General features: G+C 35.5%; 3 protein-coding genes and 1 long non-coding RNA gene across 6 annotated transcripts; 1 reads left to right on the top strand and 3 right to left on the bottom strand.

Annotated features, from left to right (window-relative positions):
* Positions 1-516: 516 nt before the first annotated feature.
* Positions 517-3,877, bottom strand: LOC109789887 (ubiquitin-conjugating enzyme E2 variant 1D). Its single transcript, XM_020348934.3, has 4 exons — positions 3,699-3,877; positions 2,170-2,309; positions 1,249-1,374; positions 517-1,015 (listed from the first exon to the last, which is right to left on the bottom strand). Exons 1-4 carry the CDS (start codon positions 3,730-3,732, stop codon positions 875-877), a joined length of 441 nt encoding a protein of 146 aa, XP_020204523.1. The 5' UTR covers positions 3,733-3,877; the 3' UTR covers positions 517-874.
* An 8,679-nt stretch (positions 3,878-12,556) lies between these two features.
* LOC114916424 (uncharacterized) lies at positions 12,557-13,752 on the bottom strand. The gene is made up of 2 exons (XR_003804876.2): positions 13,200-13,752; positions 12,557-13,112 (listed from the first exon to the last, which is right to left on the bottom strand). It is a non-coding gene; the product is annotated as an uncharacterized LOC114916424 (long non-coding RNA).
* A 16,947-nt stretch (positions 13,753-30,699) lies between these two features.
* On the top strand, positions 30,700-48,751 carry LOC109814105 (uncharacterized). Of its 3 annotated transcripts, XM_083061168.1 has the most exons (11): positions 30,700-31,025; positions 37,854-38,063; positions 38,928-39,309; positions 39,393-39,637; positions 40,634-40,718; positions 40,819-41,004; positions 41,084-41,251; positions 41,350-41,568; positions 47,541-47,712; positions 47,805-47,976; positions 48,081-48,751. In XM_083061168.1, the coding sequence occupies exons 3-11, from the start codon at positions 38,944-38,946 to the stop codon at positions 48,172-48,174; spliced, it is 1,707 nt and encodes a 568-aa protein (XP_082917294.1). In that variant the 5' UTR covers positions 30,700-31,025; positions 37,854-38,063; positions 38,928-38,943; the 3' UTR covers positions 48,175-48,751. The 3 variants fall into 3 exon arrangements, with proteins under 3 accessions (XP_082917294.1, XP_082917293.1, XP_082917295.1); XM_083061167.1 differs by lacking the exon at positions 37,854-38,063; XM_083061169.1 differs by lacking the exons at positions 30,700-31,025; positions 37,854-38,063 and adding an exon at positions 38,563-38,801.
* Positions 31,331-32,189, bottom strand: LOC145949847 (uncharacterized). Its single transcript, XM_083060743.1, has 2 exons — positions 31,540-32,189; positions 31,331-31,448 (listed from the first exon to the last, which is right to left on the bottom strand). Exons 1-2 carry the CDS (start codon positions 32,187-32,189, stop codon positions 31,331-31,333), a joined length of 768 nt encoding a protein of 255 aa, XP_082916869.1.
* Positions 48,752-72,089: the final 23,338 nt, after the last annotated feature.

Genomic DNA, 72,089 nt, shown 5'->3' with positions numbered 1-72,089 from the left:
AATAATAAATTTTAATGTTTTGGGAAGGAATAAAATAATAAGCTTTAATATTTTGAAGACTGCAAACAAATTTTAAATGAGGGACCAACACAGTATTATTTGAAATTATAGAAACTAAACACAAAACTTACATTTTTCAAAATTTCAAAACTTAAAAACATATTTAAGTCTGGTTTTATTTACAGCAGGCGATTAAATTGTATTTATCAGCAGCAGACAAAATCGTGCAGATTATTTTTAAGAACTAATCTCGACATTTTATGATTCAAAAAACTTCATATTATTTAAAAGACTAAAGTTTACATATTTTCAAAAACAAAATACGGGTTTTACAACAATATCAGTATAAATCCTCAGAAAAGAATCCAAAAGATTGGATGCAGGGAAAAATGCACAATTATCAACAACAAAAATTGAGGCGAGAACCCAAAATAAATACTAGAGAACAAATTATATTTGGCTCGGGAAGATTTCCATATTTTAGATACTATCGAACTAAACAAGCACCAAACCAAAGACACATCCACATGGCCATTGCCAATTTTCCATTTGGCTGAAGCTTACTTACAAGGGAGAAAGAAAGTGAAGTCATAAGAAGAAAGACTAAAATTGAAAGCGCCTTTAAATTTGAAGGGAAAATACTACTTAAGGAGTTGCTTTCGAAATATTTGACACACAATATTTTAATCAAACAGTCCCCTTCAGCACAGTTGACAAAGACCATAAAACAACTATGAAGTCATGGAGATGGAAATATGAAGCTTTTTGGGGCATTCCCCAATATGTTCTTGAATTCAGAAGGAAGGATCCACAAAGCATTACACACTATATATTGCATACAGCATATGCAATACCATCTATACCATCTTGGATGCTAAAAGTAGGTTCCTTCAGGAGGCTGCACAAGCTTTCGGTTATGAGGAGCTGCCATTTCTTTCTTCAGCTGAGTCAGTATATCCTCCATGGTGTACTCTCTTTGCCAATTTGCAAGAAGACCAAATTTCTTTGGTTCAACCTGTTTCATTTACAAGTCCATAAATCTTGCCACACAGATAATCAATCAGTTATTAAGTTTCCAAAATCCCACATCAAACTTGATTACATCTCTAATAACAAACATCTCAAGTTATCACCGATTGTAAAATAAAAGTTGAAAACACTGCTATTAGCACAGTTTATATATCCCAGCATGCACTGCACAAAAATACTTGTAAAATGAAAGCATGTGAAAAATTATATAAATGATACCACTCCAGTTTCATGATTAACACAAGTCATGTTGATCCGTGAATGAAATCGAACACTTGGGGGCTTTTCTGGGTAGTCTTTATCACAAAATAGCTTCAATTGATAAATTCTTCCTTCGTGTACAGTCTGACACACAAGACAAATGAGGAGAACATCTAATCAAATTCTTAAATTTGGACATAAAACATGCTGTCATATACAAGAGTATGTTTCAAGAAATGCTATAACATATGCTACATTGCTGAGTTGAGAGTGAGGAGATCAATTTTAGACCGTCTAACTTCCATGCATGGACGGTTCTGTTTCGGATAAACTAAGTCAACCTTTGCCTGTGAATTTAAATTTTTCAACCGCAAAAATGAGTTGAAGTTTTTTCTTTGACTAGATTCAAACTGCAAAAATGACCACTTTTTATGTGGGAGCTATTTGATAGGTCTTAGAGCAAGTCAAACGCATATATACATTGGTTTAAATTGCATATATGATCTTTTTTAAATAGAAAAATCATTACTACTCAAAAATTATTGTTTATTATAAGATTATTAATATTGTTTAATGTGTTTGATAGAAATATCTTATATTGATACAATTATAGTTTTTATATACCAAACTTAGTTAACTTTTAAAAAGAAAAATTAAAATAATTTTAAATGATTGGGGACCAATTGACCCAACTCAATCCCATTTATGACTGGGTCAGTTCAATTTGAGTTTGACAAAAATTACACAAATATGACCCGACCCAACCAGTAAACATTCGATCGGGTTGGGTAAATTTGGCTAAACCCAACCCATGAACACTCCTAAGTTCCCGTGTAAAATTTCTGTGGCCGGCCTTTGATCTGCCACAGGTGATTGATAAATATAATTGGACGCACATGCATAAAGATGAATCCACAATGCTGGGGGAGAAATATTTACATTATGGGGGCCTATAATGGTGCCAGTCCAAGAGCGCATGTAAATGTCATCACCATCATCCATTCCATAGCTAACCGTGCCGTCTCCAATTCCTTTTTCTCCACGTTCAAGTTCCTCCAGCAATCTGAAGTTCCTTGGAACTGCATTTAAGCGTACAAATATTTAACAAAACACACTCACAATTTTCCAACATGTTAGAAATAAGCTTTATTACAATAAAACAATATATCTACCCATTGTATGATTCATGCATGACAACAATATCATATATCGTATGATCCATTCTCAATTCAAGGTCCAAATCTCAAGGTCTAGGACAATTGTACCACAAAGATTTAACTAATACACTATAGCGAACCCTCTACATTCACAACAAATTTAGAATAAAGCTTAGATTTGCGGTGTTTTATAGCATAAACATGAGCCGTAGGCAAAACATTAGCCGACAACAAGAACAATTGCAGCAACATTAACCAACAACAAGAACAATTACATCAACATTGGCTGACAAAAGGAACAATTACAGAAACATTAACAGACAAAAACAAAAACTACAGCAATGACAAAAATTGTTGCCCCACTATGCGACAATGGTTTTATTTCCTTCCATTTTACAGAGACACATCCTCATTTTGAATGTGTTTAGCCTCTTCCCTATCCATGCATTTTCCAATAGGAGAAATCAGTTAATGCTCTGTGTAAGAATGCTTTAGGCATAAATAAGTATTTAGTTTACAAGAGTGTGCATGTTATTGACAGAAAAAGTACCCAAAAGATTGACTATCGATTTAAGGCATCACTATCAATCCCACTACTTGAAATCCAAAAACATGCACCACTTCAAAGCAAGGTTTAAAATAAAATGTGGTCGCAGTGACACTCGTCATAACTTAAGGAAATTACGGAAACAATAAAAAAAAAGACGTTGACATTGGAGCTGAAATCACCGTCCTACACCTTTTTATAAAAGTTCAAAACACACTTATCCTCGTAAAGGCTCACTTCACTTCAATGCATGAAGCTCATAACATATGATCAGAACCAAAAAGTTACAACTCACAACCTCCAACAAACAATTGAAGCATCAAAACACACATTTCAGAAAAACATACAAATCCGCAAAAACTGCAACAAAGGGTTATGCCCATGATCACAAGACAACAAACAAAAGAAAATTGAACAACATCTCAGTTAAGTAATTACTAAAGTTTAAAAATTGTGAATGTCAATTTAAAAAAAAAAAAAAAAAAAAACAAATCCCAGTTAGGAAACCCCAGTCAACGATCCAGAAGTCCTCCGACGTTACGAACAGAGAAACCCCCAAAAGGGAAATAAATAATAATAATCATTAAGTAAAAAAAAAAAAAAAAAAAAAAAAAAAAAAAAAAAAGCAAACGGCGAGTGTGTTAGGTCAACGGCGACAAGGAAGGAACAAAATCGACGGAGGCAGAAGGGAAAATCAGCGAAAGCTAAAAAAGGGAAAAGCAAAACGGCGTCGTTTATAAGCGTAGAGAAGTGGAGGGACTGACCCACGACACTGGATCCTCCTGAGCCAAGCGTCATGGATGGGTGGAGTTGCGGATCTGATGGAAAGAATGGAAATTTGGCGAGCGAAGAGGGAAGCGTGGTGAGAGGAGAATCTGGGTGGTGGCCAAAGGCGATGAATGATGAAAGGGTGGGAAATGGGAATAAAGAAGGAAACGAGGGATTTTGTAGAATGATAGAAAACCGAAAAGGGTGAACAAGATTTTTGATTTTCGTAAACACTAAACACCACCATTGGTTCCCCTTTCGTTTTACGTATGGACCTACGGGCCCGTTCTGCTTCGGCCCACTCCTGTCTAAAATGTTTCTATTAGAGGCTTCCATACATACAATTCTATACTTAGTAATGTAATATTTTTGCTTTTAAATTCTTACAAATATCCTTCAAAACAAAATATTCCTTACAAATACTGCTCTGTCTTATTTTAGTTTTCCTACAAAATTTTGTCATTTTTAAAATTTCAACAATTTTTTTTCTTCTGTTTTAATCCTTATTATAAATATACGAGGGATTAAGGTGTTTCGTATTTTCAATAATTATATACAAATAAATATTAAAAAATTGTAAATAGTTATTAAGAGAAAATATAAGAAGATTTTTTTACATCTTAAAAGTACAATGGTTCACTAAAAAGTGGAGATTAAAAGTAATTATATATTTCAATATTTCCTTTATAATATGTATAGATTAGTAAAATCGAGACATTTCACGTCTTTATATCTATTTTATCTTAACATGAAAAATAATTCATTTATTAAACTAATTCATCCATTGGTAAAAATAATTTTATATTATTTATATAATTGTTTTTCTTATTATTCATTGATGAAGTATATATTAATTGTGTTGTAATATTGTTAAACTATAAATATTTATCATTTTTTTCACTTATATCTCTATTTTTTTCTTAAAATCTAGTTTTTCTTTATATTTATAATAATAATGGTTAAAATATATTAAAATTTTCATGCTCCTCATGATTATAACTATAATCATATATTAAAGTTTAAAAAAAAGTATATATGTTTTATCTTCAATATAATGCTTTGTAATCATAAAATTTAAAATCAAATAATTATTTCACTTCAGGATGATTTTTAGCTTCCTTGCAATTTATGAAATAAAATAAATGTCATTTTATTATTATTTTTAGTTAACATTAACATGAAAGAAAATATATAACAAAAATAATAAATAATTAAACTGAAAAGTTGCATACTTTTTCAAAATAATTCTCAATTCTTTATGAAATACATCATTTATAATTTTTTTAACTTTAAAAACTACAAAAGTAAATCACACAATGTCATGTATCAATATGAGATATTTAAAATTTCATGTAATTTTATTTTATTTTTTGTATATACATATATATATATATATATATATATATCTGTCTCTGTGTGTGTGTGTGATATATACATATATATATATATATATATATATATGTGTGTGTGTGTGTCTCTGTGTCTGTGTCTGTGTGTGTCTGTGTGTGTGTGTGTGTGTGTCTGTGTCTGTGTGTGTGTGTGTCTCTGTGTCTGTGTGTGTGTGTCTGTGTGTGTGTCTGTGTGTCAGTGTCTGTATGTGTGTGTGTCTTTGTGTGTGTGTGTGTGTGTCTGTGTGTGTGTGTGTCTGTGTGTCTGTGTGTGTGTGTGTGAAGGCCATTTTGGTCATTTTTTATAAAAAAAAAAATTCTTTTTCCGATGTTTTGAGTAAAACATTGGCGGCGACTTCTTTGAACATTTTTCAAAATCATTGATTAAAGATTAGTCTGATTTTCGGGCATTATTTAACCGATGAGATTTTCAAAATGGAAGTCCAAGTCATCTGTAGGCTAGATAGGAATTTTTTGGGTTCTAACAAATGGCGACTCCACTAGGGAAGCTTAAAGAGGGTCAGGCCCAAATAAATGATGAAATTAGCAAAATAAAAAAATAGTTCAAATATTTGTTCCTTTTACTTTGTTTGTTTTGTATGTATTTATTTTATTTGGCTTTGATATCTTTATGTTTGTTTAAATTCTACAACTGTTTTAAATAAATAATTGTACATAAACCTTTGCACAGAACAGTTCCCTCTATACCTAGGGCATGAATGTGTAAACATAGGGAGTGGTTGACGTACGACTGGCCCAAGAATGGCCTTGGAGCCTGCGAACCTTGTCGAAAATCATACTCAAGGTGATAATCGGTTACTCTAGCCTAAAATACTGCGTCAAACCTTAGAGTTTGTCAGGTGACGATAATAGAGGTATCGGGACCCTATAATGGGGGCACCTTAGGAGCCTTTAAAGACTAGTGAGGATAATTAGTGTGGAAGAAAATATGCACAAAAGTTTTGATGATGCCAAAGCATTGAAAGAAATTCAAGGTCAAGTTAAAGCAAGCTGATCAAGGAACAAGATCTCAAGAATTAAATAGATAAATCGTGTCAACTTAGCTAAACATGTAAAAGAAACTTTATGAAATTGCAACTATGCTTGGCCATTAAAATTAAGATTTCAAAAACCTCAATTAATCTTTTTGGATTTAAAAGCAAGTTTTAAATCTTCTGAAAAGAAAGTAAAAGAGTGATTCAAAAAGAATTAACGAAAATATTTTCTAAGGAATAGTTCTTAAAACTAAATCTTTAATCATTGAAATGAAGTTTTCTATATCAAAAGTTTTTGAAGCAAAAGTAATAATATTGGTTTGGTAATCGATTACTAGTTACAGTAATCGATTACCAAAAGAGGGAAGCTTCAAAATTCAAATTCCAAGATACAATGTTTAAGTTATTTCAAAATTATAACTGTTGTAATCGATTACGATGTGTTGTAATCGATTACTAGAAGAGGAAACTTCAAAGTTCAAATTGAAAGATACAACGTTTAAATTATTTTGAAATTATAACTATTGTAATCGATTACCAAACCCTTGTAATCAATTACCAGTGTGTCTTTTCTGAAAAACTCAAAGTTAAAACTTTTCATCAGAAGATACAACCAGAAGATATTTGACTATAAATATGTATAATTTTTCAAGAAAGGGTGACGAACTGAAGTGTGAAAAACCATTACAAAAACTTCTTGGCCAAAATTATTTGCAAATTCTCTAAGAGTTCCTTAAGATCATCATATTGTAATATCTACTTTTCAAAAGAGTAATTCTGTAATACCCATTCCATCATTCAATCTGTAAAAGGAAAAAGTGTTATTCTCCTTGGTGGTTTTGAATCTCAACACAAGGAAAGGAAATTCCAAGGTGTTGGAGGATTCAAGTCTTGTAAGAATTACAAGAATAGTGAAAACTTAAGTTGGAGACTTGAGGACTGGACGTAGACAGGATTGGCCGAACTAGTATAAAACGAGTTTGCAATTCTTCTCTCTACACTTTTAATTATTTGTTTTTAATTGTGTTTAAAGTAGTGTGCATCTTTGTTCTTTACATATAAATTTATCTAAGAAATTGAACTTATAAGAAAGTAATTCGAAAAACTTGTAAAAAGAGGTAAATTTGGATAACTTAATTCACCCCCCTTCTTAAGTTATATGAGGCTACTTGTCTAACAAATAGAACCTTCCTATACAAAGCACTTTTTTTGATAGGGACCATAGACCATGGATTTGAACATGACTATTTACGGGTGCATGTTGTTTGAGCATATGTATGTTGCATTTGTTGTGTTTTCTGTTATTCAAATGGATAAGGATTATAGACAAACAAACGAATACTAACAAAAAACTAACACCCTTCTATATACCCTAACATTATAAAAAAAAACATCATATAGGTTCGTTTATTTAAAAAAAAATTAGCAAAAAAAATCATGTATCATAACCCCTAGCTAACACATGATAATGCTTAGGCGGAAAATCACATGTTATGCATTTCTCCTAGGTTAGTAACTAATCGAGCATTCATTTTCTTTAGATATGGAATGCATAGATAGTAGCATGCATGGACCGTTGAGGAAAGTGAATATTCTAAATTATGCAATGCCAAGAGTCAACAGATTGTGCGTCCTAATGCTAAGAGAGGTCAAGACGAATTTCAAGAAACATTATGGAAGAATCCTTAACCTATTGAAGATATTTGTTGATCCCGCCTCTATAAGAGCTTTGATACATTTCTGGAAGTCGTCACTCCGTTGTTTTCAGTTCCCACTCTTTGACTTAGTACCCACCATTGAGGAATACAACATAATGATTAGATGGCCCAAATCCGAAGGGATTCATTCCATTAAGGAAGGGCATATATCCTCAGATAAGGTAGTTGAAATAATTAGACTACCCCCTTATTTATCCACTATAGAGGGCAATGGGATAGTCAACGGATGGAAGCTCTCTACACTTGAAGGACACCTTTCCTTCCTATCTGAGCAAGAGGATTGGATGCACTTCAATAATACACTCGCCTTAATCATGTTTGGAATAATCCTTTTCCCATTTCATGAGAAGGTAATATACCACATCGCAATTGACGCCTTCTTTGCCTGAGATGCACACCCAAGGAGTCTTATGTCGGCCATTCTTGCTGACATCTTGATTACTATGGACTTTTGTAGTAAAAAATCAGGAAAGTAAATGGGATGTTACAGCTCGTTGCTCTATGTTTAGGCATGCACCCATTTCTTCGACAAGGGACATATAGGAAAGCTACCCAACCTATTGAGAAGTTTTCCTAGAATTCCCATGTCGAGGAAATACGCCATGGCATGGAAAACCGAATTGGAGGATTACACCGAAGACTCGTTCACATGGATGTGTACATGGTTTCGACCAAGTCAAGTACTAATCCGATGTGGCATGTTCCCTAACATACCTTTGATAGGACTAAGAGGATGCATAGCCTACTCTACGACGCTAGCATTAAGGCAGATTGGGAGGACACAGACTTTGCCAAATTTGAAAAACATTGGAGGGGTTTATTTCTTTTACTCCCTGATCAACAACAACTGATAGACACCATCAAGGAAGCTTGGAACAAGCCATTCTACTTCGGAGACGATGAACTTGGTAGACCTTGGATAACTTCTTCAGACGATTACAACTACTGGAGAAGTGAAAAAGGAGTCAGGGGCATAACCAAACCGGTAAACCAACATGAGCAACAACAAGTCAATGCCTTGACTAAAAAGATAGAAATTTTGGAAGCCCAAGTAATGGCCTCGGAGGAAAAGGATGAGGCATCCAAACTTAACATCGACAGTCTATAAAGGTAGTGCAAGAAGAAGGACATGGAGATCAAGCGATTAAAAAATGAATGTGCCGACTGTAATACATAGCCGATGAAGACTCCAAGAGTTGATCAAATAAGCTTCTCGCATATGCTTTATCAAAGGTAGCACAACTCGAAGTCAAGCTCCATGAATAGGCACAAGAAATAGAGTAGGCATAGAAAAGCTTATCTATGGCCTAATATGAGGTTCGAGTTTGGTGGGAGATAACCCAAGAACAAGTTACCACTATCTCTAGGTATTAACGAAAGAAGGAAAAAGGGCTCAAGCAACTCAGAGAAGTCACCCACCAAAGGGACCAACCTCAAGAAGAAGTTCAAAAGTTGAAAGTGATGATGGGATACCATCAAGAGAAGGCTAAGGAAGCACCATCAGTTTGCGACAACATGAGCAAGGTGATCCAAGAACATGAGAAGGCAATGAAGAGACATGTTGTAGAAGCCGAGCATGACTTATCCATGTATCAACCAAGTATAAGCTTCTTTAGGCTTCTACATTATTGTCAAAATTTATTAAAAAGGATTGTATAAAGAATATTCTCTAAATGAATAAATCAATAAGAATGATATTCATTGAATTCTTCGATTGTCCTTGCATCCTACATTGCATTTCATTTAGAAAATACACATTCCTCATAAATAATAAAGATGTAAAAAGGAAAATCTAATTTATGCATATTAAAATCAGATAATGAAGTCTCTAGTAATCAAATGCAAACTCAACACATCAAATTAGGGAATGCTCCACCTAATACCAGTGGGCATGCCAAAGGATGAGGGGCAAAACATGCCCAAATTAACAATTCGAGCACCGAGTCCTTTTCCATATGAAAGTGACAAGTTCGTGCTGTGGATCTATGAAGTACAAGGCTCATCAATCATGGATTCATCAAACATTACCGGGATCGGAGGAATGACTAGGAGTGGATGAGTCTACACTCCTAAAGAATAACAAAACAAGGTCCCCAAGGAAAAGGATAAGGAGGAGGAGGGAAACGAGTTCAACGGAGAAGATGAACTCCTCAAGTTTATTCAATAGAGCGAGTATTCCATCATCGATCAACTGAACCATACTCTAGTAAAGATCACGTTGCTTTTGTTGATTATGAGCTCAGAGCCACACTAAAAGGCTTTATTAAAGGTCTTGAACAAAGCCTAAATCACTCACAATATCTCCCAAGATAAGTTTGAAGGGACCGTAAGCCACATCACGGCTAATGATCACTTAACATTCACATACAACAAGATACCAAGTGGATGAATCGACCACAGCAAGCCCTTCCATATATCTGTAAAATGTAAGGAATTTCTCATCGCCGAGGTTTTGGTAGACAATGGGTCCTTTTTAAACGTGCTAACTAAGATCACTCTCGACAAATTGACGGTCAAAGAGACCCAAATGCGACCAAGCAACAAGATCGTTTGAGCCTTTGATCCCGAAGATAAGTGATTGGAGAGATCACTTAACCTATTCAAGTAGGGTCCACCACTTTCAATATGGAAATCCAAGTGATGGACATCGCTCCTAGTTACATCTGACTCCTTAGAAGGCTATGGATACATTAGGCAAATATGGTACCCTCCACATTGTATTAGAAGGTCAAGTTCACAATTGATGATAATTTGATGATCATGCAAGCAAAGGAAAACATGATCGTCATCAAACCATTAATTATCCCATATGTTGATGCGGTAGAAGAAGCCTTAGAAACTGCTTTCTAAGCATTGGAAATCACCTATGTTGAGAATATCTTAAGCAAGAGGAACTTAGCAGCTCAAATTTTGTTCAAAAGTGGCTACCGACCAGGACAAGGGCTTAGTAAGGATGCCCAAGGAATAATGGAATTGCCAGACTATGCAAACAATTTAGGACAATGAGGTTGGTGGTACGAACCGACAACAAATCTCAGAAAGGAAAAGCCAAGTAGTCCTACTCTATATGAGATCTTCTGAAGCATCGATATCCAAGCAAGCGGAGGAACAGTCTTGGTGATTAGACCAACCAGGCCCCTCTAAAGGGGTAATCTTTTTTTTTTTTCATTTCCATCATAAGCTCTGTATTTTCATTTAAGATAAAAAAAAAAAAAACTACACTCGGTAAATTATTTATTTTTTAAAACATTTTTTAATAATACATAATATTGTAAAATTATTAATTTTTATAACAATTTATTATTATTAATGCACAAATTTCTTCATTTTGGTAGTTTTGTGATGATATAAAATACTCCTGCCTCCATCCTTTTATATAAAACTTTTTCAACTAAATTACATTGTTTAAAAAAATTGGTTAATTTAATTAATGACATTAAATTTTGGTTGACATGCTAACTGGTCGGGGCTTTCATGGGGATCAAGAGCCTAACAAATGAAATCTACCTCCATATAACATTTTGTATACTCTAGCATATGATTTGGCCCATGTCCATTAATTTATTTTCTTTTTTGCTTTGCCTTGCTGTCCTTAAAGTTTCATCTGTGCAAGAATAAACTGTCAATAATTTGAACTATCTTTTTAAAATTATCCTTAACATTAATCATCTCTCCTTTTCCATTTAATTGTTTCTCACCTAATAAAATCATTAACCCATATCATCTAGCTACTTGAACCGAAATCATTAACCTACAATTTTAATCATATGAACCTTAACAAATAATAAAATAATTCATATTTAAAAGTAGTTAAACCTTAATCTCAAATCCTTAACTCCTAATTCCTATGAACCTAAGGATAATAACCTAACATTAAGCCCAAACACTAAAGCCAAAATGAAATGTTAAGTAAACACGATCGTACTTATTTGTTAATTAATCAAATAAGATATTTGGTGATACACAATTAGAATACTATGTAATTCACTCTTTTTTTAATATAATATTTAATTGAATTTACATTATTTGTTAACAATTCACATTGATCGAGGAAATTAACATTTTGATTGGTCTAATATTTAAGGTAATTGACTTGGTGAGACATCCATTTATTAAACATAACCTCCCCGACAAACTAGCAACCTTATTGACTTCTATTAATCACCCATTAATAATTCATGACTATGATATTACTGTATCTCATCAGAGATCAAATAGCTTAACAAAATTAGTCTCGTATAATTTAGTAAGGTGAGTTCATTCAAATAAATCCTTTATAGTCAAAAGATTTATAATGTTCTAGCCAATAAGAACAATTAAGATTTGAAAACTAAATAAAATTTTTTTATTAACATTTATTTTGGTGAAATTAAAATTCCTTTCTCTTTTTTCTCATTATCACTTTGTCTATTAACAATATTTCTCAATGTTGTTTTACTAAGTTATTAGTATTTAACTAGATGTTGAATCAGGGTCAAGAAATGAGATGAAACCTAATTAAATTCTAATTATTGATAATGAAAAATAATTTTATATTCATAATAGGTCAAAGATAAATGTTAAAATAAAATCAATCTAACTCATTTGTGAATCAAATAAGAAATTTAATGGTACGTCATTGAAATGCCTTGTGATTCACTCTTGCTATTTTTATAATCACTTAATCAAATCTATATTATTTATTAATGATCCAACTTGATAACGGAAATAGATCGACATAATATTTAAGATGGTTAACTAAAGGAAACAACCATTTATAAAGCATAACCTCTCTAGCAAGTAGGCAACTTTATTAACTTTTCCTAAAAAGTGAAGTGCAAAAAGCACCGCACATAGAAAGGATTACAAAAGAAAAAAGATAACATAAAATAAAGATCCTATACATGTCCTACTTGCAACAGAATTGACAACATGATAGCCTAGTCCTCTTTCTTCCTTATGATAGGGTTGTTGTTGTTGTCATGGAGAAATTCAATTAAAGCAGTGCTTTTACATTTGGGGCACATGAGGTTATCCTTAGCAACCATTATATACATAAGGCAATGATGGCACCCTACTAGCACAAGGGGAACAACTTCAGGGCTATTAGAGTATCCAAGGTTGTTGTTGTCATCCTCCTTCTCTTGTTTGACATCAGTGGATGCACATGAGCTCGGTGGTGATGGCGGTGATATTATTGCTGATAGATTTGGGGACTCAAGTCTACGATCAACAACCCTTGGTGGGGATAGGTTCAACCTCAATTCAAGTTTCGGATTGGTTTCATTTCTGTCACTCATGTTTACCCCTTTTTTTCAAAAGTATGTTACCTATTTTGACTCAAAAAATTAGATACAAGGAGAACACAAAAATTTCAATTAAGAAAAAAAGAAAGAGAAAGATGAGTAATTGTGTACCTTAGAAATGGTGGGGTGAATGGCTCAAAATAGGAGAATGGCGTAACAAGCTCCAACACTAGCAAATTGATCTATGTTAAAGGGTTGGCCCTTAGGCCATTTTATACAAGGAAAATTGAAGGGGTGATTTAAAGCTTGTATTTAATATTTTGGTGAAAGTCAAATTTATTTCCCCTTTTTCTTGCCGACACTTCTGCTTTATGACATTAATTACCAATGTTATTTTATTGCGTTTTAGTAATAAACTAAAGGTTGAATTAAAGACAAGGAAAAAAATCCAATCAAATTCTAATTAATAATAACGCATGTAAAATAATTTCATATTGATAATAGGTGAAACTTAAATGTTAAAATTAAAATATTCTAACTCGTCTATAAATCAAATAAGAAATTTAGTGAATTGTATCTAAAATATCCTTCAAATCACTTTTATTTTTCATAATTACTTAATAAAATTTATATTATTTACTAATAATTTGTATAGAATAAGGAAATTGACTTTTGGGTTGGCCTAATAATTAAGAGAATCAAACTAGTAAGACAATCATTTATTAAACATAACATCACCAGCAAGGGAACAACCTTATTAACATTTCCTAATCTAGCCTCTTTAAGAAAGACACCATGACCATATCCATTAAATAAGCCTCACATAACATAGTCAAAGGAGTTCATTTCAAATACTAATTTTTCACACCTAAAAGACTTATGATCTTAATTAGTATTTGAAAGTCTAATATCAACATATATTTTGATGAGGCTCAAATTTATTTAGCATTTATCTTGTTATTGTAACATTTCAAATTTTCTAAAATTATTAAAAAGATTGTTTAAATTAATTAAATGAGTTTTAGAAAATATTGTAGAGACTTTTAATAATTACGAGTATTTTTAATTAAATAATAATTTTTTTGAAACTTTTTTTGTATAATATTTATTGGAGAAATGTGTATTTTATCAATATCTTTTTTATAATAAGTATTTGGATAAAATTATCTGTTTTATTATAATTATTTTATGTATTTATTTCAATTATAATTTTGTTGGGAAAACATATGTATTTTATATATTAGTTATAAGTTTTAATAATTAAGGGAAGGGAAGCGTGACTATACAATTTGGGTGAAAGGGGTCTTACCTTCACAAAACCACACTCAACTTCATGAATTAGGGACTCAGGCCTTCCTTGCATATTCAACATCATACATGAGCGTACATAATTGATTTATAGTCGTTATAGATTTTTCCAACATCTGAGCACACAACAACGTAAATCATATCTACATATATATACATATATATATATATAGGCACACACACATACTGTTGGGGAGTTTTTAACATCGAGGAGCACTCCACATAATGGGTAGTGAGTAAATCATACAAGTGAGCTTGACACCACAACATATCCTAAAATCTTAAGGCAATAGGTAGGTGGGTCTTTCTCACTTATATATTACTCAACATGTCCAACTCTAACCAATGTAGACTTTGCTTCACACTTGAATTACAACACTCCCCCTCAAGTGTGAATCCCTTCCACATGGACAGCTTTCCCTTAAGCGGAAGCTTTTTCTTTCGTCCACGAGTATTCAATGGTAGCTTTACTTGCACTATCGTTGCACTTCAACGACACACACGTCCTCCACACCTCTAGGGAGACTTTCAGTACAAGGGATGATCCTACTCTTGGATCTCCTGCCAATTCCATTTAGGATCCCACTATTGGATCCAGTTAATACTCGTCTGAGCCGATCACTAGTCACTTGGTCGAACCATCGACTCTGATACCAATGTTAGGGAGTTTTTAACATCGAGGAGCACTCCACATAATGGGTAGTGAGTAAGTCACACAAGTGAGCTTGACACCACAACATATCCTAAAACCTTAAGGCAATAGGTAGGTGGATCTTTCTCACTTATATATTACTCAACATGCCCAACTCTAACCAATGTGGGAATTTGCTTCACACTTGAATTCCAACACATACAACATCATCAACAACATCATAGACATCACCTATGATGCATACATCACTAGACTCAAGGCAAAAGCCCCTTATTCCTAGACCTTGCAACTATCAGGAACTCATCACTCATTCCCTGCCCAGAGCAAGCACAACGTAATCCCCTTAGGGATAACAACATCACTTCCTCAACCACTTAGGACATAGAGGTACACTTCACAACACCAAAAACACCTGTAGAGAAAAACAAATAGGATTTTTGTAAAGTAAGCACATGTTTTCTGAGTGACTAAAGCCCTTTATGGCTCCTTATCGAGTGAGCACAGGCTGGCTAAGTGACTTAGACTCTCTAGGGGTCATCTTTTTATGGATCCTTTATGTACAACTATTCCTTAGGTATTAAAACAAAAGAATTCACATGGTTAGAATTATAAACAATTTCAAAATAAAGAATGTATTTATCATTCACCATAAAGGAAATAATTAAAGTATCCTCTTTTAAAGGCTCATTTTCAATTTCTTCTACTATAAAATCTTTACTTCCAAACAAGGGATTAGAATATAAAGTTTTATTTTCCCTTTATGGAAGCACTTCTTGAAATTCTCTTACAAAAAAGTTTTCAAAATCATGTAGAGGATTAGAATAAAAACAAAATTGTGTTCCTTCACTTTAAGTTTTTCTTTCTATTCTTTTCTTTTTCCTTATTTTTTTTCTTTTTCAATTCCTTTTCATTAGTTTTTTTTCTCTAATTTCTTTCAAAAACATGATTGTTGCTTAAAGGCTCACAGGCCAACCAATATATACATGCCAATGAACAAACACATGACCAAAAATGTATGCAACCAAATACTCTCACTATGGGAAAAATACATAAGGGCATGTTAGGATAATGAAGCTATAATAGGTTACACTCCATGCATTTTATAGGGAAGAATTGAGGCTCCCAAGTTTTGTTGTCTCTAAGGTCTAGGTCATCTAACAACTAAAGGGCCTCTTTGACAATGTATTCCACACCATACTCCATAAATTAAAATCCAAGTTTATACACATGATGCATGCCACAATAATTCATGATTCAATGTTTATAAACGTATCGGTTATAAAACATGCAATTGTCAACTATATCAACTAGCTAAGCACAGATGCCAGCTAATACAATAAATCCTTTATATACATTATGCAATGAACACGGACTATATTTAATCATGCATGTGGTGCTAGTAAAAAACATCACATGATGTATTGTCTCAATGCACTCTCACTAGGAGAATATACTATTAGGGTATAGTCAGGACAATAAAGTTGCACATGTTCCAACCCATGTAGACAATGGGCAAGAGTACGGTTTTCTAAACCCGGTTGTCCTCGAGGATTGATCCCTAAGCTTTTACAGAAAAAGATCTTCCCTAACAATTATCATACCCTTAAAAAAATAGTCATGCATATGATTCATATCAAACAAAACTTTATGCATTACTACATTACAATATCATATCATATCATGGCTAAGTCCCATTTTTTTTTCTTGTTTTGTTTGGACTGAACACTAGTTGTAGAAGGTTATTTAGAAGTTGGAGCTGGTGAAAAGGCCTAGACCTCCTAACTTACAATTTGAGTTATGCTCTTATAAGATTGTGACATCGAGGTTGGAATTTATTTGTTTTTATATAATTTATAACTCAATTGTTTTAATTTCATTGAGTTTTATGACCCTTTTGGAGTTCCAAGTTATATTTTATTGTTAAGGTTTTTAATATTGATTTGGTTATTTATTTTAAATAACAATCTAAAAGTATTTACTTTATTTGACTAGTTTTAATGTGAATTCTCTACTAATTAAAAAATATTTATTTATTTGATTATTTATTATGTTGTTTAATTAAAATTAAATTATGAATAATTTTACTAACTATAATAACTAAGAGAGTAGAGGGTGTCATAAGAACATTTTATGTCTTATGAGTGTAGAGACCAACATTCAATAAACATATTTACTATGTTACGTAAGAGTTATTAAATAAGTATGAGATTTATTCTACTCTTTTTTTTTTCTTTTCATTTTATCTCCAAAGTTTTAATGCTTCTAGTTTTACCATTAATTTTCCTATATGACAATTTGGTGGTAAAGTAGAATCACTACTACTCTTAGTGCTTTTATATAAGTCTTTACTCATGATGAAAATGCAAGTTTAAGAAAAGGTTTTACTAGTTTAACAAAAAAGAAAACCCAAGTGTTTAAAGAAGTCTTTGGAACCTCTTAAACACAACTAGCTAGTGAATTTGCAAAAGTTAAAGCAACAAAGAAAGAAAATGAGTATGCAAACTAAACGAGTCCCTAGGTGAAGTTTGGACAAACACTTGAGAGTCTTCCAATCCACTTCCACAAGTACTAAAATGTGAAAACTACTTAAAAGAAAACAAATAATTAGAAGTTTTGGGTAGACACTTGTAGCTTCTCCTAAACCACTTCCAAAGGCCTTTTATAACAAATAAAATTAAGCAATAAAATAAAATAAAAACAACAAATACAAAACAAGAGAAATCCTACACTAAAGCCACCAAAATGTTCCAAGTTGCTTCCTACACAAGCAACAAACTCTTTGGTTTGTGGTAAAATTTCAACTCTTGTGTGTTTGCCTTTCTTGAGTGTTTTCTCTCTTAGTTTTCTTCCAAAGGAGAGTCTCCCAAAAGAGTGCTCCCTCCTAAGATTTTGATCAACACTACAAGATGTTACCTTGTGGTCAAGGCCTTGGAAAAACCTACACTTGGAAAAATAACACCACAACCATTAGAGTAATTTGAAAGAAAACAATAAAAGCTCAAATTATAAAGCTAAACTCAATAGGGTTTTAATGTAACAAACTCAATGAATAAAAATAAAGACAAAACTAAAAATATGGCAAGTTTATAAGCCAACACACAAATGGAACCCTAATAATAGTTCTAGAATAGATTACAAATTCAAGAAAAAAACTCAAATCTACTTCTCAAATGTAATATAAATCTCAAGTAAATGAAATGGGTAACAATACTTTTCAAATATATCTCATATTGTTTTTATGCTCCACTATAATATTTTCCAAGATAGTTCAATTTTTCTTGTATTTTCTTTTTCTATTTCTCTTTTTATTTTCTTTAACACTTTTGTTTTTTTGGGAGCAAGGTTGTGAATATATATATATATATATATATATATATATAGAGAGAGAGAGAGAGAGAGAGAGAGAGAGAGACTACTACAACTTGTTACAATCTTTTCCAAGAGTTAGAAACTTAAAATTTCAAAATCAAGAAGTAGATACTAAAAAATGAACCAAAATTTGGTGAAAATTTTAATGTAACTCATTATTTTGCTTGTGCTTGATTTTGGACCTTTTGTACTTCAAACTTAGGCAAGTACAAATCAATTAAATCTAGCACATATTTGTTTCAAACGCTTCACCAAATTTGTATTCACCTTAAGTTACAAAAAACAAGAGGAAACAAGAAAATAAAGAAAATTATAAGACATAAGGAATCTTAACTCTAGAAAACATGTTAATGATCGAATAGCATGTATGAACTAAAAAATTATAAAGTAAAAAGCATATTTATCCAATTCATCCAGCAACCATACCCTAAAATATCAATACAAGAATTAGGTCAAATACCGAAAAAGTTACACTTGGAGTTAATAGACATGTAAAGATTACACGACTCTAAGAGAACATGTTTTCATGGATTCAAAAACTAAAAAGTCATATATATTCACATATATTTGTAGAATATATTAAACTTAACAAATCATACATCAAAATAAAGGAAATAACATAAAGAACATAAATCCTAAAGCATAAGCACAAGATATGATTCATACAAGAGTAGATCTAAAAATTCAACCCTAAAACTTCATTAAAAAGATGTAGATCCATAGATTTATCATGTGAAAAACTAGATTTACCGCAACATAAAATCAAACAAGACATTTAAGAAGCATATGAGACATGACAAATATTTTAAGAACAAAAGACTTGTGATACTTGAACCTCCATGGATGACCTTTCTTTAGATACCAAAAATGATGGAAACACCTTTAAGAACTTGAATGATGAAGTTCTCTAGGTGCATCATCTCCCTTGATCTTCATCCATGGCTCCAAAAACATGAAAAGAAACTTCAAATGTGGAGGAGAAAAGGAGGCGGAGGTGGCACCATTCACAAGTGTAGACATAATTTAGGAAAAGTTACTCTTGCCACAAGGAGGAGTTCCTTAATGAAAGAGCTTAAATATTCACACTCTTAAGAGATAACTCTTAGACCTTAGAGAGAGAAAAAATAATTTTCTTATTCAATCATCAAAAAGTGACAAAAATGTACAAGAGAACAACTATATATAGGCTTTGTTAGCTTGTGGTATAAATTAATCAAATCATAGTCAAGTATATTATAGTTCGATTAACTTACACCAAGCTAAATAACTATGGTTGTTTACATTTGAATTTTAAAAGTTTGAAATTCAAATTTAGGCTTTACAATCATTAGATCTACACTAGCCAATGAAAGTTATAGAAGTGGCATGGTGAAAAAAATGTGATAGGGGGTATGGGAGTAAGAAATGGGGTGTAGGAGTAAACATTTAGAAGGTGTGACTAGGTATGGAACATGTAACAAGGTGGGGTTGTGTAAAACCTATGGGAGGGTGTGGGAAACACCAAAGTGAACGTCCACTCCATGAAAAAGGCTCAACTCCCTTCTTTGGTCTAAATAAGCCCAATTAGTACATTTTCCAATTACTAGTTGCACCCCCAAAAATATTAGTTACACCCCAAGAGAAAAATACAAGAAAATAAATTTATATTCTAACAAACCCAAAATGCAAGGTTAAAATAAAAAGAAATATATATAAAAGGGAATATATGGACTAATTACTATTAGCCTAAAGCTCAACACAAGCTTAGACCTTATTTCTTCATTCGTATCTCACTCCTCTTGGACTTATTTGGGTGTGGCTTTTTCATGATTTTATCACACCCTTCCAACACTAGGTAGGGGTGCACCTTAGGTAAAGTTGAGTTGTGTATGTTTATGTATGATGTTGAGAGTTAATGCAGGGAAGGCCTAAGTCTCTAATTCACGAAGTTGAGTATGGCGTTGGAAGGTTAGATTCTCTTTACCCGCACTATTTTTAGAAATGCCTTGAGGCAATTTGAGGGATAATGATAAGTTGAGATGTTTTCTTGAATTGTTCAGTGGGAGATGCTAATTGATTGGGTCTTTGGGAGTTTAGTGCTTTGTAGTCCCATGTAGCGATGAGTTTTTATGAAAACTTGATTCTCCTCCAAATGGTTTAAAATACGCAACTTAAGAAGGATCTAGCAAAATTTGTGATGGAAGGTGGCTTAGTTCCATGCACGCCCTTGATCTTGGTTCAACAAGGAGACTCCAAAATGATGAAGAAAATGGAGGGATGGTTGGCGGAAGCACAAAGAAATGAAGGTGAAGATGGTTTGCTCAAGGTAGTCTCATCCAAGTGTAGGATGAAACCTAAGTAGGGTTTTGCTTTTATGGTGGAGAGGGGAGGAGGTTAGCCAAAGGCAACCTAGTGCTAAGGAAAGGGATGGGGTTTAGGTTAAAGGAGGGTGACGCTCAAGGTGGAGGTGGATGTGTTTGGTGGAGGTGATGCTCCTTTTGGCTAGCTCACTTCCTAAGGTGGGAAGGCCAACCAAGGAAGGCCTAACTCTACTCTCTCAAGGTGGTTTAAGAGGAGGAGAAGGGATGGGAGGCCGTGGAGTCCCTAGACTAAGGAGAATGACAAAGAGGCAAATAGCTCACTCATTATCATTAATGTCCAAAGTATCTACAAGGAGCTAGACTAGGGGTATATATAGGAAGGCTTGCATTTAGGGTTGCATTTAGGGTAAGTGGCCGAATTTCACTAGGGAGAAATGCACCCTAAATGAAATGCCAAATGCAACCCTAGATGCTACTTGGTGGCCAAGTTTGGCATCTTTAAGGGTTTAGGTTGGCTACAACAAGGTGCATGATAAGTCCATGCATCCTTGGCCCTCCAATTGGGCCTAAGCCTACCTAACACCAAAAAAATAACCAAACAACACCACTAAGTGTGCGTCACCTCCTATTGGATGCACCCTAGCCCAATTAAAATCCTAAGCATCTAAATTACCCCAAAATACAAGGGCAAAAATGGGAAATACAAAGAAATAAACCCTAGGACTAAAATACCCCAAAATACAAGGGTAAAAATGGAAAACAAAATAAATCCTAAACTAATGAAGCTTAGGAGAGTATTAGTACTCTATGATCATGAAGAGAGTGTCCCTTGGTGTGTGAACACCCTCTTCCTCTTCAACCCTCCTAGCCATGGACCTAGTCATGGGGCCCACATGAGTCTTCAAGGATGGTCCTCCATCATCCCCTCCTTCTTGAGAAGCATCTGTCCTCAGATTAGAATCTTCATGTAATTCCTCAGCTCCTAAAAATGGTGTAAGATCACAAACATTAAAAGTGGAGCTTGTGCCATACTCAGAAGGAAGATCTAATGTGTATGCATTATCATTTATTTTATGAAGGACTTGGAATGGTCCATCTCCCCTAGGGTTGAGTTTGGACTTTCTTTGAGTAGGGAATCTATCTTTCCTCAAATGAAGCCAAACCCAATCGCCAACCTCAAAAGTAACTTTCTTTCTTCCCTTGTTGTTGTATTTGGCATATTTTTCAGTTTGCTTTTCAATTTGCCCTTTGATCTTTTCATGGTATTTCTTAATGAATTCAGCCCTAGATACTCCTTCTTTGTGAAACAATGAAGGGGTATTAGGGAGAGGCAAAAGATCAAGAGGGGTGATGGGGTTAAAACCATATACAACTTCAAAGGGAGAAAGATTAGTAGTCTTGTGGACTACCCTATTATAAGCAAATTCAAGGTGGGGAAGACAATCATCCCAAGTTTTCTTATTGCCTTTGAGTAGGACCCTCAACAAAGTGGATAGGGATCTATTCACTACTTCGGTTTGGCCATCGGTTTGGGGATGACAAGTAGTGGAATAGAGAAGCTTAGTTCCTAGTTTTTCCCATAATACTTTCCAAAAATGACTAAGGAACTTAGTATCCCTATCAGACACAATGGTTTTGGGTATCCCATGCAATCGGACCACTTCCCTAAAGAATAACTTAGCAATATAGCTAGCATCATCCACTTTGTGGCATGGTATAAAATGAGCCATTTTGCTAAAACGGTCCACTACCACAAAGATAGAATCAAATCCCCTTTGAGTCCTTGGTAGCCCAAGCACAAAATCCATGCTAATATCTACCCAAGGGGAGCTAGCTATAGGAAGAGGAGTATAGAGTCCATGAGGCATTACTTTGGACTTTGCTTTCAAACAAGTGATGCACTTGGAGCAATGCCTTTGGACATCTATTCTCATGTGTGGCCAGTAGAATTTAGCTTTTAAAAAGCTTAGGGTTTTATCAACCCCAAAATGGCCCATGAGTCCCCCTTCATGGCTTTCTTTGACCAAAAGCTTCCTAATGGATCCTTGGGGTATACAAAGTTTTCCCATTCTAAAGAGATATCCCTCAAGGAGGTAGAATCCATCAAAAGGCTTTTGGAGACACTTGGCATAAGTGGCTTGGAAATCTCCATCAAGCTCATACAATTCCTTTACATCATCAAAGCCAAGGATATGAGTTCCTAGGGTAGAAAGCAATGTGTGCCTTCTTGAAAGAGCATCAGCTACCACATTGCTCTTCCCCTTCTTATATTTGATGATGTAGGGGAATTGTTCAAGGTATTCCACCCACTTTGCATGTCTCTTGTTCAACTTCCCTTGCCCTCTAAGGTACTTGAGTGACTCATGATCTGTGTGAATGACAAATTCCTTAGTCACTAAGTAGTGCTCCCAAACTTGGAGAGCTCTTATGAGGGCATAGAGTTCTTTGTCATAGGTGGGATAGTTCAAGGTAGCCCCATGGAGTTTTTCACTAAAGTAAGCTATAGGGTGACCACCTTGAAGTAACACAGCACCTATGCCAAGCCCAGATGCATCACATTCTAGCTCAAAGGTTTGTTCAAAATTAGGTAGAGCTAGAATAGGTGCATTGGTGAGTTGCTCTTTAAGGGTTTTAAAAGCTTTTTCTTGAGCTTCACCCCAAAGGAAAGGTACATCCTTCTTAACAAGCTCATTAAGAGGGGATGCAAGTGTGGAGAAATCTTTTACAAATCTTCTATAAAAGCTAGCCAAGCCATGAAAGCTTCTAATTTCTCCAACACTCTTTGGGGTGGGCCATTCTTGAATAGCCTTTATTTTCTCAGAGTCAACTTGGACTCCTTCCTTGCCAACAATGAATCCTAAAAACTTCACTTGTTCTTGACAAAATGTACATTTTTCAAGGTTGGCATAAAGGTGGTTGACTCTAAGAATTATTAAGACTCGCCTTAGATGTTCAAGATGTTCATCTAAAGTCTTACTATAGATAAGTATGTCATCAAAGTAGACGACAACAAACTTACCTATACAATCCCTAAGAACATGATTCATTAAACGCATGAATGTACTAGGGGCATTAGTGAGGCCAAAAGGCATCACTAACCATTCATATAAACCAAACTTGGTTTTAAAAGCGGTTTTCCATTCATCACCTTCTCTAATTCGAATTTGGTGATAGCCACTTTTAAGATCAATTTTGGAAAATACAATTGCCCCATGCAATTCGTCTAACATATCATCTAGCCTAGGGATTGGGTGCCTATATTTTATTGTAATGTTATTGATGGCTCTACAATCAGTGCACATCCTCCATTTGCCATCTTTCTTAGGCACCAAAAGAACGGGGACAGCACAAGGGCTAAGGCTCTTTTGAACCCATCCCTTCTTCAACAAGTCATCAACTTGAGATTCTATCTCTTTGGTCTCTTGGGGATTAGTCCTATAGGCAGGCCTATTAGGAAGACTAGCCCCCGGAATAAGGTCTATTTGATGTTCTATCCCTCTTAAAGGTGGAAGTCCACTTGGAACTTCTTGAGGAAATAGATCATCAAATTCCTTTAGAAGTTGTTGAACCTTAGGAGGTAGAGACTCAAGTTCATGACTAGTGGCAGCAAGTGTCTCTTTGAAGTAGAGAAGGTATAAAGGTTGGTCACATAGAAGGGTTTGTTTAATGTCACTTTTAAGGGAAAAATGACTTCTATGTTCAACTTCCTTAGAGGGAACACTAGCCTCTAAGCTTGATACCCTCTCTTTTCTTTCTTCACTCTTTTGTTTTTGCTTTTGTTTTCTTTTTGTTTTTTCTTCTTCTTCTCTTTTGGCTTTCATTTTGACTTGGTCCTCATTTACTTGTGAAGGTGATAGAGGACACAAGACAATTTTCTTCCCTAGATGATGGAAACTTATCTTATTGGTGAGGCCATCATGGATGGTTTTCTTGTCAAATTGCCAAGGCCTCCCAAGTAAAATATGACTAGCATCCAATGGCACTATATCACATAGAATTTCATCCTTATACTTGCCAATGGAGATAGGTATATTTACTTGTTGGTTAACTACAATCCCTCCTTCCTCATTGATCCATTGCAATTTGTAAGGTTTAGGATGAGGGAGAGTAGTTAAGGCTAACTTGTTAACTAATCTAGAACTACAACAGTTACAACTAGATCCACTATCCACAATGAGAGAACAAGTGTTATCAAAAACTTTACATCTTGTGTGAAACAAGTTTTCTCTTTGGGATTGGTCTAAGTCACTAGATTGGTTACCAAGGAGCCTTCTTACCATTAATAAGTCTCCTTCACATGGGTAAGTTTCTTCCTCGGATGCTAAGACTTCTTCTTCATCACTTGAAGATGAGGAAGTAGCTTCATCAAGGCTACTATAGTGATCTTGACCTCTTAAAATCATGGTTTTCTTGGTGGGACATTGTGAAGCAATGTGCCCACGGCCAAGACACTTAAAGCACTTGATATCACTTGTCTTAGTGTCTTTGGAAGGTGCCTTTTGAGAAGTTTCTTTTTCTTTTTCTTTGGGAAAAGGTTTGGAAGAAAGACCCTCCTTCTTGAAATTCTTGGAATAAGATGGAGTGGAGTTTTTTTGAAAAGATTTTCTTTTTAGTTGATGCTCCACTCTTGAACAAAGTTGAACTAACTCATTCAAATCCCTATAAGGCAAAAGTTCAACTTTGTCCCTTATTTCAAGGTTTAAACCACTTTGAAATCTAGAAATTGTGGTCCTTTCTTCTTCCCTTATCCCAGCCCTCATCATTAGCAACTCCATAGATTGCCTATATTCTTCCACACTAGAGGACCCTTGTTTCAATCTTTGAAGCTTATCCATAAGCTCTCGGTCATAGTATGGAGGAATATGCCTCCTTCTTAAGGCACTACGGAGCTCATTCCAATATTGGATTGGGGGCTCATGATTTATTCTCCTTTCTTTTTCTAAGGAGGTCCACCAATACATAGCATGCCCTTGGAAGCTAAGGGTTGCTAAAGAAACCTTTCTATCCTCACTTATTCCATGGCAAGAGAAAAGTTGCTCCACTTTCATTTCCCAATCTAGATAAGTTTCAACATTATCTTTGCCATGAAATGAGGGAAGATTGATGTTGGGTTCCCTATTGGAAGACTCCCTATTTCTATGATTCCTAGGTGGTCTTTGATAGTAACCATCATTGTGATGACTACTATAAAAGACATCACTTGGAGGGGAGGTATGGTGCCCCTCCTCTTCGTGAATAGTTGAAGGGACCAAAGTCCCTTTGCCTTTTGAAGACTTAGGAGAAGTGACTCTTGGTTTAGAACCACTAGCCTCTCCTCCCACAACTAACCTAGTTAGCAACCTTCTTATTTCTTCATTATTTCTTTCTTGCTCTTTTTCTTTTCTTCTAATTTCTTCCTCTCTTTTTATATTTTCTTCCTCTTTTCTTCTTAGGTAATCTTTCAATTGCCTAAGCTCATCCCTAACACTAGACCTAGTGCTATGAGAATTATGACCATGTACACTAGAATACTCACTCATCTTTGATCAAAAGGTTTTCACAAAATTTTCACAAAGAGTTAAAAAGGTTTTCACAAAGATTGAGTGATTAAAAGGTTTTCACAAAAAGTTTTAAAGGTGCAAGATAAGTAGAAAAGGCCTAAGTATACAAATTGAACCTTCAAGGGGAGGTGGACTACAAAGAATCACTTAATAACCAAGCCCTTTTCAAGTAAAAATCACTAAGCCCTTTTTACCTTTCTTACAAAACAATTTTGACACTACCAAGTGTGTGTGTGCACGCACCCCTAGTAGGCAAAAATAAGCCTTCTAAACGTTTTTGGAAACAAAGGATAAAAAACCTAAACAATTATACTAGTAAAGCTATAAAGCATGCAATGGAAAGCAATTTAAAGCATAAACTAGTCGAGGTCCTAATGAAGGTTTTCAAATCACCTTCTCTACACGAACTAAAAACCAAGTTGTAGAGGTTTAAAAAAAAATGGCCAAATTACAAACCAAGAGAAAGAAATCAAGGCCCAAAACAAAGGAGGCCGAAAACAAGAAAATCAAGCAAAAATTTAAGGAAAACGAAAATTAGGTCTTCCAACTCCTTCTCTTTGGCTCCTTCACAAATAGCAAACTTGTTAGCACCTCTCCAAAGTGTTTACTCTCCTTTGATTTAGTGAAAACCCTTCCAAAGGTTAGGTTGGGTTTTGGTTCACTCCTCCACTCAATCCACCAAAGGATTGCTACTTTGCTAGTTAGGTGCTCACCTACAAGTCAATGAAAACAACCAAGAACAAGAGTTCCAAAGAAATAAAACTGAAAAGGCTAATTAAGAAAGGCTAAACTCAGATTGAATAAGATGAGACAAAACAAAAGAGGTCAAAAGAAAGACAAGCAAAAAATTAAGACTCAATCAACAAAAGATAGCACCCAAAAGAATTAAACCTAGAATGGCACTAGAATGGTTTGTGTTTAAGTTTCACTTGATTAAGTCCTTTAGTAATTTCGGTCCAGCCAAGGTATAAGTCCCAAAATAAGTCCAAAATGTCATATGTCCAACTCCAAATGCAAAGGGAATGGTCCAAGTCCACAAGTCAAGCAACAAGTCCTTTTTGTCCAAGGTATATATTTTTTTGTTCTTGTTCTCTTTTGGTCACGGCCTTTTGATTTTAAATTGTCCTTGGGTCCAATTTTTTTTAATTTTCAGCCCAATTAGTTGCTTAGGTTTTGCACTTGTGGTGGCACAAAAATTAGGTCAAAATGTGTAGCATAGGAGCAAGACAAGTGGCGTGAATTTAGAGGTCCTTAAGGAATATTTTGAGTGGATTTTGTTTTTGTACTATTTAGGTCAAGTTGTTTAGCACAAAAGTCCAGCACCTCTTAGATTCTTTTTAGGGTTCTTGGCAAACAAGAAATAAACTTAAACAAGTGAAAAATGCAAGGTAAGGATGGGCGGTTTGTATAGCATGTGCAAGGAAATTCACACATGGAAAATCATGGTAACATGGAACATGCTAGAAACTAATAGCATGCATGAATGACCTAGATAGCATTCTATATGGCACGCCCACTTAAGATGTATGCATCATGGTATTTTTCATGTTTTCATGCAAAGTGTTTGGGCACATACAAGGATATAATGGAAGACAAATATAGGAAGTAAAAAATGACAAAACAATAGGTAGATTCAAAAAGAAAAATGCATGATCATGTTATACTCAACCTAACATGGAAAATGACAACCCTAAAACAAGGAAACCTAAAGCATGGAAGGTTCAAGGAAGCAAATATGAACCACAACACAAAGAAAAGTTTCGGTCACAAGGAGAAGAAGAGAAAATGACCGAAACAATAAGAGAGAACCAAAAATGACTCAAATAAAGACAAGGAAAGGAAACTTTTACCCTTGAAGAACCATGGCTCTAGATACCACTTGATGGAAGGTGGCTTAGTTCCATGCACGCCCTTGATCTTGGTTCAACAAGGAGACTCCAAAATGATGAAGAAAATGGAGGGATGGTTGGCGGAAGCACAAAGAAATGAAGGTGAAGATGGTTTGCTCAAGGTAGTCTCATCCAAGTGTAGGATGAAACCTAAGTAGGGTTTTGCTTTTATGGTGGAGAGGGGAGGAGGTTAGCCAAAGGCAACCTAGTGCTAAGGAAAGGGATGGGGTTTAGGTTAAAGGAGGGTGACGCTCAAGGTGGAGGTGGATGTGTTTGGTGGAGGTGATGCTCCTTTTGGCTAGCTCACTTCCTAAGGTGGGAAGGCCAACCAAGGAAGGCCTAACTCTACTCTCTCAAGGTGGTTTAAGAGGAGGAGAAGGGATGGGAGGCCGTGGAGTCCCTAGACTAAGGAGAATGACAAAGAGGCAAATAGCTCACTCATTATCATTAATGTCCAAAGTATCTACAAGGAGCTAGACTAGGGGTATATATAGGAAGGCTTGCATTTAGGGTTGCATTTAGGGTAAGTGGCCGAATTTCACTAGGGAGAAATGCACCCTAAATGAAATGCCAAATGCAACCCTAGATGCTACTTGGTGGCCAAGTTTGGCATCTTTAAGGGTTTAGGTTGGCTACAACAAGGTGCATGATAAGTCCATGCATCCTTGGCCCTCCAATTGGGCCTAAGCCTACCTAACACCAAAAAAATAACCAAACAACACCACTAAGTGTGCGTCACCTCCTATTGGATGCACCCTAGCCCAATTAAAATCCTAAGCATCTAAATTACCCCAAAATACAAGGGCAAAAATGGGAAATACAAAGAAATAAACCCTAGGACTAAAATACCCCAAAATACAAGGGTAAAAATGGAAAACAAAATAAATCCTAAACTAATGAAGCTTAGGAGAGTATTAGTACTCTATGATCATGAAGAGAGTGTCCCTTGGTGTGTGAACACCCTCTTCCTCTTCAACCCTCCTAGCCATGGACCTAGTCATGGGGCCCACATGAGTCTTCAAGGATGGTCCTCCATCAATTTGTTGATGGATCTTCAAAGATGAACATGATCTTAAAGCATAAAAGATTATCATCAGACAAATCTAGTCTTGGTTACAAGGATCATAAGACTAAACCTGTTGTTCATAAATCTAAAACACCCTACTAAACCTTTTGTGACAAAGTTGGTCATTATACCAATAAATGTATACATAAATAAAGATAGTTGATGTCTAAGACCAACAAAACTAACATAAAGGGCTCAAAAAAATTTGAGTACCAAAGTCTCATTGTTTCTATTGTAGATTTCATTAATGGGGATGTCAACGAATTCACACTAGTACTTGGACAATGGATGCTCATGTCATATGTCAAGATAAAGGTTTATGTTCCTATACTTTCAATCATATGGAAGATTGATCTCATTTGGAGGGAATGAGAAAGGTAACATAAGGGGTATAAATAAGATTGGCAAGAACCATTTATTTATTGTTAAAAATATTTTATATATTGAAAGACATAAAAAAAAATTGCTCAACATTAGTCAATCTTGTGATATTGGATATACTTTGTCTTTAAACTAAGATGAATATATAATCAAATGAATTTGTCAGACTATACTCTTTATTACTATTAGAAAAAACAACCTTTATGAAGTTAATTTTGAAGATTTAAGTAGACAAAATGTAACTTGTTTGGTATTCAGAGAAGATAAAAGATAGATTTGATACAAAAAACTTGACGATGTAATTTAAAACATATTTCAAAATTATATAAAAAAGGTTTAGTCAAAGGACTACCTAAGAGTTTTTCACATACTCAACTTCTATGTGAAACTTGTTAAAAAAATAAACAAAATTTTCATCCTTTAAATAAAAGAAAATTGTTTCTACTTCAAAAACCTTTAGACTTGTTACATACAATCTATTTGGGCCTACTAGAACATTAAGTCTAGTTGGTAAAAAGTATGAATTCATCATTGTTTATGAATATTTTATACACACATAGGTATACTTCACCACTTACAAGCATGAGTCTTTTTATTTCTTTGAAATATTTTGTAAAAGAGTTCAATATGAGAAAGATTTTTGTATCTCTATCATCAAAAGTGATCATGAGACAATATTTAAAAAACTCCCAGTTCAAAATTGTTTGTGAGAAGAGTTGGATTTTGCACGACTTCTCTTCACAAAAAATAATCCCAACAGAATGGAGTCATTGAAAAAAAAATAAAAATCCTTAAAACTCTCTTTATCAAATCTCTTGCCCTAAATACTTTTAAGCATAATTTTTTAATAAAACATATTATATTAAAACAGAATATTAATAAGACCTCTTTTAAACAAGATTTATGAGTTATGGAGGAGAAAATACTTAACATCATTATTTTCACAAATATACGCGAGAATATAATATTTTTAAATTAAAAATAAATTTTTATTTTATTGCGATAAAAATATCAATTCTACTTTTATTTAACTATTTAAGGTAGTAAAATTATTAATTCTCAAATAACATGTATAAATATTTATAAAATGTTATGACCAATTAATAAAAATCAAAAAATTATTTGGTTTATAATATAACGAAGGGGGAAATGAAGGGTTGTTTTGTTAGTACCAATATTCACACGATTGAAGCAGCAAATGCGTGCGTATGCGTGCCACTTGACTAGCAAGTGCAATGCAACGAAGTGTGCTCCTTTCTTCATCTCCACTCCACCTTACAACACAAACACAACCCTGTCACTGATGCCACAAGTGCTTCCTCTCGGTTTCACTTTCCAGGTTAATAATAGCTTAGTAGAGTTCTATCGCACCTTTCAGATTCTTACGATTCAAAGTCACTACTCCTACGCACTGTTTCGATTCCACCGACTCGTCGGAAGCTTCAGAGAGGAACGGAGCAGAGGCCTAAGTGCACTCTAGTGCTTCTAGAAGGTTCGCCTTATCACTCTTCTGCCACACTCTCCACGCTATTAATCCCCTCACTAGAACACTTTAATCATCTTTATGTGTTTTCGTTAGGGTTTCATGTTACTCTCTGTATTCATGCATTTTACGTGTTCGATGAAATTGCCATTCCAAATTTTTGCAAGTTTTTGTCATTATAAAATGATATCATGTTCTCTTATCCGTTTCTTTGAGATTATGAAATTTGCTTTTCATTTACGCGCTCGATGAAATTCCTGTTCCAATGCTGCGTTTTGTTTATGCCATTATAACGTGTCGACATGTTCTCTTGTTCATCTTTGCCTTATCCATAACTTCATTATATAGCCCATAGCTGACTTTTTCTCACCATCAACAAGTCTAAGTACTTTTACAAGAGGTGCCATGACTTTAAGTATGTACACTACATTCCTAAAAAAAAAGCATCAAAACAATTTTACATACTTCTCTTGCTTTTGCTTCCTTTGATAATTTGTTTGAATTCCACTCATACAAAACAAACATCTTTCTTAAATTTGATTTTTCTTGGTGGATCCTTTTCAAAGAAAGAAAAGATGTTGCAAATCGAGTCACTGCATGCCTCACTAGCTCCCTTTTGTTTGTATAAAACCTTAACAAACTTAGGGTGCTTGAATGGCTATAAACGAAGCCAACACGAGAAATTGCCCGCCGAATTGTTTTCTTGATATTCGGAAGCTTCCCAATGTCCTCCAACATTAAATCTATGTAATGGGCTGCACATGGGGTCCAAAAAAATTTCTTCTTTTTTGCCTCCAACATCTTGCCAGCAAGAACATAATTACTCCCATTGTCCGTGATGAATTTGACAACTTTTTCCTCCCCAATATGCTCTACAATAGAGTCTAGTAATTCAAATAGCTTCTCTCCGGTCTTTACAAAATTAGACCCATCAATAAATTTAATGAACATTGTCCCTACAGAAGAGTTCACCAAAAAATTAATAATGCATCTTTGCTTCTTGTCCGTCCAAGCATCTGACATGATGGAACATCCAAAACTAACCCAATGTTCCTTTTGACTTTTCATCAATTTTTCAGTATACTCTATCTCTTTTTGGAGAAGTTGAACTCTTACCTCATGATAAGATGGAGGTCGCAAATGCGGTCCAAAAGATCCAATAACTGTAACCATGTCATGAAAGCTCCCCAATTTGATCATGTTAAAAGATAGTCCAGCTTGAAACTAAAACGGGCTATATATTGGTGGACCCTTGTTGTAGCTTCTTTGTCACAACTCTCCCTTATACTTATTTGCTTCAATTTCTCCTTGTTTTTTGCAATTGCTATTTCCGGACATTTACAAAAAGATCAATAGGCCCGTTTTTCATAGCAACCTTCTTCCATTCATTGGTCCCAAGTGTCTCAACTTCTAATTCTCATAAATCTCCCTTCAATGTATAATCTTCACTACCAAAAGTCACATCTTCCATTATTGTTTGGCATGACTCACTTTCTTTCATCTTCTTATTTTTCTCAAGTGCCCACAACTCATCTTTAACCTCTTGTGGAACACTTTGACAAGGTGCAACATTTCCCTTCTTTCCCATTAGATGTTGCTTTGCTCTTGTAATTCTTCCTTTCATGATTTTTTGACAATAGTTATACATAATTTCATTTGTATCATTCTCTTTGGTAGGATGACAATGTTTTCATCCTATATCTGTCCTCTTAATAGAGTTTGAGGATGTTTGACTTTGAGTTTGAGGAGGATTGCTAGACATTGTCCAAAAAATAAAAATAAGAACAATAATAAAATAGGAACTCAATATTAGTTTAAAATTTATAAAAAAATAAAAATTTAAATTGACCCAATTGCTAGAAGAATTAAGATTAAAAAAAATTTGTTGTAGATGCAACAATGAACTCATTAAAATTAAGAAAGGACTAAAAGGAGTAGGAAAAACTAAAGGAAGAAGGAGGATTAAAACTGGAGAAAAAAAACTGTTAGGTTTTAAATCGCCAGAGTTGTTCGCCGGAGTGCTAGACCACCAAGGTTCAGGTCGTCGGCTAGAAACTTGACCAAGGAGTGGTGGGTGACGATGATCAAAGGTGGTTTCAATTTTTGTAAGTCCTATTCGCGCGTACATCATGGTTCAGGTCGTCGGAGTCGTGGACCACCGCAATTCAGGTCGCTGGTCGGAGAAGTGATTGGCAAGTGGTGGGTGACGGGGAATGAACGTCACCAGAGACGGATTGAAGGTAGATGAACTGCGTTTTTGTGGGTGGCTGTCGTGGCTTCTCATTCTTAAAGCCCAAAACCATTAGGGCATACTTGTTGGGCCTAGGTCGAAGCCCAAAACTGGCCCCAGACCCATTATGTCCGCCATCACCTTCATAGTGTAACAAGTCAAAATGGACATGCGGCCGCCACGGCAGAAATGGCGGACAGCGCCACAAAATGCCATTTTGCAAATGGTGAATGGCAGCGAGGCCCAAAACCACCTCGCCATACCGTTATAACAGTGTTATAACAGTTTTTTGATAACCTTACTAGTGTGAAGCATTCAAACATACTGTAAATTTAGAGTAAACCAGTGTAGTTGTTGAAATTGGCTCAGAAAGCAGAAAATATGCGGGAGAATGAGAGACCAACGTTTTGAGTGTTGTAATCTAATATTTAGATTTTTTCCCCTTTAAATCTTATGCATGATTAAATGTAGTAATCATTGTTTGGAGTTCTTATAGTTCCTTTATTTACATTTAATTGTCCCGTTCATAGTTGTCAATCGCGGCCTGAGCGGCTGCTATCGCGGCGCTCTAGAGCGAAGCGACCTGACGTCGCAATGGTGATGTTGTCGCGTCTCGGATTTCTGTCGCAGCTGGAGCGGCTACGTTGATCGCAGAGCAGAGCAGCCAAAAACTACGGAATCGCGCCGCGTCTTGGACAGACCCTTCATTAAGGGTAAGTCCGTCATTTTTGTTGGGTTTTTCTTGCCCTAATTCTTCCTCTCCCTCTCGCGGAAGCATTGTTGTTGGTTTCTAAACGTCTTGCACTCCCTCTCCTCTTTGTCTCTCGGACTCGATTCTTTCTCTCTCGGGGACGACCTTGGACGCACTCTAGTTGTCTTCTTCAGGTGTCTCTGTCAGACGCTCCTCCAATTTCGACGCACTTTGTCAGTTTTGACCGACGCACCTCCAGTTCCGACGCTGCTCCTCCAGTTTCGACGTCCTCGTTTGTCTTCTTTGTTTGTCTTCTCATTTTCTATTTTATAATGCAGCATATTTTTATTTTTAATTTGTGATTAAATTTAATTCAACATTTTTTTTTAATTTTTGATTAAATTTAATTTAGCAGATTTTTTTTTTAAATTTTTGATTAAATTTTATTCAGCATAATTTTTTTAATTTCTGATTAAATTTAATTCAGCAGATTTTTTAAATTTCTGATTAAATTTAATTAAGCAGATTTTTTTTAAATTTCTGATTAAATTTATATTATGTATTGTTTGAGTACTATGAACTTTTAATTATTAAAAATGTTTAATGCATGAATTTAGAGTTATTTTTTTTATAGCTTTTATATATATATTATTAATTATTTAATATATATAAATTAATATTAAAATAGTGGTTATCTCGCTCTGCGTTAACTCGCAATCCCATTTTTAGGGTCGATCGCTCCGCTCTGCTATTCGGGATTGACTACTATGGTCCCGTTAGCTTTACATCTTAAATAAATAATGGGGAGAAATAAGACTGGATCATCATTTTGACCCTTAGGGACTTCCAGTGTAGTTTTAAAATTGGCTCAGAAAGGGGAAATAGGTGGGAGAATGAGAGTGCAACAAGATCAATGTGTTGTAATATAATATTTAGATTTTTTTCTTTCCTAAATATTATGCATGATTAAATATTATTATTTTTGATTGAATAGGGGGCTAGAAGCCCAAATACAAAAAACTAATAACCACGAGGAAAGGAAATGGCTGATTTATCAGCCAACAAAAGGAAATGAGCCCAGCTAGGTGGGACATTAAAAGATAAAACACCCTCAGGAATAGAAAACCCGATTTTGGCAAACCCATCCGCAACTTGATTTGCCTCTCGAAGAGTATGGATACACTCAATATTGTAGAAATCACCTAACATCCTCACAATATGATTGACTAGGGCATAACACAGATGTGCTCGTGGGCAGCCTTCATTTAGAAATTTTACAGCAATAGCTGAATCTGATTCAATAATTATGTGACTAGAGATAAATTTGTCTTTGATTAGTCTTAGGCCATGGTAGATAGCCCATAACTCTGCTTTCACTACAGTACAGGTACCAAGCAATCCAGCAAAGGCAACAATAAAGGTTCCATCACTATCTCCTAAGACCCCTCCACATGAAGCCTTGGAGAGATTTGAGACAGCTCTATCATAATTGAGTTTAAGAATGTCTGGAGGAGGAGGGTTCCAGCTAATATTTGTACGAGAATGATCCTGAAGAATCGATTGATGTTGTTTATAACAAGATACTTTACTTAGCTTAGTTAGACGCCCCTTGACAAGATTCACCACCTGGTTCGACGATAACAAATAATTGTTGAAAGTAAGCCGCCCATTGCGCGCCTTCCAAATCGCATCCAGAGTTAAAGCGAAAGTTTGGTTCCAAATGGCATCAGAATCAGATAAGTTAGTAGCTAACCAATCTGTCAAAGGTGAGAGGAAAAAATTAACTTCACGTGTAGCACCTAAGATTGAACACCACACTATTCTAGAGAAATCGCAGTCACGGAGGATATGAATGCAAGTCTCTCGATCAGCATGGCAAATTTTACAACTTGCATCATATGTTAAGGATCGTGATAACCTCCAATCATTGGTACAAAGGCTATTATGAGCTATGCGCCATAAAAAACAACGAATATGTTCCGGCCCAGGCCACCTCCATATCAAGGAAAAGAGATTTTTGAGGTTTGATGGAGCCGATGTCCTTAAGGCTTCATATGCAGACTTCATACTGAAAACACCATTGTTGGAACCCCCCCACACTAAACAATCTCCATCATTGTCTGTAGAAGGGGGAGCCGTACCTTTCAACTCGTTCCAACAGCTCGAGGGGATTAGGTCGTGAATCCCTTCCAAATTCCAAGAGCCATCCTCCCTAGTATAATCAGCTACCGTCTTTTTTAGGAGATCTATGGAAATTGGACCTGTCGTCACATCTATAAGCACCACCTTTGATGGAAGCCACCGATCCGCCCAAAACTTAATTGTTTTCCCATCACCTAAACTCCAAGCTAGGGATTGTTCAACCTTTACCCATGCGGCGCATATTCCTCTCCAAAAGTTTGAAGCCACGACCCTTTTATGAATCAAAGGAATATCTTCATCACCACATCCATATTTAGATCTAATTACACAGAGCCAAAGCAAATTTGGCTGAGAACAAATGTTCCAGCAATTCTTCATCATATAGCAAGTATTTACCTTACGAGCTTCTTTGACACCAAGTCCTCTTGAATCCTTAGGTTTGCAAATAGTCTCCCATGCAACAGCATGAACACAACGGTGGTTACTCGAGTCTCCCCAGAGAAAAGACCTACAGGCTCTATCAAGTTCATCGCAACACTGTTTAGGGAAGTAAACTGTTTGCATAGTATAGGTGGGTAATGTAGCAAGGACTGATTTTGAGAGGGTAAGTCGTCCTGCAAATGATAGAGTGTTGGCTTTCCATTTGCTTAGCCGTTTGTTAATATGGTCCATCATCGATTGAAGACTTCGTTTGCTCACCCTTTTGTGATGAAGCTGAACTCCTAAATACTTCCCGAGATCGTCTGTACGCTGATAACCTAGCAAGGAACTGAGTTCGGTCTTCACATTCCAACCCACATTTTTGGAGAAGCAAACCTTAGTCTTCTCCTGACTCACCTTTATTCTCGAGCTTGTACAAAAAAGGTCCAAACATGTCTTGATAATCTCTACCTGCTCTACAGAAGCCTCTGAAAAGAAAATTAAGTCATCAGCAAAAGCAAGATATGTGAGAGGAGGACCTTTTTTTGCGAGCTTAATAGGCTTCCACAATTTCTGTTTTTCAGCAATTTCAATCAAGTGGAATAATCTTTCCATACATAAAACAAAGATATATGGAGATAAAGGATCTCTCTGACAAATACCTCGTGAAGGGGTGAACTCCTTTAAAGCCTCCCTGTTCCAGAGAACCTGCATAGTTGGAGATGAAATACAATACTATAGTTCTTTTATTTACATTTAATTGTTCTGTTAACTTTACATCTTTAATAAATATTAAATAATAGGGAGGAATAGGATGGATGATCATTTTGACATGTAGGGAACTAGAGTGCATTTGGTTCTAGAAAATAATTATTTTGCAACATGATTTTGAATCAATTTTTGACTGATTTAAGACTTGAAACTTGTAAAATTATTTTTCTCTACATAAAATTTTGGCTTAAATATGTTTAAACTATCTTGAATTAGGTTGATTTTCAGATTACTAATTTTTAAATTTTTTTTGTTTAAATTACCTGACTAATATTTTTTTTTCAAATTAGTACCTGACGTTAGTTTTCTTTGTTAAATGATGACGTGGCAGTTGTATGCCATGTCAGCACACAATGGCCACCTCATTTTCCACGTAAATTGCCACGTTACATTTGTAAATTTTTTAAAAAATTAGTTTCGCGCATATGTTGGAAATTTACGAACTCAGAAACCCATTCTCTCATTCATCTTCAACCTTCAGGAACTCACAAAACCATGTTTGAAAATTGTTCCTTTTTGATTTTGAAAATATTGAAGTTGTAATTCGTTTTGATTTTCGTTTTCATTCTCCTTTTTCGTGAAGTTGCTCCGTTTTTGTGTTTCTTCAATTTGGGAACGCGCATTGTATGTGGTTGTTTGTTCCTTGGGTTAGAAGTTTGAAGCACCATTCTTCGATGACCATTTGTGGAGGTGAGATTTTGTAGCCATAAATAGAGGTAGTTGTTGTCATTGTTGAAGGATTGCCAAAGTTGTTCTGGACGAAGCCCCTTGCCATTCTCCATCTGTGTTGAAGGTAAGTGGTTGGTTATGTTATTAGGGTTTACAATTTGATAGCCTTTAACTGTTCTGTTGTTAAGGTTTTTTTGACTCAAAGATTTTGTAGCCAAAAAGGAACAATTTTCAAACATGATTTTGTGAGTTCCTGAAGGTTTAAGATGAATGAGAGAATGGGTTTCTGAGTTCGTAAATTTCCAACATATGTGCGAAACTAATTTTTTAAAAAATTTACAAATCTGACGTGGCAATTTACGTGGAGAGGTGACCATTGTGTGCTGGCATGGCATACAACATTGGGCGATGACGTGATAGTCCGTTTGTCACGTTATCATTTAACAGAGGAAACTAACGTCAGGTATTAATTTGAAAAAAAATATTAGTCAAGTAATTTAAACAAATTTTTTTTAAAAAATAATAATCCGAAAATCGACCTAATTCGAGGTAATTTAAACATATTTAAGCTTAAAATTTTTAATGAAACAAATTTTAAGTCATAAACAAAAGATTTATTCAGAATCGTGTTTTAAAATTTAAAATAATCATTATTTTAAGAAAACAAAATGGATCCAAATTTTTAGGATATTAAATACGCCCACAACCCTAATCGTAGTTAGTGTGTCAACAACCATGTATTCATACACTTCGTAATCTCAATTTTTTAAAGTTTTAGAATACTGTTCATGTGTTTGTAGACACAGCATTTTTAGTTTCTTTCACTGTCCCATTTAGGCCTTTTGTTAGATAAGAGAAAAAGGTAGCACCTGTCTGTCTTTTTTCTTTCTTTCTGTTCGTGTTTATATTTTTAGGTGATTTGAATTTGAAGTTCAATGTCTTAATTTACCTGTTATCTTAAACTTTTTCTCTGCTGTTGATTTGAAAGTGCTGTAGGAGAGAACATGTCCTCAAAAAGGGAAAGGGAAGCTGTTGATAGAGTAGAGGATGAAGGGCTTGATAATGAGTCAAAGAGGCAGAGGCTGGATGACGATTCCTCCCCCTCTCCACCTCCTGTCTCCATTGCAAATCCTCTTTCTGGGTTGGCCAATAATTATGCTGACATTGATGAGGAGGAAGATTATGTTAGAAGGGAAAGGGGTTCTGTTAACGAGAGGAGGAATGATGGATCCCAGCATAATGAACATAGATATGGAGAGGCTGATGATAGTGATGAAGAAGATGATTCACGTGAACAATTTAGTGGAAGAAACAATCGCCAGGTTGAGGTTCGGAAGGACTGTCCTTATCTTGATACTGTTAATAGACAGGTATTTGACTGATCTTGCCCATTGTTGACTGTAATTTTGCTGGTTTTCATGCACATTTGAATTTTGACAACATTCATGTGCAGGTTTTGGATTTTGACTTTGAGAAATTCTGTTCTGTCTCCCTGTCCAATTTAAATGTGTATGCATGTTTGGTTTGTGGGAAGTATTACCAAGGGAGAGGGAAGAAGTCTCATGCATATACACATAGTCTGGAAGCAGGACACCATGTTTATATCAATCTCCGGACTGAAAAAGTCTACTGTCTTCCTGATGGTTATGAAATTAATGACCCTTCTTTAGATGACATTCGGCATGTCTTAAATCCAAGGTTGGTCCAATTTTATTTTTTGGCTGTGCTTGCTGCAGACAATTTTTTAGCTACATATTTCTGTTTCTATTGTCATCAATTATTGGCTGGTGACAACAATTATATTATCACCTTTCGTCCAATGTATGTCACCAGTTGGCTGCTTAGAGAGTTTTTTTTTTTTTCCATTTGTGTCCCCTTAGAAAAATGATTTTAATCCATTCTAGAAGGTCAAAATTCATGTTATGGACCTCCCAAAATCAAGTAAGTGTTTCTGCTTGAGGGTTGTGTTTAAAGTGGTCATCTGCCTACACAAAGTTTGTGAGGTTCTCATGTTTGAGCCTTGGCTTGGACACTTTGTGGATAGGTGTGAGATTGGATCCTCAGTGTTGTTAAACGCCCCATCACTCTATTCTAGGGCCGGTGGTGATCCTCAAACAATGCCTCTGTCTTATATTAGGGATTTACCTCTGCTGTTCACACCAATCTTGGAATCCCCTCCTATTTACCCATCAAAAGGTGTTTTGCGTGGTGGCATGAGGAATAATTAATTACTTTATGCTTGTTTATTTTGTCACTGTTGTTAATATTTTTCTCTTCATTATAAACTAATTAAACAAGGATGTTTGTTTTTATAGGTGCTGGGTTTGGGCTATGGATTATATGCTTATCATAAGTTATTATTTAATAAATTCAGTTACCTGCTTAGCATCTTTGTTATGCATTTATCTACTATTTTCTGCCTGTGGATGTACCAAACTGCTTATAACAACTTGCTTGTAGTTTGATGTTCATTGGTCACTTCCAGTCACTGTAAAAAATCATGCTTCATTTTTTCTCTAATTCAGAATAACATTGAAATATTTAAATTTTACCATTAATTAAGTTTTCGTCATTATCTTTTATATTATGATTCCATGTTCTCTTTATGCTGTCATTACCTTACCTTGAATTCTTTAAATGATTGACTACTAAAATACATGATTTAAGTGCATTCATAATGATCTCTACCTGCAGATTCACTGCAAAAGAAGTTGAACAACTTGACAAAAATAAGCAGTGGTCTAGGGCTCTTGATGGTTCTAGTTACCTTCCTGGAATGGTATATTTTGCATGCTTATAAAAATGAAATTTTGAATATTTTTGAAAGGCTTTTAGGTGTTTTATGGCCTAAATTTATCCATTATACCATGACTTTTCAGGTGGGACTTAATAATATCAAGGAGACTGATTTTGTAAATGTAACAATTCAATCATTAATGAGAGTTACCCCCTTGAGGAATTTTTTCCTTATCCCTGAAAATTATCAACACTGCAAATCTCCACTTGTTCATCGATTTGGTGAACTCACTAGGAAGATCTGGCATGCACGGAACTTTAAAGGACAGGTTTGTTTCTGATAAATTCATTGTATATTATATTATTATAGTTTGGTGGTGGCTTGACTTTCAAGATGCAAGTCAACAGGTCAGCCCACATGAGTTTCTACAAGCAGTGATGAAGGCCAGTAAAAAAAGGTTTCGGATAGGTGCACAATCTGACCCAGTTGAGTTCATGTCATGGCTTCTTAATACCCTGCATGCAGATCTTAAGACTTCAAAGAAGAATACCAGCATCATCTATGAGTGTTTTCAGGTTCTTATCCACTCTAATTTTCTTCTCTTTTGGTTGACTTGTTGCTGCTGGCTGCAACTATTCACTTAAGTTGTTTGTTGTTTTTACTGTGCTTGCAGGGTGAACTTGAGGTTGTGAAAGAGATTCCTAACAAAGTGATAGCAGATAAGAAAGAGAACAATGAAGACCAAAACAATGGCAAGAAACTTTCTGATGGGGTAAATGAACGATATGCATTTGTCAAAGAAACTTCAAAAATGCCATTTCTAATGTTAGGGTTGGACTTGCCACCACCACCTCTTTTCAAGGATGTGATGGAAAAAAATATAATACCACAGGTACTGTGCCACTGAATGCTATGTGCCTTTTACATATGAGATGCTATAGTTGATAATGATGTAATTAACATTGAAGTGATCCTGCTATGAAGTTTGAATCTTGTCATTTGGGCTGTAATGTTATATCTAAGAGATGTGTAAAAATAAGAAAATTGTGGATAACCGAAAGAATGTTTTGACACCAATACTGATGGCCTATTGCCACTTATAAACCATTATTTAAAAGCAAAGCAAGTAGTTTGTGATAGGAACTGAGTGTAAGGAGCAGTAGTGTGTAGAAAATAATTGCTGGTAGTTATGTATTTGGAATATATATTTGATTTATGTTGTGTAATTAGGGGATTGAAGTTATTTGTAGTTTGTGGACAGAGAATACTCTCTGTAGGAGACTTTTGTCTCTGGGACAGCAAGTGTGTTGCTTTATTATATGTGATAGGAGATTTGTCTATGGGACAACAAGTTTATTGCTGTAGTGTGTGTGATTTCAGTGTTCAATATTATATTTTATTAGTTTTATCAATTGGTGGTCTGCCAGTTTGTAAGATTTACTTGACTGATTATGCTTATGTGATGCATCCTTTGGATTTTTACAACGTGAGTCTGGTTGTTTACCATGGCTACATGGACTGCATCTTGGCTGTTATTTACAATCTCACCCTTATGCGCATATATTTTGTATAATACTGTGCATATTTTGATTTAGGAGACTTGAATGATTAATCTAAATTCTAAAGCATTTGACAATGATTATTTTCCCCTGTTAAGTTTTCAGCATTACTCACTATTTGTATTTGTCTACTTGAAAAAGGAGAATGATTTTTATTATTATTAATTTAAATTGTATTACATTTTCCTAACACCTATTTGTAACAATCTAATCTTCGAAAATAAGGAAATAAGGAAAAATATTCTGAAAAATAAACTAGAAGATTCTACGGATATTTTCTCTAATTAAGAAGATTTTCCTCTAATTACAACACTCCCCTTCAAGTTGGTAAATGAATATCAATCATTCCCAACTTGCCTACAAGATCTTGAAATCTACCCTGAGGGAGCCCTTTTGTAAAAGTATCTGCTATCTGAAGTTCTGTAGGAACATGAGTTGTTATTACAAAGCCTCTGTCCAGATTATCTTTGATGAAATGTCTGTCAATCTCAATGTGTTTGGTCCTATCATGTTGTACTGGATTATGGGCAATGCTCATGGCAGACTTATTGTCACAGTATAGTTGCACGGGGTTGTCCACCTTGACTTTAAGGTCATCCAAAATGATTTTCATCCAGAGTCCTTCACACATTCCTTGAGCAAGGGCTCGGAATTCAACTTATGCACTAGAACAAGATACCCTATCTTGCTTTTTGCTCCTCCACGTTACCAGACTATCTCCAAGAAACACACAATACCCAGAAGTAGATTTTCTGTCAGTAATAGAACCTGCATAGTCAGCATCAGCATATATTTTCATAGTCAATGTATCTTCCCTTTTGAACAATAGCTCTTTTCCTGGACTTGACTTTAAGTACTGGAGAATTTTGTCAACTGCTTGAATGTGTCTCTCTCTTGGATCATGCATAAATTGGCTCACCACACTAACTGCATAAGCAATGTCTAGTCTTGTGTGTGATAGATAAATCAATTTTCCAACTAATCTCTGATATTGGGCCTTCTCTACAGGAGCACTTTCTTCACTTCCAATTCTGTGATTTTGCTCTATAGGAACTGTTGAGGTTCTACATCCCAGCTTTCCTGTTTCTTTGAGGAGATCAAGTACATATTTCCTTTGGGAAATGAAAATTCCGTTCTTGGAATAAGCAACCTCTATTCCAAGAAAATACTTGAGTTTTCCTAGGTCTTTCATTTCAAATTGGGCTGCCAATTTTTCTTTTAATGCCAATTTTTCTGTTTCATCATCTTCTGCAATAATCATATCATCTACATAGACAAGCAATAGAGTGAGTTTACCTGTAGAAGAGTGCTTTATGAATAGAGTATGATCTCCTTGGCTTTGTCTGTATCCCAAGGAAACCATTGCTTTTGTAAATCTTCCAAACCATGCTCTAGGGGATTGCTTAAGACCATACAATGCTTTCTTTAAGAGACATACCTTATTTCTTTCATTTTGCACTTCAAAACCTGGGGGAATCTCCATGTACACTTCCTCTTCCAGATTTCCATGAAGAAAGGCATTCTTCACATCCAACTGGTATAAGTCCCAACCAAAATGAGTAGCCAAAGCGAGAACAACTCGAACTGTATTCATCTTTGCCACTGGGGCAAAGTCTCCTCATAGTCAATCCCATAAGTTTGGGTATAGCCTTTTGCCACCAATCTAGCTTTATATCTTTCTATTGTCCCATCTGCATTATGTTTCACTGTGAATATCCATCTACATCCTACTGCCTTCTTGTCTCTTGGCTTATCAACAATCTCCCAAGTTGAATTTCTTTCTAATGCATTCATCTCTTCTTTCATGGCTCGAGTCCAATGTTCAAGTTTCATGGCCTCCTGGATTGAGGTAGGAATTTCTGTGGCATCAATGGCAACAATAAAACTTTTGTGCTTATCAGAGAGATTGTTAGTGCAAACATATCGAGAAATAGGATATTTAGTGCATGACCTTCTTTCCTTTCTCAATGCAATGGGTAAATCCTCAGTAATACTTACCTCCTCACTGTTATCTTCAAGGATCCTCACCTCCGGATTAGACAATTTTTCTTGCTCGAGAATCGAAGTGGGTTGTTTTCTTCTTTCATATTTTGTCAAAAAATTTGTCTTCCTCTTCTTTTGCTTCTTCCTCGCTGTGGACCATGGTAGCTTCATAACTCAGATCTTGGGCATCCTGCAAAGACAGATATGGTAATGACAAGAAGGAGAGCTCCTCCACTTCAAGTGTTTTCTCCCCCTGAAGTGGTGGACTGACATAAAAGGATTGTGTTTCATGAAAGGTGACATCCATGGTGATAAAGACGCGACGACTCTGAGGATGATAACATTTGTACCCTTTTTTATTAGAAGGATACCCAATAAAGACACATTTAAGAGCTTTGGGATCTAATTTACTACGATTAGGATGATGAGAGTGAACAAAAAAAGTACATCCAAAGACTCGACTAGGTAGACTCGATATTAGAGGGGCAAGAGGGAACAAAAGACAATAGAGACTCTATAGGACTAATGCCATTTAAGATACGGGTGAGTAACCTGTTGATGAGATATGTGGCGGTTAACACAGCTTCTCCCCAGTAATTTTCTGGAACAGACATTTGAAAAAGAAGAGCTCTAGTTACTTCTAGAAGATGACGATTCTTTCTTTCAGCAATCCCGTTTTGTTGAGGGGTGTTTACACATGTTAGTTCATGAACAATACCATTATGAGACAAAAAATTAAGAAATTCATGATTCACATATTCAGTACCATTATCAGACCTGATTCTTTTGATATTTTTTCCAAATTGATTTTGGACCAGACGGAAAAAATTAACAAAGATTTGGAAAACTTCTGATTTATTTTTCATATGGTATGTCCATGTGACACGGGTACAATCGTCAATAAAGGTAACAAACCATCTAGCTCCGGAAATAGATTCTACGACAGGTCCCCAAACATTAGAGTGAATTAAATCAAATGGAGAAGTACTGTTTTTATTACTAATAGGATAGGATGCACGATGGTGTTTTGACAATTGACAAATATCACAATTAAAAGACTCAATAGACTCCTTAGTAAACAAATGAGGAAATAAGGATTTAAGAAGGTTGAATGAAGGATGCCCAAGTCTTTTATGATGTAGCCATATTTGGGAATTTGCCCACGTTTCAGATGTAGCTTGTTGACTTATGATTTTTGTTTTGTTTTGGTCATCAGATTCCAACAAATACAACCCACTCTGCTCCTTAGCAGTTAAAATCGTCTTCCTCGTAGCAAGGTCCTGAAAAACACAATGAGTTGAGAAAAATGTTACTGAACAATTTAAATCTTTTGTGAGCTTTTGCACAGAGATAAGATTATTGGCTAATTGTGGAACATGTAAAACATCCTTTAATACAATAGATGATTCCAAAATTATATTCCCAGAGCCGCATATGGGTACACCTTGACCATTCGCAACTGTAATAAGTTGTTCTCTATTCCTTTGAATATATGATTTGAAGATCATACGAAAAGGTGTCATATGATCAGTTGCTCCTGAATCAAGAATCCAAATAGCTTGAGACACAGGACCACAGTATGGAGAGAACTCTTACCTTTCATGGACAGAGTACATGGTCGAGAGGGCTTACTTATTGATTCAATCATTGCTTTCAAACGATCTAGTTCCTCTTTAAAAGCTTTCATCTCAAAAATCTGATGGTGGTAACTTAATGGATTGATTCGGTGACTCTGTCTATGGCGACAACAATGAGTGGGCCGTGGAACGGATTTAGGAGGCTTCGGCAACCAGTTCTGTGACAGCAGCGACGAGTGGGTCTCGTCAGAGCTAGGCGCGTGGGATGTCACCGGAAAAGGAGTAACACTCAAAACTTAGATCTACTCAAATCTGCGCCAAATGGGACGTCACCGACCTGTGGAATGGACTTAGGAGGCTCCGACGACTCTTTCTGTGACGACGGCGGCGAGTGGGTCTCGTCGGAGCTGGGCGCGTGAGTTACACGCGCCGGCGGCGCGTGGCGGCGCGTGGAGGCGTATTGCTCGAAGCAAATTCCGGCGTTGTGTTCGCCGGAGTTGGGCGCACCTTTCTGCCCTATCAACAACCCCAACGGTTACGGTGGCAGCCGCAGTGGCCGGACAGCGGCGGCGGTGGCTACTGTTGCAGCGGAAACGGAGCTCCCAAGATCGGGAGCTCTGATACCAACTTGAAAAAGGAGAATGATTTTTATAATTATTAATTTAAATTGTATTACATTTTCCTAACACCTATTTGTAACAATCTAATCTTCGAAAATAAGGAAATAAGGAAAAATATTCTGAAAAATAAACTAGAAGATTCTACAGATATTTTCTCTAATTAGGAAGATTTTCCTCTAATTACAACAGTCTTGACAAAAAAATTTATAATTTAACAAAAAAATTGTACTGAAGAAAAATCATAGTTAAAAGAGAACATCTAACCTTGATCAATGACTTTTTGTGGTCCATGACACAAGTAATAACCTTCAAGGGCCAGTTGCATCCTTCTCTACAAAAATAATATTGTCCATAACTTGCATGAGGAAGTTCAGAGAAAAATCATATGAACCACCTGATCAACACTTACTTTTTTGTTGAAATTACAGCCATGATTTTAGTGTAATAAATGCTCTTCTTTCACTTCTTAATGCATTGTTATAGCCAGTATAAAATGGTTTATCTAGTTATTTGCTGTCTGAATTTTTATTTATTTTTGTTTCTTTTTACATAATGTGGGATTTCCCAGTACACTTGTATGAGGAAACATGCTTCTAGTTGTATATTGACCTAGTTCCAATAAAATCACTTAACATGAAGGGATCCATGTTTGATCTCCGCTTCTGATTCCCATGAGCTTCCAACTTCCCATTATTTTGCCACTCCACTGTAAGCATATACACACATATTGTAGCCATTGTCCTTGTGGAAAAACTCCTCCCAAATCCCAATAATATTTATAAACTAAAAAATGACCGGGGAGACAAATTATGAAATCCTTTTTTGTTCTATAATGCATTCAGATTACTGCAAATACCATACCATGGGATTAATGACCTGAAATATTTTACCATCCCCCCAACATTTTAGTGTAGTCTGAGTAATCTTTTATATGAATGCCATGATGTTAAAGTGCTTTGCATAAAAAATGGTAGAATTCTCATTAACGCAAGGATAATTAGTTTAGTTTGCATTTCCACTTGTGAACTTGACTTTTGTTTTTCATTTTTCATGGCCTGATGTCAGTTTAGCTTTTTACTTTCAAGTTCTGTCTGTCCTTTCCTACTGATAAGGCTTGATTTCTAGGTTCCACTCTTCAACATACTAACCAAGTTTGATGGGGAGACTGTCACGGAGGTGGTCCGTCCTCACATAGCAAGGATGCAGTATCGTGTTACCAGATTGCCTAAGTATATGATTCTTCACATGCGTCGGTTTACTAAGAATAACTTTTTTGTGGAAAAAAATCCTACACTAGGTAAGAATTTATGTTGCTATGTGGTGTAATTTATTGAAGTTGACATCAGCATACTTCTATCATCACGCTAACCTCGTCAATATTTTCTTCAGTCAACTTTCCTGTGAAGAACCTAGAGTTGAAGGATTACATTCCCTTGCCAGCTCCAAAAGAAAATGAGAAACTGCGATCTAAATATGATTTAATTGCTAATGTTGTTCATGATGGCAAACCTGGTGAAGGATTCTATAGGGTATTCGTGCAACGCAAATCAGAAGAACTTTGGTAAGTTCTATTTCTTAATAAGAAAAAAATGCATCAATATGAATGGAATCAATGGATGTATGGATCTTTAAGAATGATGAGGACTAATACCTTGATTTGTTTAGGTATGAGATGCAGGATTTGCATGTCTCTGAAACACTTCCTCATTTGGTTGCACTTTCAGAAGCTTATATGCAGATTTATGAACAGCAGCAGTAAAAGGCTGAGTTTAAATACTTTTCCCTGAGTAAACCATAACTTGAAGCACATCGGGTGCTGAGGGCATGAGAATATGAGAGATTTCAAATGCACATGTAGCAACTTGATTAATAGGCAGCAATTGAGTTAGAATGCTTTTGGGGTTCAAAAAAAAACTTAATCTGTATTTGTGATTATTGAAGCTGTCTAAACATGAAAGAGAAAGAACTTCTTTAGTATTCAACTTTGGCCAGGTTAACCCATAACATACAGATGTACTGCATGGCACCGAGTGACCAAGTTGGATTTTTCTTGTACTTAGCTGATAGTAAGTTCATGACACATGGAATGTGATATATCCTTCAAGTGTATTCCAGATTTTGGTTGCGTTGAACATCTTCCATTCCCCTTCTGGAGGTGGCTTAGAAGATGCTGATGGTACTGTTTGGTCGTTGAACCTTTCAAGGTGCCTGATGCTTATGACATTTATTTTAACATTTAACAATGTATGAGGGTTAACTATATAATTTTTGTTGGCGCGATAGTGTAAACTATATAACTTGATTTTAATTCATGGAAAATGTTTAATTCATTTCAATTTAGTATTTCTTCTCTTCAGCATTTGCTGAAAAGAATATCCGAATTAAACTTGCTTCACTTTATTTGTCTACTAAATGAATTGATGCCGTTTGGATGGGGTTATACAATTCCAAGTTTTGCCAGCATTTTTTGTCTTTTAGGCAAAATAATATCAGGTTTTGATTGATGATGTTTTGTCTTTATGATATGCTTGCTGGGGCCAGACTTGAAATATTTTCACCATCGGACTTGTTTGATCAGGGTCTGAACACTGTTCTTTTGACTGGTGTAGATGGATTGATGGGGTAATATTTTTGATATTCCTGTTGGGCCACGTACAGCTTAAAACAAATCATTAATTCATAGTGAATGGTCTCTGACTTGCTCATTGTAACTGTTAAACATCTGAACATTTTACATTTATTAGTGTTTTTGCATTACTATTTGAAGCAGCCAAAATGGATATTCTTATTTTCCGCCGGGGAAACGTAAAAGCAAGACTATCTCACCATTAAGTATAATGTATGTTTACATATGAGAGAACTGTTTTTTAATATATATTGTAGTGAATGCTGTCTTTCCTCAGCAATGAGAAGGGAAAGATCTTTCATTGCGTTGTACTTGATTTGTACTATATCCCCTGCAAGATTGTCTTGTAATCCGGTTGAAAGCTACAAGTAAGAAATATGGTTCATGGTTTGGAAACTTCTGCAAGCAGAACAAAAAGATCCTTTACTTTCCATTACACTATTTTCCATATGCAGGTATATCATGGATACATCAGAAAACTAAAGTTATAGAAATAACAATAAGATTTTCCCAATACTTATCAGTTTTCAGAAAATGTCAAAGGCATATCTATCTCAAGGTTTCTAATAATGAATTACTTTTTATCGGTAGATAGTTAAATGTTTCTAGGTAGTGAACTATCTAGACCACAAACAATCAATGCTGGATTATAACTGACGAGCAAGCATATGTCATGCCCTGTACAGCTGTAAAAACAAGCTGATCCCAAACAACTTTTGTATTAAAAAAAAGCGAACACATGACAAGAAGCGGAAAGAAAGTAAATGATACTAATGTTCAGAAATTCTATTAAATTTGCAATATGTTGGCAGAAATCCAAGTCATTTAGACACTAAATAATAAGGGACAACCGGATAATTCAATGACATTGACTTATCTATCCTCATAGGAAATCACAACAAAAGTGTTCAATTAAGATCAATAATATGAAAATTAATTTAAGAGGTCTGTGAGAACATACATCACTGTAAGTGTAAAGATTTTTATAGTGCCAGTTAATTAAAACCGTTAATAATATTTTTTATTTTAATTTAATTAAATAAACAGATAAAAATATATTATTAACGGTTCTGATTGACTGTTAGTATAAAAAAACTTTATACAGGCAGTATAGGTGATTAACTCGAATACTTTTGTATCCGAGCAGCCTTGATGGAATGACAACATATCAGGTCTCCCTCTTCGACCTCGAGCGCAACACTCGACCACCAGCCACTACCTCATCACCTGAACCTGGCTCCCTCTTTGCCTTCCTATCTACCTCGGCTATTACAAGGCTACCCCCACCGCTAAAACAACTACCGGTCCTGTTCTCAGCCAAGTCAACATTTCCACTCGCACACACATTCAAATCGAAGCCACATTCTTCTTTTACACCACGTTCCACTTCACCCTTCTTCTCAGCCGATGAGTTCCGAGCCTCTAAACCCTCACCACCTAACTCAACAGCCTCATTCTTGACAGCAATCGTTTCATTGTGAGCAACTCTTCCACCACCAGAAACCGTCCCCACTCGAGTCCGAGATCTCAGCCCCTCTCTCATTTCTCACGGAACCCTAATTCTACAAACATCGTGTAGTTAGGGTAATAAAAAAAACGAATAGTTATTGGGCCAGCCCATTAGGGTTTCAATTTGAAGACCCTCAGATCCTCTCACACGTCGCACTGCACCAGCCACCATAGCTGCCACCTCACCGCACCATAAGCCACCGCATAGCTGCCACCGCACCACACCGCAAGTCACCGCACGCGTGAGCCATTGCGAGCTGCCGCACGCATCGGGAGCTACCGCGCGCACTGTGAGTGGTTGCATCGTGAGCCACCGCGCGCAACGAGTCACGGTGCGCAAATCAGACAGGTATATTTTGCATCATTATGAGCTGTCGTGTGACATGCAATTTGGTTTGTTTTAGGTCGGTTTATTTTTTAGATATACTCGGATGGGATGTGTTTTGGAATTCCATAAGGTGACATGGGGTTTTTTCCTGAAATAAAAAAAAATTACATAAATTAAATTAAAAAAAAATTTAATCACCAAAGTAGTTGATTTTTGACACGTTGGCAGACAGGTGACATAGAAAGTGTAGAGGGAGGGCGTTTTGCAGATGGCGCCTCATCCAGTGCGCTTTCAATTAATGACGTGGCATGTGGGATAGAGAAAGCACAAGAGGTAGGGCGTTTTGCAGATGGCGCCTCCAATCCCCAACGCCTTCTTCAATTGGTGCCTGATGCCATCAATTTTATTCGTGCATAGCACCTCACCCCCAAGCGCCATAAATTTCTAGCACGTGTAAAACGCTCACAATATCTAAATGCGCAGGGGGTTATAACGTTGTAAAAAAATTTCACTTTGTTGTGTTCTAAAAAATTTCATCCGGTGACCCAACGGTATCTCCCATTGCAAGTGAGTATTAAATTTGGTTTATTGTATTTTTCATATTTAATTTTTAGAATATAGTATGTTATGATTCAAAGATAAAATAGAATGTTGTAATAATTTAAAACATTTAAAAAAATAGAAATGGTAGGTTGTTTGCATGTGGAATGACCCGTTCTCAAACGAGAACGGGCATTTTGGATGCAAAAGTAAGAAAATATAAGTGCAATCAGAACAACCCGTATGCTAGGTTGGTGGAGTACTTTGTTCAAAGGTTAGGTCAGGCAAACGCCGACCTTGCTATGGGTAAACGTTATTGTCAAAAATTAATGGATGCTATAGAAACAAATCAAGATCAAGAACATGCAACTTCTCATTTCGTTCGCAGGTATGATTATGAGTCTACAAGATTTAAATTTGAAGAAATCTTCAATCCAGTAACACGAGGTGGTAAGGTTTTCAATGTTTTTTTAAGTGAAAGAAAATGTGACTGTGGTGCTTTTCAGGCATATAGATATCCATGTTCACATGCAATAGTAGCTTGTGCACACGTTCGTATAGATCCATTAACTTATGTTGATGTTGCATATACTAACGAATACATCAAAGTGGCATATTTAGGATAATGGTTCCCACTAGAAATTCATAAAAATATTCAACCTAATAATGGACCTCGTATAGTCCCAGATGAGACGATGTTACATGCAAAGCCTAAAATCAAGTCGCATTAGAAATGAAATGGATTGAACTGAATCCCAAAGGAGACAACATTGTGAACATTGTAGGCGTGAAGGGCATAATAGAACTAATTGTCCTATGCTAGCTAAAGAAGTTCTAAATAACTCATGAAAAGTTTGTATTTTGGTGTTGATATGAATATTAGTTACTACGTGTTAATTCATTCTTAAACGTTGTGGTAACCTATTATAATATTTTTGAATCATATGTCAATTGTGCTTCAATGAAACTGTTCTTTTATACAATGATATAATGTCAACAATGTTTATATTAACTATTAAACAATAAAAAAAAATTGTTCTTCAAGCTATTCTCATAATGTCTCTCGCGTGTAACCAAGTTGTCTAGTGCTATATCAATTGTAAAAAAAAATTTAATATCAGTATACTAAACATTTAGGTAGACAACACAATTTAGAAGATCAATTATTTTTAAGTACTAACAACTTATTATTGAAATTACCTATTCATTTTTCTGAATGTGTTGGTCATGAGGACTTAGTATACATTGTCGTTGTCTATGGCGAGCACCACGATCTGGGTTCCTCCGAACTACCTCATCACCATCTCCCTCATTTGTCGTTGGGTTTGCAGCTTCCACTGCTAATGTTGTATTAAGATTATGCCCTAAACCTAGATGTTGGGAAGAGGTACCCCCACCAAAAATTTCTCTTATTGTAATTGCAGGCTGTCCAAATCGATAATCCTGATAATCCATCAAAGGTGCTGATGGAGACATCATGTCTGTAACATATGGACTAGGTGTAAAGTGGGACATACTCGGAGCCGGCATACTTGGGACATACTCCATTGACGTCGATGCCGGGATATGAGCTGCACTAGACGCTGTTGGTGTGTCAAATCCCAACAAATGTGTCTTGTGCATTACCATACACATACTGTGTGACATCTCCATCCAGGGTCAATGTGGTCAGATAATATGTCCCTGTCGGTGGTTAGTCGGAGGAACTGGCATCTGCCCCAATGTGCTCCACTTCAACTGCGTTTGCTTGTGCTAATGCTACAGTTAGAGCTGGTGTAAAAGGGAAACTCACCCTGTTCACCTCCTCCCGCAGCTGCAAGCAGTGGCCGATCCTCTCATGCATCGTTGTAAAATCAAAGGAGTGACTATGTTCTTCACTGGTGTCATGATACATGTGCTCCAAAAAATCGGTCTACAAATAACAAAACAAATATAATCATAACACTAAATTTGTAAATATGTCACAAGTAATTATTTAAATAGATCCCTAGACTCGTACTCACCACATATCCTTCCTTTGCACTAGAAGGAGAAATCCATCGTCTAGTATGTTTCCTATACCACACCATGTATTATGAACTATTGCTCAAGTGTGGTGTATCACACACAGCTTGTGTCCATACACGATGAAATCGTGATTGCCACTCCTCCACAAATTGAACCTGCATGCGTGACCAGTCCGTGTTATCCTTGTCTCTTAACGAAAGATCATGCAATTTCTCCGGATGAATAGGAGGCCTAGGAATGTGTTGGACCATCCCAAATTGTCGCATGACACAATCTAACACATTCCTGTGCCTCCTATTCATCCGAAGAAATTGCATAATCTTTCGTTGAGAGACAAGGATAACACGGACTGGTCATGCATGCATATTCAATTTGTGGAGGAGTGGCAATCACGATTTTATCGTGTATGGACACAAGCTACTTGTGATACACCACACTTGAGCAATAGCTCAAAATACATGGTGCGGTATAAAAAACATACTAGACGATGGATTTCTCCTTCTAGTGCAAAGGAATGATATGTGGTGAGTACGAGTCTAGGGATCTATTTAAATAATTACTTGTGACATATTTACAAATTTAGTGTTATGATTATATTTATTTTGTTATCTGTAGACCGATGTTTTGGAGCACATGTATCATGGCACCAGTGAAGAACATAGGCACTCCTTTGATTTTACGACGATGCATGAGAGGATCGGCCATTGCTTGTAACTATTGGAGGAGGTGAACAGGGTGAGTTTACCTTTTACACCGGCTCTAGCTGCAACATTAGCACAAGCAGACGTAGTTGAAGTGGAGCATATTGGGGTAGGTCGACGAGAAGGAAAGAGGCTAAGTCATCAATGAAGGCGAGTTGATCATCAAGGTTTACAGATGCCAGTTCCTCTGACTGAGCCACTGACGAGAACATATTATCTGACCACATTGACCCCAGATCATAGTTTTAAAAACCGGACCGGTCATCGAACCGGTTAAGGTACTGGGTCAGTGGGTCAAAGGTTGAACCGGTGGGTCACTAGTTGAACCGCATGACTCGGTTTTTATTTATTTTTATTAAAAAAATATTCATATTAAATATATTTTATACTTATAAATTTTAATAAATTTATATCTTATTTTAAATTTCAATTTTTCTATCTTATTTAAAATTATTTTTATTTTTATTTTGTAAAAAATATATAAAAAATTACATATTAAACTGTATATTAATACAAATTAAAAATATAAATAATATGTACATATATAATATGCTTGCAATTGATATCACAAAATAATATATGTAATATTTACATATATATTATATTATTAAATATATAATATAAAATTAATAATATACTATAAAAGTTATTTAAGTTGTATATTATATAAACAAATACATTAGAACAAGTAGTTATTGTTATATTTAATAAGAATCTTTGTTCTTCTATTAAAAGATTCAATTTTCATTAATATTTTTGTGGTTTATGGTCCCTTAAAAAATAAAAAAAAAATAAAAAAATAAAATAAAAATAAAAAAAAGTGGTTGAACCGGTTTGACCCACCGGTTCACCGGTTGAACCGGAAAATTGACCGGTTCAATCCGGTTTGAAACGGGTCGACTGCATAACCGATCCAACTTAAGGTTCGGACCGGCTGGACCACCGGTTCCCGGTCCAACCGGTCCGACCGGCCGGTTCGGTCTGGTTTTTTAAACACTGCCCCGGATGGAGATGTCACACATTATGTGTATGGTAATGCACAAGACACATTTGTTGGGTTTGACACACCAGCAGCGTCTGGTGCAACTCATATCCCGGCATCGACGTCAATGGAGTATGTCGGCTCCAAGTATGTCTCACCTTACACCTAGTTCATATGTTGCAGACATGATGTCTCCATCAGCACCTTTGGTGGATTATCGATTTGGACAACTCGCAGTCATGATAGGAGATTTTTTGGTAGGGGTACCTCTTCCCAACATCCAGGTTTAGGGCATGATCTTAATACAACATTAGCAGTGGAAGCTGCAAACCCAACGACAAATGAGGGAGATGGTTATGAGGTAGTTCGGAAGAACCCAGATCGTGGTGTTCGCCATAAACAACGACAATGTATACTAAGTCCCCATGACCAGTACATTCAGAGAAATGAATAGGTAATTTCAATAATAAGTTATTAGTACTTAAACATAATTGATCCTTCTAAATTGTGTTGTCAACCTAAGTGTTTAGTATGCTGATATTAAACTTTTTTTTACCGTTGATATAACACTGGACAACTTGGTTATACGCGAGAGACATTACAAGAATAGCTTGAAGAACAAATTTTTTATTTATTGTGTAATAGTTAATATAAACATTATTGACATTATATCATTGTATAAATGAACAATATCATTGAAGCATAATTGACATATGATTCAAAAATATTATAATAGGTTACCACAACGATTAACACGTAATAACTAATATTCAAATCAACACCAAAATACAAACTTTTCATGAGTTATTTAGAACTTCTTCAGCCAACATAGGGCAATTAGTTCTATTATGTCCTTCACGCCTAAAATGTCCACAACGTTGTCTCTTTTGGGATTCAGTCCAATTCATTTCATTTCTAATGCGGCTTGATTTTGGGCGTCCCTTTACATGTAACATCATCACATCTGAGACTATGCGAGGTCCATTATTAGGTTGAATATTTTCATAACTTTCTATTGGGAACCATTATCCTGAATATGTCGCTTTGATGTATTCGTTAGTATATGCAACATCAACATAAGTTAATGGATCTATACGAACGTGTGCACAAGTTGCTATTGCATGTGAACATGGATATCTATATGCCTGAAAAGCACCACACTCACATTTTCTTTCATTTAAAAAAACATTGAAAACCTTGCCACCTCGTTGTATTACTGGATTGAAGATTTCTTCAACTTCAAATCTTGTAGACTCATAATCATATCTGCGAATGAAATGAGAGATTGTTTGTTCTTGATTTTGTTTGTATAGCATCCATTAATTTTTGACAATAACGTTTACCCATAGCAAGGTCGACGTTTGCCTGACCTAACCTTTGAACAAAGTACTCCACCAACCTAGCATACAGGCCGTTCTGATTGCACTTATATTTTCTTACTTTTGCATCTAGAACACCCGTTCTCGTTTGAGAACGAGCCGTTCCACATCCAAACAACCTACCATTTCTATTTTTTTTAAAAAAGTTTTAAATTATTACAACATTCTATTTTATCTTTGAATCATAACACACTATATTCTAAAAATTAAATATGAAAATACAATAAACCAAATTTAATACTCACTTGCAATGGGAGGTACCGCTGGGTCACCGGATGAAATTTTTTATAACACAACAAAGTGAATTTTTTTTACAACGTTATAATCCCCTGCGCATTTAAGTATTGTGAGCATTTTACACGTGCTGGAAATTGGTGGAGCTATGCACGTATAAAGTTGATGGCATCAGGCGCCAATTGAAGAAGGCGCCGGGGGTTGGAGGCGCCATCTGCAAAACGCCCTACCCCCTTTGCTTTTTCTATCCCACATGCCACGTCATTAATTGAAAGCGCACGGGAGGAGGCGCCATCTGCAAAATGCTCTCCTCCCTGCGCTTTCTATGCCACTTGTACGCAAACGTGTCAAAAATCACATACTTTGGTGATTAGTATTTTTTAATTTATTTTGTGTATTTTATTTTATTTTATTTATTTCAGCCAATAAACCCGGGTAACCTGAGTATGATTTTTAATTGAATTTCTTTCTATTGATGTATCTAACATAATAACAAAAATATAAAAGGTGTGGACTAAGTTATATTTTCACATATTATTTTCTGGATTTGCTTTCTTATCATGACATTTTATCTTGTTATCTTGTGTTCTCCCTATACTTGGAGGTGGATATTGCACCGCGATACACTCTTAATATAAATTATATTTGTCGACTGTAAATAAAAAAATTATATATTTTTTAAATTAGGTGAACCAATCCATTTAACCCACCAATTCGTGTTGTGTCGGGTTGGGTTCAATTGTTTTGAGCTCACTAATAAATGAGTCGGATTGGATTAGTCTATCAAATGATTAACACATAGTAGACCGGGCTGGATTACTCATTTTGACAGCTTTACTGTTATGTTAAACTCTGGTCTAGTTTTGCTAGGATTGTAAGTAAACCTTACTAAAAGAATTTCATTGGAAAATATTTTAAACTTGTCAGGGATGGAAGCCACTTGTCTTCCCAGATTTTATGCTCCTTCCGTCACCAACCAGAACCACCCAATGAAGAACTAATTCTAACGAGTGCCTTAACCCTATAATCGTCAAAGGCTGCATAGCTAGGTTAAAAAATCAACACTTCCTGTCAAGATATTCCCGTGAGGGGGATGTCTAGCTTATAGTACTCTGAAGTAATGAGACAACCACCAATAGTCTTCAAATATTGCTTTGTCTCTAGCATAGCTAGATAGGTTGTAAATTGGTGGAATGCACGTTCAATCCAATTCATGATTGTTGTATTATTGAAATGAAAATCTGTTTCAAGTTTACGAACGGGTAACCAAAGACACCCTTCTCTTAAACAAACATGTTTACTTGGGAATATCTGGTTGGCAGGACCAATTGGAAAATTTGTATTTTATGCATCTCTCAGCCCAAATCAATACATACAAGGACTTCGACTAGGTGAAGATTCCCAAAAATCTGACACAGCCAGTTTCAATTTCAGATTTGAAAAATGGCGTTTCCCTTCTAACTCTTTCCACGTTTTCACCTTGAGGAGGTTTCATTTGTGGCATTCACAAAAAAGTATTCAAAAACATTAAACAAACAAACCGAGACATTCACCTTTGTATATTGTAAACGATTGATCGACTATCCTGTGGGAAAATATTTTTATTAGTTTTTTTTTAACAATATTTTAATGTGTTTTTTTTAACGATATAGTTTTTAGGAATTGTTTTATTTCTTGTATGATTCAATTTTCTTATAATATTTATATTTTAATTTAGAATTTAATATTTTAAAATAAATTATCAATAAAAAATAATTTTGTATCGTTATAAATTATTTATCATAAATCTAAAATATAATTTGTTTAAAATATTTATTCATAAAAATTTTAAATACTATTTATATATTTAAAAATATAATACTTATTTATATATACAACTTATTACAAGTTTTATTTATATATAATAAGCATTTAGTCGTTAAATAATAGCCATTAATTTGTTTGATGGAATTATATTTTTTAATATTTGTTCTTAAATTTATACTTTTTAAAATGATAGGTAAAACCTATAATTTAAAACCCGAAGCTTGCCGTCGGAACCCTATTCTCTTTGAACTTAAATGCTCGAAAACATACATATATAAGATGACATGCTCGCATATTGTTCTAATGGAGAATTTATGTCTTTAATGCAAGTGTTAAAGGTATAATCTGATTTTGCAGAACGCACCTATTTCTATAAGATCCTGTCTCCATTTTAATTTATCTTGCCCTTCAATTTGCATTAGTATAAACCATTAACATTGATCAACAAAGTGGAACATATGTAATTGGGAGATAATTAACAAGATTCTTTTATATTATTTAAACTGTATATATAGTGAAGATTTTGTTGAAAGAGATAAATTGTATGTCTGGAAAAGAAGTGTATTTGATACTATTAACACTTAATAGGGATAATTTACTTGAAAGTTGATAAATTAATTAGTTGAAAAAATAATTAGTTATTACTTAATATTTTAATTTATTTCAAACAATTTATCATCTTAAAAATTAGGATAATATATTTTATTTTGAAATATTTTTATTTTTGGATGAAATGAGACATATAAATGGATTTATGTTATAATTTTAATGATCTTATATTATAAAAAATGATATTTGGAGTGTGTTTAATAGTTTATTTGATAAACTTATGAAGTTGTTTCACAAAAGTAGAGGTGTTGGATACAAAATTATCTCACAAGATTATAAAATTATTTTATGTGTTAGCATTTGAATTTATCATAATGTTTCATTTTTATTTTTACCTGGTTTATTGATTCCTTTGATATCACACTATTTATTTTATTTGTTACACTATGTAATTAACATTTAATTAATTTCAAAAATATTTTATCTTTAAAAATAATAAATTTAAAATTAACTAACATAAACTATAATTACCTAAAAATATTTTTTATTTATAAAATTTTTTAAATATGTTTTTTTAACATAATTTTACATTTATCAACTGATTTAAAAATAAATTTACCAAATATTTTAATTTAATTAACTAAATTAAAATTTTCATCTTTAAGCTAAAAAGTAGCTTTTTAACTTTCACGTAGTTTTGACAACTATCTTAATATATGAGAGTGAGTGTAATAAAAAGTATTAAAGGTTAATCATAAGGATAAATAAAGAACTTTATTAAAAAAGTGAGGATAAGAATTTCAACTTTATTCATTTACCTGAAATTATATTAACATAATAAAAAAAAAATTTATGCATGATTTATACAATTCGACAATATCTTACAAATTTGAGCAGCATACTTTTCTACTAGTTTATTTACCCACTAGTATTTTAGAATAGATATAAATTTAAATATATCAAAATATTTTAAAAATACCAAAAACACAGAGAAAATGTAGAAATAAATAAAAGAGTTGGAAATGTAAAGCTCGAGGGATTTTTTTCAAGTAATTTAACCAAAGGCAAGGCCCAATAGAGTGTGGCCCATGTTTCACATATACTTGTTATTCTAGCGCCTTCCACAACATGAGAAGGGGCTAAAACGCTTCCTTTCACATCTCCATCCCTGGCAAAGCATAACGGGCTTCGGTAGGAGCTTCTTTGACGAAGAGAACCAATTTGCCTCAAACCCTATCATCTTTTGCATCCTCATATTTTCCCATATCTGTGACGCGTGGAGAAAATCTACATTACTAAGTTTTCGGGTAAGGAATTTTACTATCTCTTATTTCGTAGCATTTTGTTATTGAGTTGTTTCTGTTTCGAGCTATAGTGCGAATTATTGAGTCATTGGTAGTTTTTGCATGATCGATTTTTAGAGTATTTGAGAATCATTTATTTCGGAATACCTAAGTTTTGATTTTTATTGTGCCTATCGAGTGTTCGAAGGAATGCACGAAAGAAATTGAAAAGTGATTTGGTCATTTTCTTTCTCCTTATTGTGTCAAGTCACAATTGGACGAACAATTTCAGGTGAATATTCTTAACATGGACATGTTTCATATTTCGTGTATACTTATGAGTTGAAGAGAGTGACATTTTAGTTTTGAGCATGATATGCGTATGTAAGTGTTATATATGGACATAGATTCCTTAAAGAGTAAATTTCATTGTTTTTATACAAGGAAATATACATCGGCTTAATGATGTATTCCTCAGTGTATTTCAAATTTTGTGGGAATGGATGTAGATATAAACCAACCCATTGTAGTCCAATTTAAAACTCAAAGGTTCATCCATCTATGACTTAGTTGAAGTAAAGAAGCATTGCTTGAACACAAAATCCATGTTTATTGCATTTTAGTTTAATAAAGATATTTTAGTCTCATGTTAAGCTATCTTGTTTACAATATGCTATAGGTTTTTCTTTTATCTATTTCCATGCCACTTGATAGTGTAATATTTGACAATAGTGAATAAAACCACCAACTAGGAAACAATGAGGAAAAAACTTATAATTACTTCTCTCTGGTGTGCAAGGTTATCAATAGCAAATAACGGTCTATAGCAGTGGGGCCGAAAATCCTTTATAATTCTATGGCGGATGCCATGGTGGCCTATGGTAGACAAAAAAAATAATAAAAATATTTATATATATTATATACAAAGAAAACAGCAAAACAATAAATAACAAGCAACAAAAATAAATTAAAAGAAATATAATATCAACTTAAATACTTAAATATTATAACAACAATACCATAATTCATTAAGTTTCATAACATAATTGATTAAAACACAACAAAAAACATAGAAAAACAAGAGTACAAGAAGCATTTTGCTAATCTAATCATTCTCCTCCTCATCATCATTCTCCTCATCTTCCTCAATGTAATCCTTCTCTTCATTGAATGCCAAAGAGGCATAGCTTTCAACTTCTTCACTTTCTGAATTGTCAATGTTAATATTTGGCAATTCTTCCTCTAACTCCTCACTAATATCTTCTGAATCTTCTTCAACAACTTCAATCACTTTTCCTTTTCCTTTCTTAGTTGAAGAAGACGTTCCTTTGCCTTTTTTTAGAAGCTTTTTAAGATGATGCTCCTTCCCCACTTGGAGGTTGCTTCCTTTTGTTATGCCTAGTATACATTAGAGGCTCTCTAACCCCTAAAACATCATAAACTTGATTCCAAGTAAGTGGATCATTTCCACCAAAAACTCTCTCATCTAGAGCTTCAACTTCATCATCATCATCCCCATCCATTTCTCTAACCAGCCATTCATTACATTCATCAATATCATTAAGGCTAATGGGATCAACTTCATCCTTAAGGATGTATCTTCGCATGAGTGCTTGATTAACTTCATTCTCTTAAAGGTTTAGTTTCTAACCCAGTGAAACCTTTTTCCTCATTGCTATAACAAGTTCAATCCCAAACAGTTCTCCTACAACTTTATAAGTGTGCAGCTCCATCATGATTTTTTGCTCCACTTACAAATCTCCTACCAACTTATTCATGCTTGCATAAAACCCTCTTATAATCTCACTATCAAATTCCATTTGAGGGTTGTCATAAAACATCTCTAGATTCAAAAAATGATCAACTGCATGTAATGGGCGATGAAGCTGAACATCCCATACCAACTCCATTAACTGTTAAGGGAGGCTAATATCCAGCAATGTATCTTTAACAAAGCTCCAATTAAGGCGGTCATAAGCCTTCTCAAGATTGATCTTAATATCCATCCAACCCTTCTTGCCCGACCTATGTTTCATGGAATGAATCACCTCTTGAGTGATGATTATGTTATCTGTAGTTTGACGATGAGGGACAAAACTACATTGATTTGGGCTTACCAGTCCCTCCATAAGTCTCTTGAGCCGAGTTGCTAGAGCTTTAGTGATCACTTTATAAGAAACATTGCAGAGGCTAATAGGTCTCATTTGCTTCAGAGAAACCACATTGTTTACCTTTGGGATGAGGGTGATTAACGTGTTATTAATCTTAGATATCTTCTTAGACGTTTGTTCAATATCCTGAATCAAATGATAGAGAGTTGGACCCACAGTATCCCATTGGGTTTGGTAGAAAATAGCTTGAAAACCATCAAGTCCAAGAGCCTTAAACCAGCCCATTCATTTTAAAGCTTCATGGATTTGTAGATCTATAAAAGGATGAGCTAGATCATCTAAATAAGAATTTGATAGTGTAGGGAAGGCCAAAGAAAGACAAAAAGGCTTATACTCACCTGGGTCTTCAAATAATTTTTTATAAAAAAAAAGTAACCATAAGCTCCAACTCTTGTTTGTTCTCTATCCATCCACACTCCTCATTCTGAAGAGTTGCAATACTGCTTTTCCTCCTTCGAATCACAGTTGTGCCATGAAAATAACTAGTATTTCGATCACCAAATTCCAACCATTTACAGGGGGATTTTTGAAACCACAAAAGCTCTTCTCTTGTGAGAAGTTGTTCATATTGGCTCTAGAGATCTCTTTGAAGATTAATAAAAAAAGGATTATCCTCTTGTAATAATGTAGATGCAATACCATTAAGTCGCTTAACTAGACAACGTTTAGCATAAAAGATATTACCAAAAGTAGACCTATTCTAACATATCAAATTCCTCTATATCTTAGTCACCTTTCCTAACCAACTCGAAGGCTTATTCCAACTTTCTCTTACCAATATGGAGAAAGTAGGATGAGTTAGCCAAGCGGCTTCAAATCTAAAAGGTTGACAGGCTCTATTATCCAAAGACAGGGAGAATTTCAACAAAATTGGACAATGGTTCGACTTTAGGGGATTTAAATGGAAAACATTAGCATCCGGAAAAGCCACTTGTCATGCCAAACTAATCATAACATGATCTAGTCTTTCAAAAAGGGCCCATATTTTCCAAGTAAATGATGCTCCCTGGTATCCCATATCTAGAAGATGACAATCATGCACAAACCCTCTAAACACTTGATCACCTCGAAAACAAGCCGAGGAAGAACTTCCTTTGTGCTTAGAATCCTTTAAAACAACATTAAAATCACCTAGCATACACCATGGATTTTGTATAGACTCTTCCATTTTACTAAGCTCTTGCCAGAGGCTGATACGAAACTGGGGATGAGGGTTAGCATAAACAACGGTCAATTCCTAAGAAGCTCGATCACAAGAGACAAAGAAGTAATAAATTGAGAAGAATGTTGTAAGACATCTAGCTTCCACCTTGCCGAATCCCAAAAATACCAGATACCTCCTACATGGTCATTTGCATCAACCATGAAGAATTATCTAGCCTAATATGTCGAGAGATTTGTTGGGCTTTAGGCCCACTGACATGTGTTTCCAATAAACACAACATTCCCACATCTTGGTCACGAATAAGGTCATTTACAAGAGGAACAAACCCTTTCTAGCCAGCCCCTGCAATTCCAACTTAAAATATTCATAATTAACCAAATGAAGGGTTTAGGTTTGAAACCCCTATGACAACTTGTTGAACATTTTCAACCTTCTTTCCTGAATTGCGTTGAACCTTAGAATTGCTAGGATCTAAGTGTTGTCTCAATGCATTAGCAAATGCCATCGTTTCAACATCGAGTGCATGAACATGCGTCATAAACGTTGTACCCATCCACGGGGAATCTTCCTTCAAATGAGTGACTTTTTTTAGGCTCGTGAGCACCAATGCAGAATTTTCTACTTCACGTACTGCATGTTGGCTCTTTAACCATGTAGGATCTTTTTTGGACGAGACAAATGGAGGCTGGGCCCCACCTGTATTCATGGATCCGTGTTGACCAGAAGAAGATTTTCCTTTATCCTTGTTTTTGCCTATTTGTAAGGTGTCTTTTTTACTTGGCCTTTATGGGTTCTTTCCACCTAAAGGCATACGTATGGTCACCACTAAACCATTCTGTTTGGACAATAAATACCCCTCATTATGAGATTCTGAAATCTTTCTTTTATTTGCCACATCAGCATGATAATATGAAAGGTGGTTATCCAGAATCGAATCTTTGTCTTTATCCTTTCTTGAAATTACTACACGATTCTTGGAGGGTTTTTTTTGTTACATTTAATCATTCAAGCTCCATACATGTCCACTGAATCAGAGCTGGCTTGATTTGACAGATCTTGATACGAATCCTTCTAATCACCCTTAGGGTTAGCCTCGTGCCCTTTAGTCATGGAAACTTCAAGATCAACCTCCATGGTGCCATTACCATTGACCATACATAGATCAGAATTGTCTTTCACTAGGAGATCAGGGCATTGTTGTTGTTTGTGGCCATATTTGCCGCAATTAAAGCAAATAGAATGAAGTCCTTCATATTCTAGTTGGAGAATATGTCCAAGAACATTAATATGTGACACTAGTTTCTTCTTGAGATTGATCTCCACCCAGATCTTAGCAAACCTCCCTTGGGTCTAGATCGATGTTAACTTATCAATCTTTAACATTGTGCCCAACTTACTTCCCACGCGCCAAAGGAATTAGTCATTGAACAACTCAATTAGTAACCCCAAAATACGAATCCAAGTGGCAATCTTGCGTGTTTGCTTCACCGTTAATGTAAAGAAAGGCCTTCATCTTTGCACTAAATATAGTGATCAACAATTATCCATGGCCCTTCAAATAAAGCATGCTTATAATCATCTTTAGAAGAGAACTAAACCAGGAAGAAATCTTGGGATAAATCAACTAACTGGACGATCCTTATTTTAGCCCATTCACGCTGGATTTTATTATCCAGCATCTTATGACCACTGTAGACACCCAATTTCGTCCGGAGGCATACAAACAAGGAAATGGATTTCCATTATTGAAGGATAAAGCCCAAATAAGCTGGTTTTAGTAGCCTGGAACGAGCTGTTCCAAAACTGGAACGGGTCGTTCCAAGGTACAAAAAGGGCCTAAAACCCTAGTTTGGAACGAGCTGTTCCAAAACTGGAACGGGCCGTTCCAAGTTCCAAAAAATAAGCTAAAACCTAAGTCTGGAATGAGCTGTTCCTAAACTGGAACGGGTCGTTCCAAGTTAAAAAAAGCCTAAAAATGTAATTTGGAACGGGCCATTCCAGAATAAACATTTATGTGTTAAACTCAACTTTGGAACGAGCCATTCTAGTAGGCAAAATTAACACGTAAGGTACAGATCCAGAACGGGGCGTTCCGGGCCGTTCTGGGAACTTTTTGACGTCTATAAATAGACAGCTCAAACACAGTTATCAGGACCTCAAAAATTTCGTCCAAGACTCCTTAGAGCTCGAAATTTCTCTCTCTCTCCTATTGTATTTCTTGAATTTTGTGAGACATATTGTAGTGTGAAAGGTTGCTGCAAAGCACCTAAAATCTCCATAGTTGAAGATCTAATAAAGCTTGCTACGAGGTATTACTCATCAATCTCTTGTTCTATCTTTCTCTTCTTTTATTTCATATATTTCTATAATAAACGCAATCATGTAGATATCTTAGGGTTCATCGTGTAATTTAATTTTCATGTAAATAATCATTAATAAAGGGGATTAATATTTAAATTATTAATTCTTATTACGTTATCTTCATTATAGGGCACCGATTTAGGGCGTTGTAGGGGTGCTTAATACCTTCCCTACATGTAATCGACCCCCGAACCCAATTCGGGTTATCAAGGACATTATTGGACTTTTAAAAACCTTTTCTTTTTCGAATATTTGGAGTAAAATATTGGTGGCGACTCCATGAACTTATTTTCAAAACCATTAATTAAGGATTAGTCTAGTGTCCGGACATTCCTTAATTGATGATATTTTCAAAAGGATGTCTAAACTATAGGTCGCAAGATCGGAAATTTTTGGATTGCGACAGATGGCGACTCCACTGGGAAAGTTTTAAGAGGGTCAGACCCATATAAATGATGAAGTTAATAAAATAAGAATAATAATTTAAATATTTTTCCCCTTTACTTTGTTTGTTTTATTTGTATGACTTTAATATCTATTTTCCTGTTTAAATTCTGCACTTGTTTGAATAAAAAATTGTACACAAACCTTTGCACACAACAGTTTCCCCTACACCCGGGGGCATGAGGGTATTAAACATAAGGAGTAGTTGATGTATGACTGGCCCAAGTTTGGCCTTGGAGCCTGCGAGCCTTGTCAGAAATTACACTCAAGGTGATAACCGGTTACTCTAGCCTGAAATACTGCGACAGACCTTAGAGTTTGTCAGGTGACGGCGACAGAGATACTGAGTCCTTATAATGGGGGCACCTTGGGGGCCTTAAGACCAGTGAACACTTTTCTTACAGGGACCACAAACCAAGGATTTGAACGTGATTGCTTGCAGGTGTACATTTGTTTGGACATATGTGTGTTGCATTTGTTTGTGTTTATTTATTTCAAATGGATAAGAATTACAAAAAAATAGATATTAATAAAAAAATATGAGAAAAAATTTAACTCCTTTCTATATACCCAAACCTCAAAGCGTCATATAGGATAGTTTATTTAAAAAAAAAACAAAAACAAATAAATATATAGTAAAAATCATGCATTATAACCTTAAAAAAAATGATAAAATTTAGGCAGAAAACAAATATCATGCATCTTTTAGTTTAGCATATACATTCATTAGAAATGGAAGACACATAGTATGCAAAGATTTTTGAGAAAGGAAAACATTCTAAAGTACAAGAATCGTGTGCCCTTATACTAAGGAGGCCTACTAGACTTTGAACTCTCGTCATCCTTTCAAAAGAAGGCAAAGTCTACATCTTCTCAGACTTCTTCCAATCTAGAAAGATATCATTCCTCAATTCAAATAGGAGATTATTTGAAATTTCGAAAAGGAGGCATGCAAAAAAAAGGAAATTGAAGTAAAAAAAAAACAAAAAAAGAAAGAAAAAGAATTTGCTTCAAAAGAACATAGTTTGGGAAGCTAAAGAAAACTCCGTTGATGAACGAGAAATCATGAACTTAGGGAGTTTGAAAAATTGATAATAAGCACCCTTACACCTCCAATTCATTATCAAATCACTCCAAACCGTATCTTTCTTCTCTGACTCATCAACCTCGTCAATAAAGATGAAAATTTTGGCAATCACCAAAATAGTGGGGAACCCGAAGATCCTATTGACGGTTACTTCTGATGGGAATGACAAAAAGAGAATCTGAGAAGAAACGAAGACTAATTGCAAATCAACGAACGAGCAAGCATGTCTATAGGGACATCATTCAAGCATGAACTTCTGTAGCCTGGAACAACATCATCAAAGTGCACTGAAAGATCTTGTATAAAGAATGTTTCTCTAAACAAACAAATCAATGAGAATGATATTTGTTAAATTTCTCAATCATCTTTGTATCCTATTTTGCACTTCATATAGATAACATGTCTTCCTGGTAAATAATAAATAAGAACAAAAAGGGAAACCTAACCCGTGCATGTTAATCAAATAATGAGATCACTAGTAATCAAGTGCAAACTTGATACATCAAATTGAAAGCACTTAAAAAACTAGTAATTACGCAAGAAGACTGGGGGGCATAACACCCCCAAATTGATGATTCAAACATCGAGAGTTTCCCATGCGGAAATGACAACTGTTGGGATAAGAGGAATGATCAAGAATGGATGAATCTTGCTTCTAGGGAATTACAAGACAAAACTCAATTGAAGAATAAGGGCATTGGATGACAAAAACCCGCTAGGACAAAAACCCGTAAAGGACGTCTTAGGCAAAAATTAGGGTAAAGGAATCAAAATCCTGAAAGGATACATCCTATGCAAAAGTTAGGGATATACATATATATGTAAAAAAGCAATGCATGCTCAAGTTGAAAACCGAAAGGCGGCTTGAGTATTCCCTTTAGAAAGCAAGAATTCATAAAGGTTTCATTCCGAAGTCGAAACACCCACATTCAAGCAAGTGGGAATGCGTTCTTAACGTAGTTCAACCAATCGTCAATCAAGCCTCTCTAGGAGGCAACCTTGGTTAATCTCTCTGTGTACGAATCACGAACTCGGGGCATGCCCGAGCCTCCAAGCTTTGCTAAAGGGGCACGTGTAAATTGGAAGTACTGTTTTAAATGGCATAACATTCTTTCATTTCTCTTCTTCCTTTAAATATTCACTCTAGGCCTCATCCATTAACCCTTAATAAACAAGTTGTATTTGCGACAAAGATGTTACTCAATAATAGCATGTAAATGATAACAAAGGAACAATCAGGAATCCAAAAATGACTGGGTTTAATAAAAATAAGGCGTCCCAAACAAACGCTGCAAAAATGATAGCCCGGTAGAAATCCACTAAGGGGGGCTACGCAAAATTAGGGCAAGATCCGCTAAGGGCCCACAATCAGAAAGGGAAACCTAGGCAAAAGTAAGGATCAAAAGAAAAATGTCTACTAGGAAATACATCCAAAGTGACCTAGGCAAAAGTTAGGATGTTAAAGCAATGACCTGAGTTGAAAATCGAAAGGCGGCTCAGGAGGGATCATTCAATCAGGGCATAAGCCCAAGTCATCACTCCACTTTCCAAAAAAAAATTAAAACACAACGATAACTTCCTTGTAGTAAATACGTTTTGTTTAATAACCCTAAACACCAAAGCGCGCCTTGGCCAGCCATTCTTCTAAAAAGTCCCTTTTGGAAAAATTACCCATTCTAACAACCCTTCTGAAAATATACAAACATCCCTTCTTTCTTTTCTCTTGACCCTTATGGCATTAAAATGGTACCAAAAATATACACGGAGAATGCACAGTAAATACTCACAGAGAAAAGATCAAGATGTCCTCGAATAGAGTTGGGAGACGCTTGACTACACATCGACTAGATAATCAATGAACCACTAAAAGCTTGGGTTCAAAGGAACACATCCCGACAATAATCAAAAATGGCATGGATAAAAAGGAATCGTCATCATTAACCTTAATGCGTACAGGTTAATTTCCCGACATAAAAAAAGAAAAAAAAAAGAATTTCATTTTTAGAACAAACACATGAGCATAAATTAGGCATGGCAATCTAACCCGCCCCCGTGGGTACCCGCCCCGATTTGGATGGGGAAAACCCGTGTTTATCGGGTTCGGGTTTTCCCCGATTGATAAAATCCGGGGCGGGGGCGGGGGTGGGGATGTTAATACCCACCCCGCCCCTGTCCCCATACCCGCCCCGCTTAATAATATAATTAAAAAATTATTTTTATATATATAAACCAAAATTATAAATATTTATATGTAAAAATTTATATTATTTTATTTTTCTTTTATTTTTTTTAAATTGTTCATATTTATTTAAAAGAAAAAAAGAAGAAAAAAAAATAAAAGCGGGGGCGGGGGCGGGGCGGGGAAACCCGAACCCCGCCGGGGGTGGGGATAGGGACCTAGATTTTATCCCCGGCGGGTATCGGGAGCGGGGGCGAGGAATGTAAAACCCGCCCCCGCCCCGCCCCGTTGCCATGCCTAGCATAAATTGCATCGCATGCATATGAGGTAGGGGCATATGAAAGGGCGTTACTAAAAAAAAGGAATAAATAATAAAATAATTCCTGTCTTGCATTTTCATTGCATCATACATCCATGCATTCTACTGGGTCAAAGGAGTCATCAGCATAAGGCACTCGTAAAAGCTAAATAGCCAAGCATGAGCCGAATGGTGTCCAATGGCAACCCTAAGTGATTCTATGTGCCTACTAAGCAAAGACATATCAACAGTGCAATAGAATGGAATCAACCAAATAAACAAGTCTGTAAGCAGAAGGAGGCCATCACGCCTCACTTATTAACCAAATGAAGGATGATTCAAGAGAATGCCAAGATCAGGAATGGTTTCCTTACCAAAGCCAGGAGTGGCTTCCAAAATAATACTTATCAATAAAGATTCAGCAAATAACATCATGGGAATAGATCCCTCCACCAATGATGACAATAAAGAGCAAAAAACACGAGAAAAAGGCAAGCTTCGTAAATGTTGAAAAAGGCGAAGCATTTAAAAAAAATAACAAAAAAAGGCAAGCTTCAATCATGAAAAAGCCAAAGCTAAAAAAATAAAGTTCAGAAAAATATTTCTACCACAAGATCAGCGCTTGGAGAGGCATCACAATACTCACTATGGCAGGGGGCAACATCGGAATCCATGTCATTCATCTATTTCTTTGCCCACCAACACAGGGGCACATTAAGCATCTCCTACCCATCCTATTTGGGGGAAATTTTTCATCCAACAACACTAATCAAAAGACATCAAGTACAAGCTAGGAAAGGGTTGCTAGATCCCCAAAACTAGTACAAGATCGGAAAGGGTTGCTAGATCCCAAAATCTAGTACAAGATCGGTAAAGGTTGCTAGATCCTCAAAACTAGTACAAGGTTGAAAATGGTTGCTAGATCCCAAAAACTAGTATAAGATCGGAAAGGGTTGCTAGATCCAAAAAACTAGTACAAGATTGGTAAAGGTTGGTAGATCCTCAAAACTAGTACAAGATCGGTAAGGGTTGCTAGATCCCCAAAACTAGTACAAGATCAGTAAGGGTTGCTAGATCTCTAAAACTAGTACAAGATCGGTAACGGTTGCTAGATCTCAAAACTAGTACAAGATCGGTAAGGGTTGCTAGATCCCTAAAACTAGTACAAGATCGGTAAAGGTTGCTAGATCTCCAAAACTAGTACAAGATCGGTAAGGGTTGCTAGATCCCCAAAACTAGTACAAGATTGGTAAGGGTTGTTAGAACCTCAAAACTAGTACAAGATCGGTAAGGGTTGCTAGATCCCCAAAACTAGTACAAGATCGGTAAGGGTTGCTAGATCCTAAAACTAACATTGGGCCGGCTGAAGCCCTAAATATCAGTCCAGCCTGGAGAGGCTGAGCTCAGAATATACTCCCTCTTTAATAAGCTACAAATAAAGGAACACACTATCATGAAGCAAGCAGAAGCAGTAGGATGCATTGACATCAAAGCTAGAAGCCTAGATGGTACAAGTTTACCATCCTTATCACCCGACGGAGCATATAAACCAACACTCAGTTGCTCTTAGGGACAAGGATAAAGGTAAACACCATCTACTCGAAGGAAATGGTGTGGGGGCATCTACACTATTAAAGTAAAGGAGAATATCCAAACATAACAAGTGACATGGGGCATTCACATGGATCTTGAAGCCTAGATGTTTCGGTTTACCATCCTTGACATCCAATAGAGCATACAACGCTCCAAGGGGCAATGATATAGGGAACACCGTCTACCCGAAGGAAACAACGTGAAGGTATAGAGCTTCTACTCAAAGACTGAAGATCAGGTGTACAATTTGTCAGCCTTGTTACCCAATAGAGTACGCAACCAACACTTAACTGCTCTAAAGGGTGAGGATACGAGCAAATTCACCTATCCAAGGGAAACAACGTAGAAGCGCCAACACCAAAGAGACGAGGAGAAGACCCGGACAAAATGTCTACGTCTTTACTTGACTTCAGAAAAGCAACACATAGCTAT

Source organism: Cajanus cajan, chromosome 7, assembly GCF_000230855.2.
Source record: "Cajanus cajan strain Asha chromosome 7, NIPB_CcT2T_4, whole genome shotgun sequence".
Lineage (NCBI taxonomy): Eukaryota > Viridiplantae > Streptophyta > Magnoliopsida > Fabales > Fabaceae > Cajanus > Cajanus cajan.
The sequence above is the reverse complement of the archived record's forward strand: the minus strand, read 5'-3'. Positions and strand labels throughout refer to the sequence as shown.

Excerpts from the sequence above, each read along its gene's own strand:
- LOC109814105 (XM_083061167.1), top strand. The coding sequence starts at position 38,944 with ATGTCCTCAAAAAGGGAAAGGGAAGCTGTTGATAGAGTAGAGGATGAA. Across the intron at positions 40,719-40,818 it reads CTAGTTACCTTCCTGGAATG|GTGGGACTTAATAATATCAA; the intron begins GTATATTTTGCA and ends ATGACTTTTCAG. Across the intron at positions 47,977-48,080 it reads CGCAAATCAGAAGAACTTTG|GTATGAGATGCAGGATTTGC; the intron begins GTAAGTTCTATT and ends TGATTTGTTTAG.
- LOC109789887 (XM_020348934.3), bottom strand. The coding sequence starts at position 3,732 with ATGACGCTTGGCTCAGGAGGATCCAGTGTCGTGG. Across the intron at positions 2,310-3,698 it reads AGGAGGATCCAGTGTCGTGG|TTCCAAGGAACTTCAGATTG; the intron begins GTCAGTCCCTCC and ends GCTTAAATGCAG. Across the intron at positions 1,375-2,169 it reads CCATTATAGGCCCCCATAAT|ACTGTACACGAAGGAAGAAT; the intron begins GTAAATATTTCT and ends CTTGTGTGTCAG.
- LOC145949847 (XM_083060743.1), bottom strand. The coding sequence starts at position 32,189 with ATGGTTACAGTTATTGGATCTTTTGGACCGCATTTGCGACCTCCATCT. Across the intron at positions 31,449-31,539 it reads AAATCAAATTTAAGAAAGAT|GAATGTAGTGTACATACTTA; the intron begins GTTTGTTTTGTA and ends CTTTTTTTTTAG.